The sequence below is a fragment of the Diadema antillarum genome, unplaced genomic scaffold (genome assembly GCF_040938485.1).
Source record: "Diadema antillarum isolate AM-2024a unplaced genomic scaffold, OU_Dant_1.0 seq00000612_RagTag, whole genome shotgun sequence".
Classification (NCBI taxonomy): Eukaryota; Metazoa; Echinodermata; class Echinoidea; order Diadematoida; family Diadematidae; genus Diadema; species Diadema antillarum.
Window position 1 is genome coordinate 5,017 of NW_027271537.1, and position 72,089 is coordinate 77,105.

The 72,089-nt window shown below is 39.8% G+C and overlaps 1 protein-coding gene across 1 annotated transcript; it reads left to right on the top strand.

The window, feature by feature from the left end:
* Positions 1-29,581: 29,581 nt before the first annotated feature.
* Positions 29,582-48,961, top strand: LOC139735949 (tectonic-like complex member MKS1). Its single transcript, XM_071646703.1, has 15 exons — positions 29,582-29,667; positions 35,379-35,471; positions 36,255-36,418; positions 37,307-37,533; positions 38,294-38,397; positions 39,650-39,790; positions 40,561-40,603; positions 41,121-41,348; positions 42,982-43,087; positions 44,128-44,198; positions 45,555-45,741; positions 46,043-46,259; positions 47,436-47,495; positions 48,424-48,461; positions 48,900-48,961. Exons 2-15 carry the CDS (start codon positions 35,395-35,397, stop codon positions 48,959-48,961), a joined length of 1,725 nt encoding a protein of 574 aa, XP_071502804.1. The 5' UTR covers positions 29,582-29,667; positions 35,379-35,394.
* The last annotated feature ends 23,128 nt before the right edge of the window (positions 48,962-72,089 follow it).

Sequence of the window (72,089 nt, forward strand, 5' to 3'; positions counted from 1 at the left end):
TGAGGATTGCTGGTATTAGGATGGGAGGATTCCTCAACCACAAACTGTCACGGTCGGATGACCCAGTACTTCATCCTTCATCCAGTCTGCCCCCAAGGAGATGCTAGTAGTCTACTGCAATACTCAAAATAAATTGGGCTAAATTGAGAGGGACTGCTGTGGACAAACCTCAAAATAAGCCTTACAAGAACCCTCCATGTGTATTCACATTGAGTTTCAAATGTTAGCATCAGTGCAAAGATTATTGACCGTATCATTTCATAATTTCGCAGTTGACAACGGCACAGAATACATCACCAGGTACAGGGCCTACTTGTACTCAGTGCACATACAAATGTACCATACTGGTACTGTACATGCGTACAACGTTGTACATACCCTAGTATGTTTAGGTCACTATGCATAGGGAGCTACATTGTATGTAATATCAAAGAGCAGCTCTTCTCTTCCCACCTCCCTGGTAATACCTATGGACAGTTGTGTATGCATCACTAGGATGGGGGAGCTAGAGAATACTTTTAAAAAGGTTTGAAATCGGTTTTCCCATCTGACTGCCCTCTTGGGGATAGGGCAAAACAGAAAGAGACAACAAGTAACAAAGACATGGTAGCAGCCTCCTGCATACCCGTATTACATATTCAGGTGACACCCCAAAAAGGGTGGTCTACAGTTGTACATGATGATATCGTTGTCTATGATCTTCTTATTGCTTGATGCACGTTTTATACACTGATCTGTGATGCCGCAGTTCAAGTATGCTGTGCTGATTATGCACACAATGCACTGAAAGGTACAATTGTAGCAATTCATTTCTGCTCATGTGCAACATGTAGAAATGTGCTGACAAAATATATTGCCCTGCACTTAGTGTACACACTGTGCATGAAAACAGTGCATTGATAATACAGTGTAGCTACAGGCTGTGCACACATCTACACATGACATCTTACCATTTTGTATGCTGCATCATTTTACATACAGTAAATACAAAACTTAAATAAGGCTTTGCATTCCATCTGTTTCAACAGACTATTTTGACCATTTCATCTTGTACAATGTATATTGATAATCTCATGAAACACAAATGTAAACAATCTATCAATACAGTTGTAAGCACATACAAATTGTACATGTACAGTTGAACCTCTCGTATCCGGACAAGTCGGGACCGGGGCTCATCCGGATAAGGGATTTGGCCGGATACGGGAGACTCAATGCTTTATACGTGTACATTATACATACACATGTACTGATGTAGCCCATTGTAGTACCACATGAAGTAATGTGTATACTCCAACCTTTTCATTGTTACATTTGGGGATGTTTCGGGATGTTGAAATGTCTGAAGGTAAGCAATTTGGAAGGAAATTTGATGCAATGTATGTTAATCATATTGGAAGTAATATGTAATTCATGTGTGTTTGGGTAGGAGTTCTCAAGGAGTTCGGAATCCCCCTTTCTTCCTGTAATTATTTTTTAAAAAATCACGGCGAGATTGCGTCCGGATAATAGAGAGATCCGGATAAAGGGAGGCCGGATAATAGAGGCTCAACTGTACTTGAAGAACCTAGTACACATGCTTATAGATTCAAGTGAGACAGGCATTGGTATACTGTTGAGTGGTACATCATATGTACTTTGTGCCTGGTGTTCAACAAATACAAAATAATACAATGGACCACTTTTCACTCAATATCTTGCCAACACATCAAATATTCATATAAAACAAAGAGCACTCTCCTACTACTGTTTATTTCAAGTGTACCTCAGCCCGATACAACGAAGAGTTGATATTTTTTCTCTGCCAGCAGGAGAAAGTCAGCAAAAGAGATTCGCGATGAAATCTCATACTCTAGTGACATCTCTGTTTGACCCTCCTTTTCATTTCTTCTCTTCTTTTTCTATTCCTTTCATTTTGTGTCAAGGGCTTCAAACCCTCCCTCTCCCCCACCCCCCCCCCCCCACCCACTCCCACCCTACATAGTTCTGATGCCCAGGCATGTCCCCTGGAATTATAATCCAAGGAATCCAATCAAATCACATTCACATAATCCCCTATCCTTGTAGTCTCCAGCTGCAGCTTGTCATGCCCAGTATGTCTGTGGCATACATGTATTACATGTATATGCACTAGGTTTTAAAACACTGGCCAGAAAGAGCACTGCATCAGCTATACAGTTGTGGCTTCCTCACAGGCAAAAAAAAAAATAAATAAATAAAAAAATGCCTAGAAAAAACAAACAAATAAAAAACAAAATAAAATGAAATAATAAAAAAATGAAATAAAATGAAATAAAATAAAATAAATTAATTCTTTAAGAAATCCTTGTTTGAGCTTCTTGCATGACAAACACAAAATGTACTGGTATCCAACATGCAAAAAATAAAACCTGCAGAATGAAAACTTGCCCCTTTAAAAACAAACAAACACACACACACACACACACACAGAAAAACCTTGGTTTGGTGTTAAATTTATATTACCCTTGGAGTCATACTGATATAATGCACCCTCTACAGAACAGCAAGTGTACTCTTTGTGATAGGAAATACAAGCTGAAGCCCTGACCTGCGTATTATATTAGATACAGTTTGTAATTTACGTCACTGATCACTGGTGGCCTTATTCTCTGATACTCAGTTTTCTCTAATATAGTTTGCATTATCATAATCTTAATTCACCCGTCACAAAGTGAGTACTGTATGCATGAAATATTTTGCAGGTAGGGGTTTTTCTGCAAATTTTGCGGTTTAAACAGTATTTCAGAAATAAACAACTCACAAAAAGAGAGAGAGAGAGAGAGAAAAAAAAAAGCATGCTTCCTGTAACACAAGGTGTGCATTGTTTATTGCATCTCAGGTGGGTCTTGAGATTCGATAGTATGTATCAAAAGTTCTTTCCTATTCCATGATTCTTGCTCGTGAAGTCAACCACTCAGGAAATTTTCTTGCTAGAATCACAATTTGTGACATATACATGCAAAATACATAAAGTATACAGTCTGCTGGTCCTAAGCTTTATAATGCTCACTTGCCTGCCCTTCGTCAAAGCTCTTTTATTCAAATGTAAACAGTAGAAGTGATACTGGTAAATAACAGCATATTGGTATTACCAATAGACACTAAAAATGGTTTTAATACTGTAGTTCACTGTTGTAGAAGTAGTAATACTGATGATAATCATTTTACAGTAGGCCTACATCACTATTTATGACCATTTTGTAATCATATAACCTGCTTGATTTCTTTCACATAAAACAGGACTTTGATCTGCACAGAGCTTTTCGTGCTTTGATGACTAACATTCTCAGATATGCTAATAACAATTTATGCAAAGCTCATTGAGCATGTGATACCATTAACAGGTCCCCGTGCACAGCAAAAAATAATACAAGGTTCATTTACAACTGTGTACATTGTACACTTCTAGTAGTTAAGAATTGTAGGTAAATAAAGTTTAAAAAAAACATAAAAACAAAACAATATCTCCATGTAATTCTGAAATAAGATTTGTCAGTGTTATTTGTTGGAACAGAAGCTGAACAGGTATGTGTGCATCCCAGTGAAAGATAATAACAGCAAGTGGGCAATGACACAGCAGTATCTGATGGCGGAGAATTTTATCAAAATCTGTCAAATAACCACTTGAACATTAGTGAATCAGCTTTAAGTGACATGGCAACGTAATTGGGGGAGGGTGGGGGGGGGGAGGGGGGCATTAATACAAAAGCTGCCCTGGCCGTGTGGCTGAGATGCCACCAGTGCAAGTCTCAACTTATGTACGGTAACTGTGAAGTTCCTGGAATCATACGTAAAGCAAACCATTAGCCTTCAGCAAGTTATTGGGTGACAACGTTAATGCCTGCAGAAATTTTTGTCACTGTCACTATTGCAGGGATCTCGCCAGCGTATATCACCCTTGTCGGCCCCGACAAGCGTGCGGTTTGAAGAAGCAATTGCCGACAAGGGTAAAACTTGCCGACAAGGGTAACACCACGCGTGAACTTGCCGACAAGGGTAGCTTGCTTGACGAGCTAAGTTCGGACCAATTTCTCGCCTTTTTCAGTCTTTATTATCTGGCTAGAAAAGAAGCTAGATGTTGAAAGCAGCAGCAGTTTACATACTTATACAAGTGCAAAAATTTACCCACGCAGTCATCGCACCTATCACAACAACGCGGCTCAACAGAGCGACGTACTAGCTGATACCAGGGAGGTCTCACCTCCCTGCTGATACACACCACATCACACACTTGCTCACTCACATGCGCTCTGATTTGGGATCCACACACACATGCACAAGCACCCAGCCGGCCACTTACAGCCGCCTGTGCGTGTACAACGGTACAGTGTATTGTGAGAGGGAGAGAGAGGACGGAAAGAGAGGGTTGGAGGCCGAAGGAGGCTGAGGAAGGCTGACACGTGCTCGCTTGTTGTCACGCTTGTTGTCGGGTTACGCAAAAACAAACGATATGAAATGCATGCCCCCCTCCGCCAAAGGTTGTATTTTTTTTTTTTGGCTGCTTTGGTTTGTTTGTTAGTTTGTCTGCCTGTCTGTCTCTTTTTTTCGCAAAATAAGTCAAAATTTGGGAACAGAATAGGATGAAATTTTCAGGAACAGTTGGTTGGTAAAATGGCGCAATGAACAGATGATTAAATTTTGATAGTGAGCAGGATTTATAATACCACCGAAATTCACCGCCAGGATCCAGGATCTTTAGACTTTGTTTCGTATATTTGAAAGGATTCGTATCAATTCTTTAGGAAGCTGGCCATTGGCAATGACGCAAAATTAGATGCGTTCAAAGCATTGCCGCAGAGAGAAAATTAACTCCATTTTTCGTTAAAAAAAGAAAAGAAAAAAGAACTTGCGATGGAGTAAGCAAATGCAAATTGTTATTTAGGTTTTGGTAGTTTCAGTGGGTTATTTTTTTTTTTAATCTAAAAAGCCATGCGTTCCATTTTAGCCTTTTCAATTTCTATGGATTTGTAAACGTCATTCGTGAATATTCCATTTTCCTTCTCCGGGCCGAAATTTATAGTAATTCTGTCATGATGGTCTTTCAAGTTCAACGTATACGTAATGCTCCACGTGCTTCTGGCTTGGGTTTGTTAAAAGGTGGGTTAGGGGGCCTTCACGGGCAGAAAATAAATGATGATCATTCATCAATGTTCCCAGTCGGTTTACATGCTATGTACACGCTGTTTACGACCACTGAAGCAAGGTGGCAGTACGCGCGACATTCTTTATCTGACACCTGGCTTTCGTGGAAATTTCATGGAAATTTCCACAAGCCATGATATCAAGTTTCCCCACTGCTTGAGGTCGTGCTTTTTTTTTATTCTTCATTACGAACATCAATTTGTTCAACTTGAAAAGTGTAGATAATTTGCTTTGAGGACGTGTTTCTTTCTTCTTCTTCTTTTTTTCATTGCAGCATCGGTAACATTTTGTTTTGTTCATCGTCCCTGCATGGCAGGGGTTCATGGGAGGAGAACGATAGGAATGACTGGGGAGGAAATAAACTGAAAGAAGGAAGCATCTTTTGAGCGAGCTGTCTTTGTTTTTCTCTACACCAGCATCAGTTATCGCCACCAAGATTCATTTTTTTTTCCGTTACTCCGACAGATTAATGATAAAATGATGCTAGATTCTTTATTCTCAAGGTTCGTTAATCCAAAAATGATTAAGAAAAAATGTCCGTTCATTTCACGACGAAATCAGTTTTGTTATTTCGAACGTTCTGCCAGTGAAATTTCGGAATAAAACGACGGCACAAAACAGCGTGTTTTCGTACTCTAAGGGTCTGTTATTCCGACAGAAGTAGTAATGATGAAATAATAAATTGTAGATTCTTTATTCTGAAGGTTCGTTAACCGAAAATTGAATAAAGAAAAATGTCCGTAAATTTCAAAACGAAATCAGTACGTCATTTCAAACGTTTTGCCAGTGAAATTTGGGAATAAAACGACTGCCCCAAAACACTCAGTTGCAGTTTTCTTACTCTGAGGGTTCGTTACTCCGACAGATTAATGATAAAATAATGCTAGATTCCCTATTCTGAAGGTTCGTTAATCCAAAAAATGATTAAGAAAAAATGTCCGTTCATTTCACAACGAAATCAGTTTTGTTATTTCGAACGTTTCTGTCAGTGAAATTTCGGAATAAAACTGCCCAAAAAACAGTTGCACTTTTCTTACTCTTAGGGTTCGTTACTCCGACAGATAAATGAAAAAATAATGCTATATTCCTTATTCTGAAGGTTCGTTAATCCAAAAATGATTTTAAAAAATGTCCGTTCATTTCACAACGAAATCAGTTTTGTTATTTCGAACGTTTCCGTCAGTGAAATTTCAGAATAAAACGACGGCCCCAAAACGGTTACAGTTTTCTTTTACTCTGAAGGTTCGTTACTGCGAAAGAATAACGATATAATACTTTAGATTCTTAATTCTGAACGATCGTTAATCGGAAAACGATAAAGAAGAAATGAAAACGGTTACAGTTTTCTTACCCTCAGGGTTCGTTACTCAGAAAGAATAGTGGCAAAATAATACTCTACATTCTTAATTCTGAATGACCGTTAATAGAAAAATTATAAAGGAGAAAATATTCGTTTATATCCAAACGAAATCAGTTTTGTTATTTCGAATGTTCTGCCAGTATAATTTCGGAATACAACAACGGCCCCAAAAGGGTGTTTTCTTATTCTGAAGGTTTGTTATTCTGAAGCAATAACGATGATAGATGATAGATTCCTTTCTGAAGGTTCGTTGATCGGAAAATAAAAAAGAAAAAATGTTTGTTAATCTTCGAACGAAATCAGTTTTATTTTGAACATTCATCTGTAGTACCGACCTTTGGTGTTGTTGTTGTTTTCGATTACAAACCTTCGAAGTACTCATGAATCGTTTCATTTTATGATTAAACAAACCTTCGGAATAATGACCATCATTACATTTTTGTATGATATCTCTTTGATGTCACGGCCAAACTACCGCAGTATACCCAGAAAGGAAAGTGCAACCATGTCCCGAAAGTTCTCGATCGCTTCTCGCGCATCTGCATGCAATAGGCCTACCACGTGGTCGAGCAGACGGCGAGAAAGCAACACGGCGCGCGTAGTTGCGATGCAGAGACGGCTAATTATTGCAACAGTGAAACAGGAAAGGCCTAAAAGAAATCGGAACCTCCACCATCGGCACCTACTTCTCTTTCATTTATTATTTAGGAACTGCCGCTAACAAAAGGTATGGAGTTTCTGCATTGTTTCTGTGAGAATATGCCCCTCACAACGTTCATTACATCTCCGTGAAAATGTCGCATTTAGTGGCATTTTAGCGGCAATTCATCTGTGTTGTATTGAGCATTAGCGAAGGCTTCCGCGCTTCGCGCGGGAGGGGGAACCCCCCTCCCGTACCCACCCCCAGAACAGCGCGCATAAATGCCGACAAGCGTGAAGAAATTCCTGGCGAGAACCCTGCTATTGTCTACGTGATATCACACGTTCATGCTTGGGTAGGCAATGAATGCTACATTACAGTACTTGTCTTGAATGCTGAGCAATGTACTTGTGATTATGCTCGCTAAAAGACAAGGAAAACAATAAGAAAATATGTAATTTTGTAAAACCATAACTTCATGAATATTCCTTGTCAAGCATGGGTGTATGCAAGGGGGGGTCAGGAGGGTAGTATGACCCCCCAAATTTTCAAAAGGTCCACTTTTTGTAAAAAACATTTTTGTTTTTCGAGGGCTTTTTACCCTAAATACAACAGGAAAAAAAAAGTGACCAGGTGGTGTTCCAGCAAATTGGCAAAAACCTCGTAAATTTCATAACTTAGTCTTAATATGCCATACAAAATGTACCTTATTTCTTAGCCGCACTGCCATGCCGAAAAAGTCACGTTTGTATGCACCAAATGGCCCCATTTTAAGATATAAAATTCAAAAACTCCCTACCGTGGGAGGGAGGACACCCCCATCCGACACCGTCCACCCTCCCCCCGCTCAGTAAAGGTAAAGGTCCAAAAATTTTGATTACAACCCCCCAGAAAAAAATCCTGGATACACCCAGGCTGTCAAGCAACAAGTGAGGCATCACTGGAAAGGTTGGTAGCTTGCTTTATCTGATGGTGGACTTACGTTCAAATGTTGGAAAATCAAAGTCTTCAAATGTTCTCAAGAGCCTGGACCTCTAAGACTACTAGACCTAGAGAAGTTTGGCAAGGGGTCGGCATGTGACAAGAAGACAATGTTGCCATGTAAATGAGTCACATATTTCAATTTGGCTGCCTGCTCTAGCACCATCCCCACAGTCTATGCACACATGTCCAGGGAGGACAGGAGACAGCGAAATACGGTAGCCGGATGTTAAGACGTACGATATCGTGAGGGGAGGTCCCTGTGCGTGTGCACCTTTGCTCCCATGCCAACAGCTGTCGATGTTGACTGCTTGGCGCGAAAAGGCAACCTTCCGGCACCTGCCATTTGGGTCACAAACCTAGTTTACTGGCATTTGCCAATTATCTTATTAGCCCTGCAAATTAAATGTAGCCCATCATTGCAGGTGGAGAAGAGGTATGATTATGAGCAGGGTTGTCACAAGGGCATTTGCCCAGTGGTCCCTGGCAAGTTGTTGCTTTCAGGCAAGATACACACACACACACACACACACACACGCATAAATACATAAAGGGAAACAAATCTCAGATCTGGCATACTTCAGCTATTAAAACAAGAAGTCCACTCTGAAAATGACTTTGAAGGCACATTGACTTGTGTTGAATCATAATAGTTTTTACCCTCAAGATCACTGTACACTGTAGGGCCTACAGTATGTGGCCAAATAAATACCTAATGTACACATGATAAACACTGTATAAAAAATTTCTACTACTTCTCTTTACATTACTTGGATATGCCCACAAACCCCCCCCCCCCAAAAAAAAAAAAAAAAAAAAAAACTTCCAAACCAAGATTATGTCAATGACACCACCTGTCAATCATTGCTACACTGTTAAAGATGATGATTAAATAAAGTGATTAAAAGACATCTGAATGCTCTTTTCCCTGGACCAAGCATGACTTGCATGTTCCCAGGTTACATGTGTTGCGTATGATTAAGAAAGGATCACTTTTCTCCTACTCTTCAAACAGAGTGCATTCATGAGTCAATCCCCCTTCCGCTAGCTTTGTACATATCGTAGCATATCACGGATTCTTCCACCACTTAGCACGATAATGTACAGTGCATGTGCTATGTTTGCTCTAGGCTGCGTTCACATAGAAGTATACTATTTGGGTATTCGGGCTCGTTTTTCGAGGGCACGCGAATAGCTTGAATCGAAAGATAGGATTTCCTCACACCAGTTCACATACGTAGGAGGGCACTATTCGAAAGTACCGAATAGCTGCGAAAAGTATAGCAAAGTGGGAATCGAGCTTGTTCGATTTTCTTGCAGCGTATACCGTCTCTCGTTTATGAAATAATGACACTTTTGGTCTGGATTTGCCCTTTAGCAAAAATAAGCATGTAGACTGACATTCTGATGCAGTTTAGAAATCATTAATAAGATTTGCTGGGATGTAGGAGGAAGAAATCCTCACTGCATGGGATGGTGAATTGACGGTGCGGGTGATGGTGTACTCGGTGCCCGAATACCGAATACCGAATACCGAATACTTCTATGTGAACGCAGCCTTACCCTTATCTCTCATAATTTTTTAAGTTCTTTGTTTGGGAGGGGATGGATGTGAAGATCTCAGTCTTTAGGAAATTTGCCTTTGAGAATTAGTTTGAAACAAAAACTCACAATCAACTACATGTGGGAATAGAAGAGCAGATGAATACTGCACTGCTAATTTCTGGTTGGCCAAGATACACATTGTATGCAGTAAGGTAGTCACTGCACTGTTCATGTAAAGTAAATCCCTTGGGTCACACCAGCTCATGCACCATTTACTATTGTACATGTATGACCAGTCCATCATGTTGGTACAACCTCCACCAATTACAGAACCTAATGATGCATGCTGTCTCACAGACATTACCATCACACATTTACCAGAGAGACTTCTATAGTGTACTGGTACTGCTAATGAGCACTATTGTAAAAACTCAGGTCTACAATGTTTCAAACCCCATTCATTATTCAAGCAAGGATAAACAAGGTTTTTATAATAGGCTCCTGAATTTCGCGAGACGGGTGCTACTCGCGAATTACAAAACATGCCAATAATTGCCAAATGATTGTGACGTGCACACATAGGAGATGTACAATCATTTCCATTCAGTACCCTATTTCACAATCGTGAATCTAACCACTCGCAAAATTGTAGGGAAGTCCTGATTCACAAAAAATTTGACTCGCTAAATATATGGCATCATATACAGTATTGCTTGACCACATGGATGTCATGTACAGCGTGTAGGCCTACACTGTACAAATGTACTTCAATATCTGGACAGCTAAAGTTTACATCTTAAATTACAAATTATTCATGCAATGTCGTTATTGTTGCAAACTCTATGAATTTTAAAGAAAGGATGACACATGTCAACAGGTTGCTGGTAATAAGAATTCCAACATCTATCCTTATGACTGACATTTTCAATAATATTCCCTTTCTCCTGGATTGAAATTAACAAATCATAAAAAAAAAAACATTCAGTATCACACATGCAGTACCTAGTATTCTTTACTCATCAATATCTGATAAAGAAGAGTAAGCTGTTCAAACCTACTCTCCTTTTTATTCAGTAACATAATGTCCAAGCAGAAATACAGAAGGGCGCCGAGTATTGAAACAACGCATTCTTCTTTTAAAGTGTAAACCAACGCATGATAAAGTTTCCATGAGTCACTGTCACATGACCACAATCTAAATATAGACATACCCCTTATGAGACTGCATTTCGCCATTTGAGCTTTCTGAATGCCTACTCATGAACAACACATGAAAACACACGCACATACACGCACACACATACACACGTACAATTGGACATACATCCAATGATCCACACTACATGCATTTTGCTTTTAATTGGTACAGTCATGGTTTGGTGGCTGTGACTACTGTACTCTTCAGTAGATACAATTGTAGACTGATAAAATGGGGGCCCCATCAATACCAATGGGACTTGCTCCTTTCCACTATGCACAAAAACAATCTATCTGATCCCAGATCTAATTTGGGGGGCCCCTATCAAATGGAAGCGGTGGCAAAAAGGGTCTTGCAAGAACGCACTCCGCTGCAATTTTCGTCTAGCACGGGATGAGCACACATTACCACTTGACAATGCAAATAAAATTCAATGTCAAGCAAGCGCAAAACATGTCAGGACACTTGCCCAGCTGGAAATCATTATTTCCTTAATAAAGAATGTGTGGAAAACATACAACACGTAGAGATCACCCAACCATCAAGACAAAGGAAATACAAGTTTCATATTCTTTCATCCACGATGAGAGCCATTTAGAAAACATTTTAGGCAAATGAAAAGTAAAGTACAGTTGTATTTTGTCTTCCCTTTTTTTTTAAACAAAATTTGTTGATTCCCTCATCAAATGACTTCTACAATGTACTGTACATGTGGCAAAAAAATTTCCCTTTCATCCCCTCCCCTGAGTAAGCAAGTGGGCAGGGTATTCTTCAGCGTTCCAAGCAATCTTTAAATGCAGCATACATTTGTACCAATCTCATGCATTTGACTTTATAATCCAATTCCAACGTAAAAGAATGCGCAATGTGAATAACTACACAAATAATTAGAGTACAGTTGTACACAGGACTTGGCAGGTCAGCTGACTCGTTGTACACAAGTCTGCTACAGCATCTAATTACATTTTACCAGGAAATTAAATTATGCACAAAACTGCAATCACTAGAAATCAAAAACTCATCATTTCTGAAGGGTGTATCTGCCTACACTCTGCAACAAGGCAATTCAAACAAACAAACAAAAAATCCTACATATATGCCCCAAAAGTGTCTCCTTTCCAATCATGACAACAACAATAACATATTTGTAACAATGAGAAAGCTTTTTAACATGTTTTAATATGTGGCATCCTAACAATCTACTAAATAGTATTGTAGCTTGACTTGAAATACTATAAATTGTCACATTTGGTACCATACACATTGCGCAGTGGTAGCCTGCAGACTGTACGAGAACTGCATCCAATATTATACCTGTAACAACACATACATCACACAAACATACTGATGACTGCACTTTTAACTTACAAAGTAGGCTGAATCATATGGACAACAGTCATGGATACCAATCCATCTTCAATAGTCCAGATATGCAGTTGTTCTTATTTTGTAAGCTCCACAGTAAATATTGCCTCAGGCTCAACCCGGCTCTGGTCCCCCATTCTACACCACTGAATCACACTCAGCACGCCTGTTATGCAGACAATGAACTATAGTGACCTCACAGATCAATGGAGCCTAGCCTGTGTGCAGGGTTTTATTGAACAGTCCCATAATGTATGCATCCCTGCTGGGGTGGGAAAACATACACCTTTAGTCTACAATTCAAAGACCCTAATTCATGACCTTCATAAATGAGTATGTCCTGCTTATCAATTGAACTCAACTTCAAATACTCGTTTATTCATTGTCAAAGGGACATGATACAGACATGTTTGATACCTAATCACACTGTTTCTGTTTGTTTGTTTTTTTCCGTGAAGATTTGACGTATATGAGAATTCCTTTTAGAAATGCTCATTTGACGACAAGCACAAATGTACTGTAAATAATTTTAGCAGTAGTGCCAGCACGTACGAAACGTTCTAGATATCCAGTCATTATTTCTTTAGTCGCACATATTCCTCACATTTATTGGAATTCTATGAATGGGTAATGAGTTGTTTATAGTCTTGAATACTGACTGATGATAATAATCTCAGACTACAATGCTAGCAAATAAAAAAAAAAAAAATACTGTTAATACAGTACATTCCTTTGCAAGAAATGCAGCAGAGCACATGCTATTTCCATGCTATACACATTCAACACATACCTGTCAAACTATGCACTACAATGTGTATACTGTAATGACAAAATCTTATGAATAACACAAGTTCTTACTAAATCTTCAACACACTCACAAACTCGCCTGCAAGTAACTGCATGTATCTGAGCATGCAGATGATATCCACAACTCAAGGGCATTGCAGAAAGAACATTTGCCAATTCCTGGCAATGTTAGCCGACACAAAAACAGCTCCTCTGTCATATTCTTTATGATAGAAGCACAGCCTGTTGATCATGTGATGTGTTCACCTCTCTTTTGCTCAGTGATAGGAAAGATTGGCTTTTCAATAATTTGCCTACATTGCACATAGGTTTAGATGACATAAAGCTCCACTTTAACATAATACAATTTGTACATCGATGCAAGCAGCACTTATTTAGCCCCGCCCTGGCAGCCATTGTTTGTCGGCCACAGTGCCAGAGCTGCCAAGCTGCAACAGGCATGGCAGCTACCGCTAGCTCCCTAAGCTTTACAAAAGCAAGGCTGAATATTTTATTCACATATATTGGAGCTGCCTTTCACGTCAGGGGCTTACGCAGTCCGCTTGCATACTGCATCTGCACTGCACTCCTTCCATACATGCTGTGCATGGCAACATGTACGAGACGGGCCATTTCCAGCTTTTTCCTTCATACAAAAAGAACATCTATAACTCACAGCAATGTTGTACAAAAATGGGCGATTCTGTTATATAGTCATACCAGAATGCTTGATGGAAAACAATTTTGGCTATAGACTGTACTTCTGTTTGAATACAAGGCTTTGCATTATATACAGCTGTGCACTGTAATTTCAATATTTCGATCACATGCTGCAGCATCTGAACAACGGGAGCAAAAAAAAACTGTTCAGCACTTTTAAAGAAAGGATTCCTGCGGTTCCAATGCTTTTAGAATACTTACTACTGTACCTTGTCTAGTCTGATGGATACACAAAATTGTAATAACATTGTAATTATTAAATCATTGTTTCAAAATATCATCTTAATTGAGGCATCCATCTGACCAAAATTCAGACAGAGGTCTACTTGAGATACATAAAGATTTTTTTTTTTTTTTTTTTTTTTTGGCATGCATACAATGTAAACACAGACTGTACCTTTAAAGCAAAATTGTTCGTTTTGTTTTCCCAGACAGTTGGAGAATAGAAACAGAGAGAAAAAAATTGTCTGCTCAGAGCCATTCATCACTCGTACACTATTTCTTGTTCAAAAGATCTCTGAAACAGTCTGGCTCTTTCATATCCTGTTCGTCCCTGGCACTCTAAGTAATTGATTTCACCATTCTGGGAATAAAGTAACCCATACTGCCTATGAAAATAGTGCTGCACATTGCATGACCCACAGGTATCACTTTTTCGAGAAGCATCTCCAGTTTTACTCCCTGTCTAGCCAACCAGATCCTGTTTAGATATCAAATATACATTGTAGTTGTACTATGATACAAAAAGTACATGTGCCAATGCACTCAATTTCCAATATTTACTTTTGAATACATTTTGTCCTATATTTACTGATGTATGTGAAATATTTACCATTACAGCACCAAATCATCATTCCATGTTCTGCACTGTAGTTTTAGAGATGAGAAAGCTGCCTTCAAACACCAACACTGCCTGACTTTTTTTTTTCTTTTCTTTTCTTTCTCTTTTTTTTTTTTTTTTTTTTTGAGGGGGGATGGGGGTGGGGAGGAATGATATAGTGTTCATATTAACACTGGACATAGCCTCTGGATAAAATTCAAAATGGCATTGCCTAACAAGAAAAACAACAACAACAACAAAATCTGAAGGATTTCATCTTGTACTTCTCCAATATGCGATGCTGATATACTGCACACTTTACACTGCCATGCAACAATCCTTTGGTCTCTTCTTGTCTTTGTTACTACTAGACAGGTCCTGTAGAATGATGACGACATGTTCGGCCTGTTGAACAATTATGCGCAACCAACAACAAGTCATAGATTTTGAGTGAATGTCACGCTGAGGGCATACATTATGCATGTCAACCAGGGAATAACTAAATTTGCCATGGTCATGCCAGACATTGGATAATGTCAAATGGAATTTCCAGGAACACGAGTACATGTGGGTGAGTAAAGCCCGATGACACTTAGGGCATGTAGAACATGCATTAAGACCAGGCAGCTCACGCGCCTCGCATACATAATAAATCATACCATTACCATCTGACTTTGAGGGCAGGCAATGCTAGTACCTGAAGTGATACAAATAGTAATGTTTATTTAAACTTGTTACATTGTTGTGGTAATTCAAGTGTACATATGGACACACATAACTCTCTCTCTCTCTCTCTCTCTCTCTCTCTCTCTCTCACACACACACACACACACACACAAACACATACACACACACAAATGCTCCACGATGAGAATACCTATGCTGTATGTGTCATGTACATCTGCATTACATTTGTACATTTTGTTTGCACAGTGTACATGTACCATGAAATTGACCCTGTATCTACTGTACAGTATTCAAAGCAGGTCTAAAACTGACAACTCATGCAATGTACACTTCTGCATACACTTTATTCTCTCCATCCATCTCCATACACATGTAGTATATTAGAAGCAAACAAAGAAAATTCTTGTAACTCTTGACCTTGCTTTTCTAAATGATTGAAGATAAAACATCTTACCCTACACCTGTACATGTACAGTATTTCACCTACACATAGCATGTGATAATCATGCGTAGTGTATTCAATACAATACATGAGAGTTGGTTACAAACTTCTTGTAAGTAAAATATTTGAAGAAAATAATAAACCGTTTATTCGAATGAAATCATTACAGGGTGACTAGGAAGCAGCTTATAGGCTCTTTGTAGCTCTTAAAACCAACACACCTCTGTACATTTGTAAACACATGTGAACACATTTACATACATGTATTTAAACACAACTAGAATCTAAAGGTGATCTAAAGATAACATTTTACAGATATAAAGCACTGAAATGAATGAACTGTAGCCTGGATACTTTGCAAGTTCTTTGATTAAAACTCCTGTATCAATAATATTACACTGTAGATGTTAAATTTAGCTGCCATTTTACATGTAAATCCATACACAAGTGGGCAATACTATTTTCCCTGAATGCATACAACTGTACACTCAACCTTACAGAAAAAAGGAGTAAAAAAAAAAAAAAAAAGTTACAGAGGATGTTATGGTTAAACACATCCCATGGTATAATGAATTGACGTTCAGTGTTTCTGGGTGGTATCTTTTGCACACAAAGTCTGAGTGTTTTGGGGTTGGATTTGGTTGGCAAGGTTGATTTCGTTACATGCACATCATGATCACAGAATTTGAAAAATCCAAAAATACATTGTATATTGCTATGTTTTGAGAAACTTACGTCAAAAGGAGACACGCCCATACACACAACTTCATACATAGATTACTGTCATAAGTTTAATGTAAGCCAAAGCTCCCGTGGAGTGCAACACTAATACAATTCAGAGGTCAGCAATACAATGGTACAAGGCATGGACGAGACATGTACGCGTATACGATTCAATTGTAAAACTTTGCACAGCACAAGAGTGAAGAGAAGGAAGGCGCGTCTGCACAGCAAAACGCGCCTTCCGCGTAGCGTGCACAAATTATGCAGATAAGCCACATAATTTATGCACGCCGTGTGGGTGGGCGTGTCTCCCAGACTACAGATACTGGGCCAGAATGCAACCCCCCCCCCCCCCCCCCCCCCCCCCCCAGCTACCATGGGGCTAGAATGGGGCTAGAATGTGACAGGGCGCAACGCATGTTCAACGTCAATACGTGTACAAGGCTGCTGAAAAGCAGCGCAGCATAACTTTTTTGAGACTGTTCATCCAGGACATTGCAGCGCCCGTTGGTGGTCGAATTATGGCAAGTCGGTATTTGCATTTAACCCCTGCACATTTTTAGCCTGTGCATCGACATGTACAGATGTTTTGGGTCATTCTTCGCTAAGTGTATACATATTTCTGTGTCCTGCTAGATTAAAGGTAATATGTACGAAAATAAAAGGTCATTTCATTACTTTCTGTTCTGTTTACAATGACTTACATTCATATAATTAGGATAACATACAAAAAAGGGATGAATTGTTCATCCAAACCTATTATTTTAATTTTCCCGCATCTGTACCACTGAAAACCCCCATGTCCAGGTGATACTACAAATAAATATCCTTACATGTATGTCGCATTTCAAGATGGGAGCATGTTGAAACGTTTTTAAATGCTTATCTATTTCATTTCAGAGCATACTATTTAATCATTAGCATAAGATATACCAATATCAAACAATTAAAAAAAATGAAATAATTCAAAATTGTGTGTCCCGCCATTTTGCGTCATCTCCGTCACAAACATTTAGGGCGCCATCGAAGAAATATAACGGGTACCCTAAGTATCGATTTTAGTGCTACATGACAGTTACATTATACATGCTGAAGTTGGAGAACTCACCTGGTTTTTCCCCTATTTTAATCAATAAAGTTATAATTTTTTGGAAATTTGTGACAAAAGCCAGGTCGTACCTTTATTCAGCATCATTTCCGAACGCTTAAGATTACACATCAAATCAAATCAATTTATAATTTTGGTGGCATAACGGGAGAGAAGATCATACCCTCTACCAGTACACACGGTTCTTACCGTGGGTGAGTGGATTAGGAAGATGATACGAGGCCATTAATTGTTGGACCCGTCATCTCCGTCACAAAAAGTGACGGAGATGACGTTGAGGGAGTTTTTTCTTTAGTACAAAATAACAATAAAGTGATATAAAAAATGTATGGTGTTAATCATATTGGAAGTCCTTTAACCATTGCTATTTTTGGGGGGTTCAGTTGCATTAAATATCTACCGGTATCCTTAAATTTGTTTGTGCCAAATTAGATTACAAAATATCATCTCCGTCACATCATCTCCGTCACGTCACATTTTGAATTTACTCATCACTGCAACACTAAAAATTGAAAGGTATTTTAAATGAGGAAACACCCCATAAAGATTGCACCCGTATTAAATGAAGTCAACATTCATTGTGATTTTCCCATTTTATGAAAGATTTTCCATTTCTGAGACACTCTTTCTCTCAATAATTTGTAAGGCCAAAAATATACATGTACACTTAGCGAAGAATGACCCTTTCACGTTTTTGCCAATACCATCACACTCGGAGCTTGCAATAAACAAACAAAAAAAAACTTCTGACAGAACGGCATATTTCTCAATTTTTAGGCAACCCCTATTCTTAACACTGGACTCAAGTCCCGCATGCTTTGGAAACATGGCACTGATTTTTGCATTTTTGTGGCGAAATTTTTGATTTCTGTTGAATTTTTGAAGGTGACTAAGGGACTTTCCTGAGGTGAATGACAATGCGAGTGTGTGAAATGATGTGATTTGCATGTGTTGTGACAACAGAATTTGCTAGCTTGTGATGTAGTATAACTAGTAATACAAGCAGCAGCTACAGTGTACATGTAGCAGCTAGATTATGGCAGGCAGTCTGATTTTTTTTGGAAGCTCACTCTGCCTTGTTCCTTGATGTTGAGCATATGATAGAGAACTTATTTGCTCCTCTGCATCCTCTTCAAAAAAAAAGAAAGAATAGATCTAGAAATCTAGCTTGCAGCTTTGCACGCTTCTATTTAGTTCTAATCAAACTGTACAAAGTGCATGTGAATTCAAGTACCTATCGGGCACTGCGGGTTCAAACAGTGCGTCTTCCGGAAACTGTACTATGTGCGTGTGTGTGAGATTTCGCGTTAGGATGCAGTGTGTGTGTGTGATGAAAGCATTTACAGTACGCCACATGGTTGCTCTAACGCCCTTAATTGCCCGGCGTGGCGTGATCGAGCGCGAGCATACCCTAAACAAACAGGGTGCTGTGCATTGGCACACAACAGAACGCAAAGAGTGGTAAACTTCCGTGCTTCAATCACGATTTTTCAATGAATGAATTCTGAGTTATATCTTAAGCAGGGGATTCCTGGCCTTGGCAAAAATTATTCTGTGAAATAATAATTAAAAAAAAACCCAAAAAAAACTTATTCCCGATTCGTCAGTCTGTTGGTGTTTATTTCGTCTACACAGTTACTGTTTAACGAGCCCGACCAGACACTGTGCGAAGTGTGCATTTATTTTACGGGCAGCCACTACATGGACACACACACACACACACACACACACACAAGCCCCACCCGCGTGGTTGGTTTGCGCAATTTGTGATGGGGTCGGATCGGGATGGATGAAGGAGGCATAAAAAAATAGTTCAAAAAGGGATTCTATTGTATCGCAGACTAATGCCAACTTTCTCACACATTGCGCCATGATCATGGTAATTTTTCTGCGATGCAACATTATACATGTATGGTTGGGCCTACTACTCATCGACCGCCTAATTTCTATTTGCTTGGTAAGAATATTCAACACTGAAATTTCACATAAAAAAACTTGACCTACATGATTGAGAAAAATCCAACACTATCAAATGCCATTGTTCCCTTTTCAATTCGAAGTTTCAGTACAAAAAATATCGCCGTCGAACTTGCATGGCCTCGTTTCAGCTCCCCACGATGCCGCTCCTTTATTGAGATCGACCGCTGTTTTTGCATTGACAATGCACGCAAACCGAGTTGTATTGAACACCGTGTTGTACGAAGCTTTTTAGAAACTTCCATGGACATTACATCACGAGTCGGTTAAAATGTTCATTCGAAATTTTGTCCTTGATTTAAACCATTTATGAACAGTGGATTTTCGCGTTTTCCCACACATCCTCATCAATGGTCAAAGTCAATCCATTCTTATGTGCTCTGCGCGAAGTGAAGTGCATACCAAGTACTAAGCGTTCTGTGCGCCAATACTACGCGGTCGGTTTTAAAAAGGGTGGTCGATATGTAGTAGGGTTACCATATACAAAAAAGATCTAGATAATCCTGCAGCGGAGAGCAAAAGAAGGCACACAGAATCGTGATCGCACAGTATTTGATGTGTCCGCTCCGCAGAAGTGCAGTGAGGCGGGCTTTTAGTGACCTTGTATAATTTGTCAAACGGCATTCCATACAGCAAGAGAAGCTTGCCAGCTGCTCATTTTGTGGTGGTTCTTGGGATATCACCTTGGCATACAGCGAATGAGGTACCGATATGGCCGTAAAGTGCGCAATTGCCTAACATTTCAGGAACTTGCCTGTTCATTGCTTGGAATACTACCCAGCTAACATCGTTAGGGGTGTTGAGTGTTAGCTGCGAAGCCAATTCAGATTGATCGTATTAATGATGGGTAAAATTAAGTCAAAACTTTAAATATTTAAATACATCCCCCCCCCCCCCCAAAAAAAAAAAAAAAGACCACTTGACTTGGCTTAGTTTTTACTCAATTACAAGTTACACTGTATGACCAAGCGTTGTGGGACCGGACGCGTATTGCAAGTGCGTCTGTAATGAAAATGACGCACCCAGGAATTCTCACGCCATTTTCAGAGTATGTTGTCTAAACCCCGCTAGTAATATGAGGAGTCTCATATCAAGTCTTTGAGGTAAAGAAGGGTGCATATTCTGTGTAAAATAGGCAAGTTTTCATGCGCACAGCCATGTGCTTCAACATAGCAATCTGGTCAAAGCAACTGGAGACTACTGATGGTATTGACTCTAGGTTTTTCAATACAGCATCGTCAGCACATCAAGACTATATCCATGGGAAAACATCATCGTTATACATAATCCAAACATACCAAAGTCTAACTAATCTGGGTAAGGTAGCCCTCTCACTCAGCTCACTCCCTTGCATCTTTATTATCCTGGCATCAAGGGGGGAAAAAAATCACGCACTACGAACGCAAAACGAAAGACCAGGACTCCATTATAATTCCTTATTATTTCGAAGCGAAAGGATGAATCACATCATACGACACACCACCGAATTCTTCAGTTTTCGAGGAATTGATATTTATCAAATTCAACACCGTGCAAGTTCGATACGAGGGTGTAATTTCTTACCGTTCTGTCGGATGTCTACTAGCCATGGCTTATCCTTTCTACCGCCATCTTGTAAAATCGATGACGTCATAGGCAGCTATGAAATTTCATTCAACGAGTTTAGACGGACAACCTTTGCGGTTCACTATTTGTTTCCTCTTAGATGTGCTGAATAATCTTATCTTTCGTGTGTTCTATCCCCTTACAGTTGAGAGTGGTTTGTTTTCAATCTTCTGTCATGTCATTCAGTAAAGCTCATCTTCATACATCGTTAATATTTGAGGTTTATTCCATAAAGACATGCTGGTACAGTTCCCCCAGTTTCAGTGGCGGGCGAGCAGCCATAGTCTTTTACGTAGGAACATTCCCTGCGTACGTACGTACGTGCGTGTAGACTACTGTGTAATACTAGTAGTATGTGAATGCGTTATTTTGTTATCCGCGATCGCCATATCGTCATCATGAACGTACGTACGGCCGACGTACGTGACAGGGATTGCATGCGCGCTGCGTTGTGCCTTGTGTGCAGCAGCAGCATGCATCGCTGCAGCTCGCAGTACAGAGAGTTGCGCTCGCGCTCTCTCACCTGCTCACATCAAGTTCTACACTCGTGGTACAATATGTATGTGTCATCTTGACAAGTTATGTTTGACTGACTGTTGCACTGTTTCATCTTTTCTATGATAATAATTATAAAACTAGAGAAGCACTCTGAGAGGGCACGTCAAGCAGCTATTTCCACCACTGTTCTTGTTCTTCGATCTGTTGAGATCAGCTGTGATTTCCACCTACAGGGCCTACAGTGGGGCAGATAAAAGTGAAAAAGATGCTCACCGTGAATCACATGCATCATCCGGCGGCGAGTATGACATTTTGGATAAACATGGATATTTTCAATTTAAATTCAATTCAATTTATTTGTTCAATTCCACCAAGAAAACAAAGTACAGAAATTGTAGTACCTCGGTATTGGGTGAAGACAAGAAATCAATGATTACACAAACATGACAGATAGCTAAAAAGAGTTAACATATACTAGTACATGAGGTGGAAAAGATAGGAGTCCTGCTGAGAAGCAAAGCTTGTAAATTGCAGAAACTCCTATTCACAGATACAAAAAAAAAAAAAAAACACCAGATACACAAGACTGGAAAATTCAGCCTGAAAACTGTGTACAATATATACATACAATATGCGAAAATGAAATGATAATTGTGGGGGGGGAGAAAGCACACTAACGGATGTTAAAAGAAAACAAAATGTATTTAAAACAGAATACGGGATTGAATAATGGGAAGAAAAAAAATAACTTGGACTTGGACACACAGTTACAGGGACAAGAGTAAAGAGGGTGAAATAAAGGCAATGACTTACAAGATATCCAGTGCTAAGATGTAGCTCAGCATTAATCAATGAAAAAAAAATGTAAAACCAATGAAGCAGATTATATCAAAAAGCCTACATATGTCTAATTATTCATAAAGATGTGAATTTAACACTCAGCCCTATTTAAAGATTACAATTTATGGAACTTTATCAACAGTGGAAACACATGTATGTATTCCCTCTGACAAATTTCAGAGTGTAAAAAATAAAAAAATATATACAGGTTCAAATTTCAATACACAGAAGGTCAAAATATTTGACACAAGTTGTATGTCACACAAATCTTTTGTACAGTAGGACCTCAGTAAACAACAATTTGAAAAGGGTCCCAATTGCTATTCATAAAACAGACTCACATTATGCACAAAAATGTATATTTATAACTATGCAAGTTATTTCATCTGAAGTACAGTAATACAAAAAAAAAAAACACATCAGGATTCATTGTATCTGTCAAGAAGATAAGATTTCATCTTACGTTTAAATCCAGATAGGCTAATGGCCTGTCTAAAAGAGGATTGCAGAGAGTTCAAGTATTTTGGGCCTGCCAATGCGACAGTATTATTTCTGAGTTGGGTTCTGACTGATGTGAAATGATATAAACATGTTGGATATAAAGCAGCCTGTCTCGTACAATAATTGTGTATTCTATCATTCTTAACAAACATGGACGCTATTGCGTGGGGCACATTATCATTATTGATCTGATACATGGGGGATGCCAAATACAATAGATAAATATCTTGTATTTTTAAAACATTATTCCCATAAAACAGCGTATCAGTATGAGCATGTGCATTTGCTGCTGACATAATCCTAACAGCTCTCTTTTGAAGAAGCAAAAATTTTTCTAAGCGAGTTTTGGCTGTAGCACCCCAAGCCAATACACCATAGTTTAAGTAAGGCAAAATCAAAGATGAATATAGTGGCCAAAATGCTATTTGGAAGAAAAGACTTTAGTTTGTTCATCATACCTACATTTCTAGAGAGAAGATTACAAAGGTGAGTTGTATGCATTTTCCAATTCAACTTGTCATCAATATCATGGATGCCAAGAAATTTGGTTGATATAACTCTTTCAATCTGAACATTATCAAAAATTACAGGACCAGGCATTAAGGTGTCTCTATTACTGAATAATATGTATTTTGTTTTAAGCAGATTCAAGGATAACTTATTGGCATGAATCCAATTAGTTAATCCATGTAATTCCATATTTACTGTCTCCAACAGGACACGCAGATCTTTGTTAGAGCAAAAAAATACTAGTGTCATCTGCAAATAACAAGAAAGAAAAGGCATTTGATGATTTTGGAAAGTCATTTACATAGAGAATAAATAACAGCGGTCCTCATATAGGAGAGACCCTTGGGGTACTCCACAGGTGACAGACTGCATTCTAGAACCAATACCATTTAGTTGTACAAACTGTTGTCTGTTTCTAAGATAACTTTTAAACCATTCAGGTGCTGATCCTCTTAGAGCTTATGCAACAAGATATCATGATTGACAGTGTCAAACGCTTTGGAATAGTCTAAATATATACCAATAGTATGAAGATGATTATCTAGGGCAGATGCTATTTTCTCTACTAAACACAAGATAGCATGAGATGTTGTGTGCCTTTCACGAAAACCAAATTGAGAAGTAGAAAAAATATTACATGATTTAAGAAATGCAATAAGTCTAGAGTATACAAGTTTTTCAAGAATTTAAGAAAAAACTGTAAGTAAAGATATAGGTCGATAGTTACCTATTTCTGTACGATTTCCTTTTTTAAAAATAGGAACAACTTTTGCGATTTTCATTTTATCGGGCACAATACCATAAACGATGGACAAATTATAAATGTGAGTAAGGGGTCTTACTATATATTGTATAATTTCTTTTAACAAATCATTGCTAATTCCATCATACCCAGGACTCTTTTTCCTCTTTAGGCTACTTACAATATCAAGCACATCTGTTTCTACTACAGGAATTAAGAACAATGTTTTGGGGTTTGGATTATCCAGAAAATCTTTGTATGTGTCCTGCATGTCTGGAATGGCATGTGATAAATTAACACCTATATTAGAAAAATATTCATTAAAAGCTTCGCATATACCTTTTTGTCTTCAATTTCTTCTTCATTCACTACAAGCTTTGGAATACCCGAAGTTTTGGGGTTTACATTCAAAACATTCCGAATAACTTTCCATGTTCCCTTTACATTATTGCACACAGAATTGAATTGAAAAAGATAGTAATCTTTCTTTGCCCTGCGCAGTAGTGATGTCAGTATATTTCTATAAAACAATATATTTTTGTTTAGATTCAAAAGTCTGATTTGTTTTATACTTATAAAACAACCGATTTTTCCTATTTATTGACCTCAATGATGATTTTGTAATCCATGGCAAACGGGGTTTTGTTTTATAATTTTGTTTTATAATTTTGTTGGGGCGCTGATTTCAAAAATTGCCGGATCCAAGAGATCTGACCACTGGGTCGGCCACCGTTATGACTTCAAATTCAAATTTCATACTCTCTGCCGGATGCTGATGAGTATGAGCATCTCGACCATTTTTTTTTTTTTTTGTTACTCAGTATTATATTTTGCCCCACTATAGGCGCGGTCAGACTGGCAAAAGATCGAGAAGATAAGTTCGCGATCTATAAGATCTCGAAGTTTAGCCTGTATAACTTAATTCCCGCGAAACTTCTCGCAAAACTTCTCGCGATACTTCCCACTCCAGCGAACTAGGTATATTTCCCTCACCCCCGCCAAACTTCTCGATCTGGGCCTCGTCTTATAAAGCCTTCAAATCAATCGCAAGTCCCCAAATCAATCGCAACTTGCATTGCAGGTCACAAGAAACTTGTGATTGATTTAAAGGACAAGTTCACCTTCATAAACTAACTATCACAAGTCTTTATAAGACAGGCCCCTGCTTGCGGGCGGTGTCTCCGAAGCGCCATTGTCATGTACAGATGCGCATTGTTACGTCACAATCACTAGCCATCGGACGGCGTGTTCTTTCTTCTTTCTTGCGCGCGCGTACCAATAACCAGAAACTTCTTGATCCAAGTTTGGCTGCTAGTGTGACCGCACGACAAAAGATCGCGAAGAATTCGCTAATTAAGTGCTAACCAAACGCTAATGCCCTCAGAATACGGCCCCAGGTATGCCCGTTAACACTATGATTAATAAAATAGGGCCTAATGTGTAATTAGCAAATGTAGTTCAACTCTTGCTGGAATGACAATTGTCATACATGACAAAAATCCAGCTTCCTGATTGGCTGTTGCCATTGGAAGTTGCCATTCCAGCGAGAGATGCCATCCTAACATCTTTTATGAAATGGGGCCCTGGGTATCCCTTGGGGGGGGGGGGGGGGGGAATAGGCATCCAATGCAGTTTTCACATCTTCATCTTTTCCTTGAGAAAACTTATTCAACTTGAATCCAAAGAAAATAAAGAAAAAGAGGCTCAGTTATACCTCCGCCAAGGGAGGAGGTTATGTTTTCGTTATATCGTTTGTTTGTGTGTCCGTGTGCAAAATAACTCAAAAAGTAGTAAACGGATTTGAATGAAACTTACAGGAAAGGTTGAGAATTACACAAGTAACGAATGATTAAATTGATTAAATTTTGGGAGTGATTCGATTTTTTTTTGAATTTATGAAGGATTTTTTGATATTTTGACAGGTAGGGTCAATGAACTTGGGAGTTCAAGCTGCGCATTTTTGAGGTTATCAATCACAAACAGAAAGTGCGTGCTCTAAAGTTTCTGCTAGGGCGAGGCGCAGCTAAGGGTTTATGACGTAACAAAAGCTTCTATATTGGGAAATCGGGCAATTTTTCAGCATGTATATTATATCTATGGGTGGAAATCACTGATCTCTATCATGGAAGAGCCCAAAGAACTTTTCCCCGGTGGTGGAGAGAAGAAAAATCTCTTTGGGAAGAGCAAGATCATCGGTGGAAAGTAGCTGCTTGGCGGAGGTCTGCGCTCTCAGAGTGCTTTATAGTTAGTTAGTTTGTCCGTGTGCAAAATAACTCACTAAAGTAGTTAACGGATTTGGATGAAACTTGCAGGAAAGGTTTAGAATGGTATACAAGTAACAGATGATTAAATTTTGGAAGTGATCCGAGAATTTTTGGGGAATTTATGAAGGACTTTTTAAATATATAATTGAGTGAGTTTCAGTCTGTCGCTGTTAATGAGATAGAAAAGCTTATAAAGAACTCACCAAACAAATCATGTGAACTTGATCCAATCCCAACAGATTTGTTTAAGAAGTCATGTGGCAGAGTTTTAGCACCCGTTATCACAAGAATCATAAAATGCTAGCCTGAGATTAGGTGTAGTTCCACAGGTGTGTAAAAAAGCAGTTATTCATCCAACTTTGAAAAAAGCAGGCTTAGATCAGGAGTATCTAAAAAATAATCGCCCAATTTCAAATTTACCTTATTTGAGTAAATTGCCTGAGAAGGTTGTTTTCTCACAACTGACAACATATCTGCAAGATAATGAATTGTTTGATTCATTTCAATCTGCGTATCATACAAGCCTGGTCATAGTGTAGAAACACTGTTAGTCAACTTAACAGATATTGTGTTCAGTGAATTAGATAGTGGTAACATCACTGCTCTTATCATGCTTGATATGAGCTCAGCTTTTGACGCAGTCGATCATGCTATTCTGATTCAAAGATTGAGATATTTGGGCATCAAAGGAACTGTTCTAGATTGATTTATATCCTACTTATGTGATCGATCTCATTATTTCAGAATTGGTGATTCTACCTCTTGTAAAACTATGACAAAGTTTGGTGTACCTCAAGGTTCTGTTGGAGGCCCGCTGTTTGTTTGTTTTTTCTCGGTATATGCAACCAATTAGTGAAGTATTTCGCAAGCATTGTATTAGTTATCATTGTTATGCGGATGATATACAACTAAATGTTCGATATCAGTTGCGTAATTTAAGTTTCATATTAAGGAAATATTTGTCTAAATCTGCAGCTGAGGTACTTATTCGTGCTTTGATTTCTTCTCGGTTGGATTATTTGAATTCATTGTTGTGAAATCTTCCCAACAAAGATGTCACAAAACTTCAACGGTTGCAAAATTCTGCTGCCCGATTGTTAACTTTTACTAATAAGTTTGATTCCATGTCACCAGTTCTCCGTTCCTTACATTGGTTACCTGTAGAAAAAGGATTACTTTCAAGATTCTATTATTAGTACATCATTCAGTTCACTCTTTTTCCCCTGTATACATAAGTAATTCTGTTCAAAAATACAATCCGACACGAAGGCCACGTTCATCATCAGATACATTCTTACTCCAAACATCCAGAGTAAATCATGGGTATGGTGATCGTGCTTTTTCCGTTATGGGACCAAAATTATGGAATCAGTTACCTCTTCAGTTAAGGGAACTGTCATCTACAGAGTCATTCAAATCAAAACTTAAAACTTATCCGTTGCTTTCATACTGAGGACTGTAATTGCTGTTTGTCATTAATGTTGGATCAATATTGTATTTCTAATTGGTATATGTTGTATTCTTTATTTGGTATATATTTGTTTTTGTTTACCATTTTTTTCTTTGTTGAAATGTTTGAGTATATGCATGTAAATATGTGATATCTTTTCATTTTTGAAGCGCCATGAGCACTGAAAAGTGGACCTGTGTGCTATACAAGTAGCCACTATTATTATTATTATTATTATTATTATCATTATTATTATTATTATTTTGGCAGGTAGGGTCAATGAACTTGGGAGTCAGGCTGCGCGTAGAGGTTTGCATGCGCGCACTAAAGTGCGTGCTCTAGTTTCTGCTAGAGCGAGGCGCGCCGTGCAGCTGAAGGTTTATGACGTAACAAAGGCTTCTATATTGGGAAATCGGGCGACTTTCAGCACACAATGCTATAAGTACGTATGGGTGGAAATCACTGATACATGTATCTCTATGGAAGAACAAGATCAGTGGTGGAAATGAGCTGCATGCTTGGCACGTGCTTGGCGGAGGTCTGTGCTCTCTGTTCGATCATAAAACACAACGCACATACACCACAAAAAAAAAAAAAACACACACACACAAAAGAAAACAAAGGCAGAAACATGCAAACTATGAATAAAAAACACACGACTTTGCAAAAATACATGTCCCTCACTGGCCTACATGTAATCTATTCTTCCACAGCAGGGCACTATTCAAACTGAATTATTTGGGATTCATTTATCTGAGTTAATTGAGTTGAGTTGAGTTTACCAGTTTCCACTTTCTATCTTTTTTTTTTTTCAAATCAATATACAGAAACAATGAAACTATATGTCAAGGATACAAAAGACAGTGGCGGATCCAGGGAGGACCGCAACCGGCGCACGCCCCTCCCCCCCCCCCCTTTATTTTTTGTTGAAACAAAAGAAATAAAAAGAAAAAAATGGGGAGGGGTGTGTGCGCCCCCCCTCCCCCCTTTAATTTTGTAAACGCGCCCCTTCTTTACGGAATTCCTGGATCCGCCCCTGAAAGAGATGCAAAACTTTGGTTTTCAGCTTCAAATAATATTGCAAAGTTTCGGTAGTAAAATTGTAGGCCCTACTAAAATATTTTGGACATATAAAACCGAAGAACGCGAGGTCAAACCCAATTAAAAGTGAAAAGGTACCCTAGACCTCCCCCTCCCCCCCCAAAAAAAAAAAAAGAAGAAGGAGAAATCGACAAAGCATAATGAATCAAAAGAACAATCAAACATAACGAAATCATAGAATGAAAAAAGAGGATCATTATGATTGTCATTATGCTGTTATACAATGAAGTTTATCGCATTTAGCTGTTTTATTTAAGTAATCAAGAATGTTTAAATATTCTATCAATGGCATGTTCCTCTTCTTTTTTCTTTCGTGTCTATTAAATATATGTTGTCCCTCACCAAACAGAATGATACTGCTAGATTAACACGGTTATTAAAAGCGCCATCTACACAAGATGACAAAGTGTAACCCGATATGTGCAGTATGAGACAGTTATCATTTTGTAGCTCGCGCGAATCGATCGCGATCGCTAGGTATCGATCGATCGCGCTCTTTGCATGGTATCGATAGCCCTTCGATCCATCGTTATCTCTTATACTTCCATGATCCAAAACAAACAGCGATTTCGCCGATAACGAACAGCTAGAATGACTTTCTGCCCCGAAACGCCCGACGAAAAATTCGAACAGTCGTAGAGGTATGAATGTATTTTTCATATCCATATTAATAGTTTGACATTTTTATGACGGTTGAGCCTTGAGGCCCTCGTATTTCAAAATGTAAACACAGGTGTTCAGCGTGGGTTGGCGTCGGACTTTGTTGTGCGGTCCCACATACTAAGACTCATGATGGATTCACCATCTCACAAGCGTCCATTGATTTGTTATGAATGTTAATCAAATTGTGTATTGTAGACCTAATTACTCATAACTACGTTACGCTATGTAGTTTACAGCTCTTCTGTGCGTGTGTATATGTGCAGTTCAGTGTGGTGTGCAGGTGTGTGTGTGTGTGTGTGCATAGTGTAATTACGTGTGCATGTTTCTGTATGGAGTAAATTTGATGACCAAGCACATAAGGGTCCAAGTGCAGTGTTGTGGGCCGGTGGGTGCGGACATTCGACAGGTTGTGGGACTGGACGCGTATTATTGTAAGTGCGTCTGTAATGAAAATGATGCACCCAGGAATTCTCACGCCATTTTCAGAGTATGTTGTCTAGTAAAGTATATGAGGAGTCTATATCAAGTCTTTGTGAGGTAAAAAAGGGTGCATATTCTATGTAAAATAGGGAAATTTTAAGTTTTCGCGCGTGAACTTATTTAAGACGTTACGTGTCCGGAAACACAACCCCCCATCATACCGGTATGCCTGCCTTTTTTTGGTTTGCTTTGTTTGTCTGTCTGTCTGTCTGTGCTTGGAATTGAATTGTAGCTGACAACTCTAGTTAGTCTGTAGACAGAAATTGGGCTAGATCTCACCGCATGCACCAGCGACCCCAACATGTACTGGGCAATTATGCACTTTATGGTCGTATATTATCGGTACCTCATTCCCCGCATGCCATGAACCACCACTAGCCCACTCTCACTAGCTAGAGCTAGGATCACTGAGCAACTGGGTAGCTGCTCTTGTTACATTGTATGGAACGCCGTCTTACAAGTGATAACGTCACTAAGTAAAATATTAAAAAGCCCTCCTCACCCTCCGATTTTGACACATTGAACACTGCGCAATATCGCATGTCTGCTGTCCACTGCAGGATTATCGCGCTTTTACATTTTATACATTGACATAGTTGCATCGCAGAAAATTGCCATGGACCCATGGTCATGGCGCAAAGTGTGAAGAAGTCTGCGATACATTGTCAGTAGCTTTCATTTTTGAACATCCTACTACTGTACTAGCTAGCCACATCAATGAGATACGCAAATATATTTTAATATATCCTTCATCTTCGCCACCACAATTCACGCAAGCCACCCATCAGGAGAAACTTGTGTGTGTGTGTGTGTGTGTGTGTGTGTGTATGTATGCGTTTATTGGCTGCCCGTAAATCGTTAACTGTACAGAGAGTAACAGACTGGCGGATTGGTATAAGATTTTTGTGGATTTGTTGTTGTTGTTCATTATTTCACAGAATAATTTCTCCAAGGACAGTGGACATATATGCCCTCTGCAATAGGTTAAAGGCATAATTTACCATTTGCAGATGGAAAAAAACCAGCATTAGTGCTTCAAAATAGTTCTAAAATGTGAGTTAGGGATAGAAACGACCAATGTAAAAACTTGAACCAGGGTTACATAATCGATGTTAAGTATTATTAACCTGTTAAGGGCAGTTTGATTTTGCTACAACACGCATTTCCCATAGACGCTTGCCCAAGTATACTCGGGACTCGTCCTCAACAGGTTGATTAGATTACAAAATGTGAACAATAGTTATAATAAAAAATGTTTCCAGACTAAACCGTCTGCAGTTATGGTTTAATGAGAAAAAAAAGTGATATCTCCTTAAATTATGGGCTCTATTGCAAACATTTTATATGGTAGGATGTTTTGTGATACAAATGACCTACAGTGTACACATATGCATCAAAAGTGATATTTTGAACATTTTTTAAACCACTGCTCCCAAAGGTAAACAGGACAAGATCCCCTGCTTGAAATATAACACAGTATCCATTCATTTAAAATCATGAATGAAGGGCGAAAGTTTACAACTGACTAGTTGCGTTGCGTGCCATGCATGCACAGCACCCTGTCTCTGCTCGATCATGCTGCGCAGGGGGAAGGGCATTAGAGCAATGGTGTGGCGTACTGTAAGTACTTTCATTAAGCACAGATCCCGCACACCCGAAGATCTTATAACGAGTGGGTACTAGAGTGCGGAGTATGCATGCACCCTGTGCAATTGCTTTGTGTCTGCACTGGGAGCACAGGGAGAAGTGAGGCGGTGGGCTCGCCCCTCGTGCTAACATGCTAGCATACGAGCAACCAAGGAGCAGCCAAATCAAGAGGTGCGTACTCGCGTAATAAAAGTTCAAAAATTCAAATACACGCTGTGAAAATGTTACCTGAGTGCGCAAAGTCCGCCATTACTATTACTAAGTGGGTAATTGCAGCCTCCATGAAATCTCAGACACCATTGTACACTGTAGTTTGCCCTCTAGTGGTGGTGGTGAGGAGGAGGAGGAGGAGGAGAAATCTTTTTGCACACAACTCACAGTACCAGAACACAATGTCATGCTGTCAACACGCAATGCCTTAAAGGTACCTGAATTCGCATGCACTGCTCGATTAGGGTAAAATCTTGCTCTGATAATATAGGGCCGCAAAGTGCATGATTGCCCATGTACTGGTTACGGCACCCCTAACTGCGACCAGCCCAAACACGAAGCAGTATAACTGTGTGAAGGAGCACCCCAGGGTTACAGCTCCTAGTGGTGAGGCTACAGTAGATCTAGACCCTATTTGTGAAATTGTATACGATTTCCTGTAATTTTGGTTGAATTGGTTCTGCAGGATTTGACTTAACAAAAATAGACAACATGGATATGAAAGTACATTGAATGCCTAGAATCTAATGCAAGCGATATCTAACAAGCTGCAAGGTTAGTCACCAGTCTAACGTTATCTGCAGAAAAATCCATCTGTGTGGTTTGGAGGATTTTATTATTTTTTTACTGTGATAGTTCTTCTAAACAGTTGGATACCTCCCATAGGGCGTAGGGGGATCTCGAGCAAAGTGTAACCACTGTCTCTATATTATGGGTATGGACGTACAGGGCGCGGTGCCTTATTCTCTTCATTTACACTTCATTTACAATCACAGTCCTAGATCAACCAATTGTAATGTTCATGGTGAGAGAAATACACATGTATATGAGATACTCAATACAGAGCGCTCACTAGTTTGTTTTTTTAAATGTCCGAGATTTGGATGGAAGTTTTATAGAAAAATACACAGCTACCAGCTTGTCGACGCGCTAACAACTGATGCTTGGCAAATGAATACATTAGTCAATCACATTTGTTTCTGTGGGCAGAGCACCCCTGCAGGATTGAATAGGGAAGACTTTGGTCTACTGTATATGAGAGATGGATTCGATGCAGCCAGACATACATGGTCAAAAGCACAATCAGGGTACTGTAAAACATGATATATTCGCGGCATGAATTTTTCGCGAATTGGAGCTGACGGCCTTTTTTTGCGGCATGAAATTTTCGCGAACTGCCACTGGCATTTAATGCGTACAGTGTAAACAAGAACTTTCGCGCGCATTTTAATTTCGCGAATCTTGGCGCTCGCGAAATTCGCGAAATTAAAATGCAGGCGAACATTCCTTGTTTTACAGTATGCAATTGTGTAACAGGGCAAAAATGAAAAAACTTGGTGAAAATGCTTTTTTTGTTGTTTGTTGTAGCTGAGTGTTCAAATTTTCATTTCATGTAAAGAAAGAGTCAAAATTTTGCATTAAACTGCGCATAAATTAGCATTTTAATTAGGGGTGTCAAATTACATTGAAATGACTAATATATTGGAAAAATTCATTAAAAAAAAGGAGAATGTTTTTTTCATCTGATATTGCTGTTAGATATTCCTGATAAATATCCCTTTCATTCACCACCAGCACATAGCCATGACATATCACAAAATATGAATAAATTTCATATTTTCACTTCTCAAAATGGATGATCAATTTTGTAGGCATTATTTTGAATTCAAATAAAACCACTTTCACATATTTTATCATATTTCACTTTTGCCAAAGAGTGAAGAGGCAAAACTTTCAGGAATAGGTGACAGACATATAGTGGCCATTACAGTATTACAAATTTTTTATGAAATTAGGCCTGGTACTTTGGAAGATATGATATTTTTCATCCAAAAATTATCTGTACAGTTTGACCTTGAATGTGCGCACAGTGTTTGGATCAATTCTCATATTTGTAAACACAGATAGAAGAATGAAAGTGAGATTTATGATGACTTGAGTTGATATCCAAGCTGTGACACTCAAACAATGACATATTAAGCCAAAATACTATGTTTTTGCTTATGATATCTTTAGAATTTGAACAAGCATTAAAATATGAACACTGAACACTTATCATATGACCTTCATGCAGTATAACATTGGCGTGTATCGCACTTTTTTATCCTCAGCAATTTGTAAAAATATAAAAAAATAAGTTCCTATTGCTCAAATTTGCTAAAATGTTCACACAATAGATATCTACATATGTACAATTCATGGTTAAAAAAACAAGGATATGCAATAAGGGGAAAAGATTCTTAAAAGTAGTCAAATTAGGATATACCTCACTGAAAATACTGAAAAACGGCTGCACTTATTTTCCTCAGCATTTGAAATGGCTCAAAACTCAAAACTGGCTGAAGATTTATTGGCAAACAGCGCACCATATTGTAGTGTGTCTTCAGTACTTTCAGGAAAAGCAGAAAAATAAGCTGTTTCTCCATGTGTAGCTGTACAGCATGGGTTAAAAGGTCACAATGTCACAAAGATAAGCCAGCATTACACTCCTACCAGGACGGGACTTCAGACCCCATAACTTTCTCCAGCTAAAAGAACCACTGTTTTTTATTGCATGCAAGCAATGCCAGGAAAAAATCCATTAATTTGATACCAAACACATAGGGGTAGACTTAAGATATGGACCTCAAATCTTGATTTTACGTAAGTTGTAAAACGCTTTTTTTGACGCATTACGTGAGTTTGGGGGGACTTTTTGGTAATTAATCTTTAATAATTAACAGTAAATGAGAAGAAATTAGCTATTGTCTTACCACATGTGATTACTGATGTCTTATCATGCTGCATGTGAATTTTTGAGTCAGTTGGTGCATTCTTTAAGAAGTTACAATTTTTTAAAGTGAGAAAGTCATGATTGCATACCCTGATTGTGCTTATCACCACATACATGTAGTTTCCATGGAACATATCCCCCCACCCCAAACAATGCAGACTGATCAATCACTTGTGTAGACATCAATTAGTACATGTACTATGATGATTTAACTCATCATTTGAACTGCCAGTGCTATCTAACACAAGCATGCAAAAACAGCTGCAGAAAACTGCTTCTCCAATAATAGTGAGTCGGTGGAGTAATTTTATTTCACTGGCTGGCACTAGCACTGTCTGTGTACGTTCTACTGCTGGTAGTAGGTATTGCTATTTTATTAGTATTAGTGTGTCATGAATAGTCTTGACTTTGTATTCATACCCGAATTTTGTCCATATGTATGTTTCATTAGATATTTCCTGATTTTCATATGGAATTGTACACTGTCTTTTACTTACAGTATTCTGTTTCAAAGTTCATCAGTATATTATATGAATTTTTGTGTTTTTTTATAATTTCTTTATTTATTTTCTGTGTTAGCTGTGGCTTGTGCAGGATGGGTGACAGTTCTGGAGGAGACTTTGGAACAGCCTACTACCGGTCGTTGGATCCAATCAAGAACCTCAGAATCAGGTGGGGATATTACCCACATGTTGCTGATTAATTGGGCAAAAACTGAGCACTAGAAGAGAAATTTCAACAGACTTTGCCATCTTTTGCAGTACAGTATATCAGGACTAGCATAAACAGGAATGCTGACAGAGCCAAGGCAACATTTCACAGACATGTATTTTACTATTTAGGTAGGTCATTCTTTTTCATCAAATAGTCATACAAAAGAGAAACTGTCAAAATGATTCAACTCAATGAGGAAGAAAATTCAATAAGTGTACTGGCAAGATGTAGCCACGAGTTTTACTTCACTTCACCAGTTCTGGGCATTTTCAATGGACAGTGTATTATTAAAGTGTGTTCAGGTTACTTTGTGTTTTATAATCCTGTGTACTGAACTTTTTGTAGTATACAGGTAACTGGATATCTTATTGGGACATTTTTTTTTCTTAATCAGAGCAATGGTCTTTTTCAAGAGTCATCTTGATTAAGCAGTGATTGCTAAACATTAAACTCCTCTAACATCATTTTTCAGTGTGATACAAAGAGTCATGGTTGGAATTACCATCAAGTTATGTGCAGAGATTCTTGACATCACCTCTGAAAGAATGAAGAAAAAGTCGTGGCAAAAGGAAAAGAAGAAGAAATCGTTCTGATTACTCTCCAGGCGGTCACGAGGAGAACTAAAGCTTTGCTCTTCATGTTTACTGCTAAGCATAATCGTAAGAGGAGGATTGCAATTATTATATTCACCAGTCACAATTGTTTAATCCTTTTTGTTGATTTTTTGGTTTTGTCTCACAGAGTACACCTGAAGCGAGTGACGGGGTCCAGTCTTGTGCCAACTGCAATCAGTGGAGATAAAAACGACGGCGATGAAGCCGACGTGAATGATGGAGAGGGTATGGCCCTGAAGCCTCTTCGTGGCAAGCGGAAGGGCAGAGACGCTGCCGAGAGTTCAACATCTGGTGAGATTTGCGACAAGATCACTTGAAAGTGCAAAGGGAACTTACAGTTTTCCAAAGCTGTTGTCCAGATCAAAGATCACACTTCTTGTGATTTGATTTGATATGATTTGATTTGAATGTATTTCCATTTTGTGTTCACAGAAACGAGAAACAACACAGCAGAGTAACAATAATTATTACTATACAATAACAGTTTGTCTAAATTTTTTTTTGTTACAAACAAATATTAACAAAAAAAAATTATTCCAATAACATATTCATTTGCAACAAATGATAGATAAGTAGTAGTCATAAAAACAAAAGTAGGGGAGCCTAAATCAAAAGCACAGCTTGTATTAATTAGTCTCCCAAAAGTGAAATCAAATCATAGTGAGACATTTGAACATTTAGCAATTACAAGGTAAATACCAGAATGGTATGAAGTACAACAAGAACTACTAAAACTGGAGCTCTCTATTATGAGAGAGAAATGGGAAGAGAGGATATGAAATAGAGTGATTATGACTCTCTAAATAATTCAAATAAGCAGGCCAGGTTCTTTGTGTAATTCAAATCAGGGGATATATTTTCCCTCCAGACCCAGTAAGAAGCCATTCAATATGCCTCATTCTGTCAAATATATTTTCAAACTTGAAAAGCAGTTTGCAGGCAATAGTTGTTGCTCCATTCAGGCAAGCTCTTGGTTTTCAGGAATATCTGTTGTTGGCTAGGCATGCCTAAGCGATGGATATCATACAGAAATTTCTAGGTTTATTATCTTAAGGAAAGATCTGAATTACCTACCTCTGCAATATACGAGCTTATGAAAGAAATCTACTTTTCAGGGTTGCAAAAGCAACACGGAGACTTTAAGCCTCTTCCCTCTTCCCTCTTTTGTTTGGTTTACAGGCAAGGTGAAGACCAACACAGACAACGAGGAGGAGCATGTCTTCGGTTGGCAGGCCAAGGTCTTCAGCCGCCGAGAGGTGCAGCTCTACTCCAGCGAGGCATCCTGTGAGGGCCCTCTGGAGCAGAAGTACCACCGGGATGTCACGGAGATGAAGGCCCAGGGCGGCCGTACCACAAAGCGACTCTTCTCTTACACCGACCACGACAACTTCACCCACAGAGAGGACGTGAGGAAAAATACCTTCATGAAATTTTGATTCTTTTTTTTTTTTTCATTTGATTGAAAAGAAATGACTCTTTTTTTTTTGGATCTGATATACACTGGACAGAATTTATGAGGCCACTTTTTACAAATGATAGCTACTGAAACCTCAACATCTGTCCTAAGCTTTATAGCAGTGCTATATGTAGAACTTTTTTCGGTGTGCCAGTTTATCTATGCAGTTGTGGGCAAATCTCTCTACTTTTTGACTTTTGCAAACATAATGAAATGAAAAATAAATGAAGTAAAGACGAAAAGAGAATAGAAATATCTGGGGTTTTTTCCGGTCCTTTCAGTTAAAATAAAAAAAGAGAATTATAAAGATACCATATCACCCAAGGCCTTTATCCCATCAATCAAACTGCTTATCAATGGCGGTCTCCTCCACGTGTACCTTGAAATACAATACGTGTTATTTCATACATTGTATGTATTTTTGTAAATACTCCTATTCATATTTGATGAAAATGTTACTGTCTATTTGTCATATGCTTAATTTGTACAAGTAGAGAAATAAGACAAACTGACACTAAAAAACTGAAAATTGCAGATAGACTTGTGTAGTATTAGTGTTTGTCTTGAGTAATGGAAGAATATAATAATGTTTTGTCATGTTCAGTCCTTTGTTGATGAGCCATTAGCTAGTAGCTACAGTGGAAGTCTTAATCTTTGTGTGTATTTTGCATTAAAAGAGTACCATACTTTCATTCTCATTGTCTCAACAGCAAAGTCTTGCCACCACAGCACCAGATGAAAGCCCCTCCTTTCTGGCCAAGAAGATGGGCAACGCACGGAGGCGAAAAAAGATTGAGCGAAAGACCAGAGACGGGTACTGTTTTATCAAACCCTGATACCTTTGAATGTGGTGATGTGTGATATGGAGTACATTTGAGAGAAGATGATATAGATGATATGCAGGGCTCTACACTAACGGTGGCCCGGTGGCCCGAGGCCACCAAAAACACACGTCGGGCCACCAAAATGTCAGAAATGAAATATTTGGTGGCCTGATTGGGCCACCGAAAAAGGACGGATGTTTGCCTAGTGGCTACCAAAAATAAAAGTTAGTGTGGAGCCCTGTAATATGTATTAAGTGATGCTTGTTACATTGCAATGCAGTTGTTGCTAGCAGTTGTTGGAAGATAAAGATGCCAAAAGAAAAAGTCAGTATTTTGAAAAGAGACTCCCATTTTGAGTAGAATTTATTGTAAACTTCCCTGAAATTAGCTACATGCATATATGACACACATGAGGAATGCTGCTCAAGTGATATTAGTGTCATATTTTGAATTATACTGCTTTTCCCAAAATCATGCTGCAAGAACAGCTATGCATCTTTTCACCCATTTTCAGTCCCATATAATTTGTCCATCTCTTTTTGAGTATCTCTAATTCCTTGCATTATTACCTCTGCCAAGGGGGAGGTTATGTTTTTGTTACTGTTGGTTTGTTTGTTAGTTAGTTGGTTCGTTGGTTGGTTCGTTCATTCGTTTGTCTGTGTGCAAAATAACTCAAAAAGTAGTTAACGGATTGAGATGAAATTTGCAGGAAAGGTTTAGAATGACACTAGTAACAAACGATTAACTTTTGGCTGTGATCCGAGAATTTAGGGGGAATTTATGAAGGATTTTTTTATATTTTGGCAGGGAGGGTCAATGAACTTGGGAGTTCAGGCTGCGCGTATTTGAGGTTTGCATGCGCGCACCAAAGTGCGTGCTCTAGTTTCTGCCAGGGCGAGGCGCGCGGTGCAGCTGAGGGTTTATGGCGTAACAAAGGCTGCCATATTGGGAAATTGGGCGGCTTTCAACACACAATGCAGTACGTATGGGTGGAAATCAAAGACGCTTGCTACTATCTTTGGTGGAAATCACTGATCTCTGTGGAAGAACAAGATCAGTGCGGATGGAAATGGGCTGCATGCTTGGCGGAGGTCTGCGCTCTCAGAGTGCTTCTCTAGTTTCATCTATAGCATCTTTAAAAAACAAATGGCACTAACTCAATGTGTTTACCAGTCAGGATAACATACTCTGTGAAAAATAATGTAGCCATTTGGTCAATTCTCCTCTGTACTCTGTACTCAGGCCGGGCGACTCGCTCTTGCTTCAGAGGCGAGCCAATCTCATAGTTGAGAGGCCGTCAGAGGAACACCAGAAAAGCTCCCACGTCATTGACACGCCTGTCACCACCATGTACATCATGGCAGACCTCGGGATCATGGACGGGTGAGTGAGCAGCTGTGTGATACTGTAAAACACAATATTTTCGCGAATTGGAGCCGACGGGCTTTTTCGCGGCATGAAAGTTTCGAGAGTTGCCTCTAACATTCAATGCGTATAGTGTAGACAAGAACTTTCACATGCATTTTAATTTTGCGAATCTTGGCTCTCGCGAAATTCGCGAAATTAGAATGCATGCGAACATTCCGTGTTATACAGTAGTCTGGTTAAAGTTTATGTGTCCCTTTTGCAACCCTAACTTTTAGATTACTTTCATAGAAAGCTGGTATATTATAGAGATAAGTAATTCTGACATTTCCATAGAATAATAAAACTGGAGACGACTTCATGATGGAAGAGAGATAAATACTATAGATTTCTAGTGATTTTATTCGGGCCCAGAAAAAAACTGCAACTGTTATTCTCGGTACAAAATGGGAGCATATGGGTTAGTTTTTCAGTTTAAAAAATATATATTAATAACTCTGAGTTACATTACTGTAAGATTTCATACATGATGTTGGATGTTGGGGGATATTATTATTCAACCATTCAAAATTTTGTGATATTTGCAAAATTTTCTGTGTATTGTTTTATTACTAGTACATCATATATTGTTGTACAATTCTCATCTAGAAAGGGCTGTACACCTAACGATCCTACACTTTTAAAATTCATAACTTTGGAAGAGATTATGTGATTTCCCCTGTTTTTTGGGTGCTTCTCCTCTAAAGAGGGCCAGTTTATCTGGGATCTGTCATCTTATTTCTTTACAGAGAGCCCAAAGAAGAAGATGAATGTGTCTTGTGTACCATCAAGGTAAAGTTATGCAGGTCTTTTTGTTTTTCTGTTTAGCAGTGTAAGAGCTGTGTCCGTAAGCTTTCTTTGTAGCAGAAGTGACTTCCCTTCTGTATATACCTTTCTGTATATGGTAGTTGTATGCATCGATACTTCAATTTTAGAGCTCAAAGTGATAGTGATTTTAAGAACATTATGCCATCCTTCTAGAATCTGTGAAAAAAGTCAATAAGTTCATGTTACATGCATATTCCTGTCATGCTCAACTTACACCTTGCAGTGAAATGTGTACTTGACAATCGATTTTTGAATGTGCTACACGATATCTGCACAAAGTGCATATGACACAAATTACAACTTTAGTGCATAATCGCATGACCCTAATGCACATATATGCCATTTCCTACACTTTTGATCCAGTCTCACTGGCTACACCGTAAAAAGGATGTTAAAGTTGTGTCAGCTATTAGAGTGCTTCTGATGATGACAAATAATTTGATGATTCTTTGTTTGCCATGCTTTCTAAACTAAAAAACAGGTCTCCATGGGCGGAGTCATCAGCATATCGCCCGATTTCACCCACCACCGCGAGCCGTACACCCTGGTGACGGACACAGGGGGGCGGGACACCTTCCAGTACACCCTGACCCTGGCCTCGCAGGGCATGAACGCCTCGGAGCAGGTGCGGGAGAACCGGATGTACAAGGAGCTGCTCCAACGCCACACCGATATCATCAACTCCTATGTGGGCCAGGACTTTGAGCAGGTGTGTATAGACCGATTCGGGTTCGTTGAGGGCAGCAGACAATTTGTGGCACTGGGCGCAGCCATGAGCTCATTTTGCGGTGTCTTAACCGACCCCCCCTCCTCTCCCCCACCCCCGGGCAACATGTTTATCGCGCACTTGTAACAAAGGTTCGCGCTCTAAGCAAGCGTTCGTGCACTCAGTACGAGACGCCTATTGGCTAAAACAACCATGCGTCAGTTTTTCATTCCGTACGCGGAAGGGGGTGGGGGAGAGGGGAGGGGGGGGGGTCGGCTAAGACACCGCCTAATGGCGCTGCCCATGCCAAAAATGCACATAGCGCGTCACAGAATCGGTCTGTAACTTTCAGCCCTTATTGCTGAGATTAAAAATAATGAGAAAAATATAATGTATGCACAATTGGCATTCCATACATTGTACCATCCTATCACTCTACCATTTCCCTATACCCGCCCATGTGTTCTCTGTGCATGCTTTCACAGTGTACACTCACTGCAATACACTATCTGCATAGTACACTACAATTAAGGGCACTTAACCAAACATCACAAATGTGACCTTATATATTGTGCTCCCTTAGTATCAAACACCACATTACAGAGGGAAGACATGGTTACATAATCTCATTTGACACCAAATAAGCACGTAATGGCGCTGCCCATGCCAAAAATACACATAGCGCGTCACAGAATCGGTCTATAACTTTCAGCCCTTATTGCTGAGATTAAAAAAAATATAATGTATGCACAATTGGCATTCCATACATAGTACCATCCTATCACTCTACCATTTCCCTATACCCGCCCATTTACTCTCTGTGCGTGCTTTCACTGTGTACACTACAATAAAGGGCACTTAACCAAACATCACAAATGTGACCTAAAGTATTGTGCTCCCTTAGCAATCAAACACCACATTACAGAGGGAAGACATGGTTACATAATCTCATTTGACACCAAATAAGCACAGCAACAGCAAGGAAGCATTTTCTCAAATTCATTTTCTTGATTATACATCCAACTTTCTGTATGATTTCACTCATCTTCCATTCCTGGTGGTTTTTTACTGAAATATATTCGAACAAAAATGTCTAAACATATTTTTGATTTCGTGATGAGGATCTGTATTCATCTGCAATGATTTATATTCACATGTAGTACCATTAAAATTTATTGTGACTCTTAGGAAAAGAAATATGTTGATTACTTTTCAACCCTCCATGTCTGTTTCAACATATACCGGTAAGAGTTTTTTTTTTTTTTTCATTTCTACCTTTATCACATATGACCAGTGAAATGAAAGAGGCTGATTGTATTCCGAGGGAAAATGATTAATTACTGTAAAAGTGGAAATTTTCGCGGTGTTGAAATTTTCACGCATTTCGCGCAACCAGAAACTACCCTGAAAATAAAAGCACGCGAATATTTTTGCTTGCCATATGTTCCAGTAGTTGATTTCTTGATTTGGCGCAATTAAAAACATGCAAAACTCTTCTTACCCGGCTGAGCGTGAAAAATTAGTCACGCGAAAATATCCACTTTTACAGTAGATATAAATTTCTTACAATAGCAAGACAGTTTAGATTATAAGATTATGCAGTAATCCCAACTGACAATCCTTTTTCTCTTCTCAGATTCCACCAGGAACCCTTCGCCTCTGCATTCTTGGGGAGATTTTGTCGGCCAAGAACTTTGAGTATGATGGACTGTATGTCCACTACTTTGTGGAGCTGCCAAAAGGTAAGCTCTTCAGGTGTGGTAGACTGTATTCTACCCCTTTTTTAGAGCTGCCAAAATGGGAGTTGAATGTCTGTGGCTCCTATAGGCCATATGCCTCTTATTCCTGAAGTGAACATTGCTGGGAATCTTGGACAGGCATTAATCTAATTTTATTAAGGCGATGACTACCAAAATAAACAAGGGTGTAGCCATAGATATGGAAGCATCTAGCAGTCACATTACTTTGTGATTAGCAATACATGCCATATGATGTGGTTGAAATTGCTACATGTATTCCTTACTGATTGCTCTTGTTCTCTTTTGGCCCTTATGCACTAGATGAAAGCTACACAGTAACAATCATAGGAACTAATGTGGCAACAAACGGTAGTCCTAGGGGCATTTAATCCAGCGGTTTTTTTTTCCAGATTTTTTTTTCACTGTCATATTTGCTCTAAGTCCTGCGATTACACTAGCTTAAAACACTTGTCAGTGACTGACTGTATTATGAAATGTTGCCTGACAGCAAATTGGCTGTCACTTTGGTAGCTGCCATCCCTCTAAAAGCCTTTCATGCCACAAGTCTCGGATGTCACATTCTATTGTTATACAGTGGAAACTCGATGAGAAAGGTTGGCTGTAACAAAACCTTTTTTAACCCATTGAGGACGGGCTGATTTTGCTGTATCAATTGTTTCCTATAGACACCTGCCTCAGGACTGGTCTTTAAAGGGTTAACTAGGTGATTGTGCAGGTCCTAAATCTTTATATGTCTTTGTTTTTGTACTCTGATATAGTAAGAAACCTGATATAACAAAGCAAATGACATGGTTTGTAGGTCCTCGTTATAAGAAGGTTCTCCTGGGGGGTGTTTCATGGAGCTGTTCTTAAAGTTACAAACGACTTAAGAACGACTAGTGATCAGTTCTGATGTGCTATACTTATCAGAATTTCAATAATTCAGCACAAGAACTGATCACCAGTCGTTCTTAAGTAGTTTGTAACTTTAAGAACAGCTTTATGAAACACCCCCTGTAATACAATCCTTTTCATTCTTTTAGATTGGAGTGCCGATAGGACGCAGATGATGTCTGGACTAACACACACTTGCTACACCAAGGAGATCGAACGAGTGAGTCTCACACTGTCCACCGTGTGCAAGCTACCCAATTATTCTATGCGAGCTCAAGTCCTTGTGTTATTGGAAAGTCTAGTGACAGTCATTGCAGGCCGAAAAAATACCAAGAAAATTTTTATTCCTGTGGGGTAGCCTCCTGCAGCACAAACATACTGTATACCATCTCCAAGGTGGAAACTCACTTACTTTTTTTCCGAAAAGAGACAATACTTATTTCTCATTACATCACTGTGTTTCATGATTACCTAATTCAAACACAAAATCCCAACTCACATAGCATTATACTCATGAAGTGAATGGCATATACAGTATCTTAATCTTGTGGGGTTGTGGGGTCACTGCAGATTCTCTTTGGTTAAAGGGATGGTACAGTATTGGTGGAGATGAGAATTGGGCTTTTAACTTTTTGCGAGATACCAAGAAAACAATTATGATATAGTACAGAGCATACCATTTTAAGAGGAATTGAAAGTTTATTTGATGAAAATCGGGTTTGGAATGACTGAAACATCCAAAAACAACGAAAAACAAAGCAATCGTTATAAAGTGTGGGTCCCACACTTTATTGGAATCGCTCTTTCTTGGATATCTCAGCCTTTTCAAAACCAACTTTCATCAAATAAACGTCGAATTCCTCATAGAATTACATGCTCTTTCATATTTTATAAGAGGTTTCTCATTATCTCGCCAAAAAATGTTAGAAACCTGAATTTAGGTCTCAACAAAAACTGTACGACCCCTTTAACAGGCAAGGTCCAAAAAGTCAAAGTATGTATAATGATGATGAATAAAAAACAAGTTTATCAAAGTGAATTAAGTCAAGAATATGGTATTACATATGTATATTTGTTCGGGTAACTTGGTATTCTGTATACCATGTGGTATACAAGTTGTTAGGACAAAATTTCTCTTTGATGTGATGAACCACTAGCTCAGATACCGGTATTGAAGTTTCATTTTAAGCGCATTGTTTATATTTTTCATTAGGCCTCACACATTCGTAATGGTGAGAGTCAATGTTTTGTTTGGTAAGTACTGTAAAACATGATATATTCGCGGCATGAATTTTTCGCGATTTGGAGCCGACGGCCTTTTTTGCGGCATGAAATTTTCGCGAACTGCCACTGGCATTCAATGCATATAGTGTAGACAAGAACTTTCGCGTGCATTTTAATTTCGCGAATCTTGTCGCTCGCGAAATTCGCGAAAGTAAAATGCACGCGAACATTCCTCGTTTTACAGTAAACTTCTTAGAAGTTGTGCACATTGTTGGAAGGGGAATAGGAAGCATTCACATTTGTGCTATCTTCTGGAAATGTTTGTCATTGTGCTTCCCAACCGCTATATCAGGAGTACACGGCCTATTTCAGTCACCCCTTTGAGCTGGAGGCCTACTACCAGAGGGAGGAGACCACCGAAGATGATCGGGACCTGCTTCCTGCCTGGCCCCAGCTCTTCCTGGAGGTCCTGTCGCTGGACTCGTGGCAGCGGTACAGGACCGAGGGCTACGGTTACGTCACCATTCCCTCCACTCCAGGTGAGTGACTCACAAGGAGCTGAGGGATTTGAAGATCCAAATGATGATGATGATGAATGTGATGATCGTGTTAAAAAGATTAGGATAATCATCTTCATTGTTATCATCTTTTAACAAAAAGAAAAGTAATCAAATTTTACCATTCTAGAATGATCTCAAGCTTGTCAGGATAAGTATTGAAGATCAGTGTTCCTTTAGGAACAAAACTTGCTATGTTTCTATTCAGTTTTTTTTTTTTCATATTTATGTGTTCCATATGTTCCATTCCATGTGTGTTTAAATGTGGCATTCCACTCTTCAGGCACCCACACATTTGAGGTTCAGATGTGGAGACCGCTGGGCCAATCCTCCTATGACGACATGCGGCGCTTCTTCATTGGCGGCTCTCCCGAGCTGGAGGAGCCCAGCTACGTCTCCGTGCCAACGACCCACGACAGCAAGGTCCTGAGCCGCTTCGGTCTCAAGACGGAGGCGACCGGTAGTGTGACGGTTCGCCTCAATCTCATGCACCAGAGCAGGTAGGTAGATTGAGCTGGATGCTCTTCTTGTGCTTGCCCTCCATAGAAGAATAGGATATTAGCTTGCTAAGTACTTAAAGGGGAATTTATACCAAATGTCAGAATGGTTGTAGTAAAGGAGAAATGTCATAAAAACACATCTATTGAAGTTTGAGGAAAATTCCTTGATTTGCTCAAAAGCTATACATTTTTAAACTATGTTCATTCATATGCTGTCATTGCTAAAAAAAAGGACTAAACAGTTTATGATGTCAAAGTAGGGGAATGATAAAAACAAACTATTGGAATGTATATTTGTGATGAAAAGTATACTTTTCTTTGCCTTGATATTGAAATATGCTAAGGATAGTATTATTCTCCCAGCCTTCTGAAGGATGTATGTTAAAGTGCTCTTCCATTATGCTAGAGAAAGTAAGATGTGTGGAATTCCCTCTATATTTTCAAAAGTGTAGGGTATCCCATTTGGTTTATAATAGGCACCATAGATATCGCTATGAAACATCATGTCACAGAAGAAGAAAGGAAAATTTATTTGTAGAGCCTATAGCTGTTGTGAGCTATATTGCCATAAATAAAAAGGGCCAATTGGTGCAACTCTAAATTCTCCATTTGCAATACCCACAATGTACTTGAAGTATCATCAGCAGGACAGGATATTTTGGGTTGTTGTTTTTTTTTCTTTTCATCAAAGCCAAGAATGATGACACATTTAATGAACATGCACTGTGTAACACCAGTAAAATTTCTTTGGTCACACTTGCCATGTATCACCTCTTAAGCCACAATTTGACAACTTGACACTGTTTTGTTGTTGTTTTTTTAATACATTATGTTTGTACTTGTGTATCTGTATGTTCTTACGGCATATCTTTTTGTATGTAATATGTGCTTTTTATGAAGCAAATTAAGAATATAATAATGATGATAAAGTAATGGTAAACTGTGACTGTTTCAATTCTCGAGATCAGACAAAGTAGAGCATCACTCAACGATGCCTCTTTCCGAATGACTGTATGTGAGCATGCATTGGTGTTTGTGTATCTGTGTGTGTCTGGTAGGAGGGTGAAGTAATTCATTGGGTGGATAATCTTTATTCTTTTCATTGTTTTTTATATTTCAAGATTAAATTCTGCTGTATGATGTATAATTTTGTTTTACTCTGTCACATCCAAACAGGTCTCTCATGGATGCAGCCACGTCTAGGAAGCAAGTTGGCACCTTGATAGACAGACTGGGGTGAGCTACAACTCTCTTCCAAGAAATGCATTCCAATGACTGCAGACATAATTTTATGATATATTACTGTATATGTCATATATTTAGCAAGTCTAAGTTTTTGTGAACCAGGACTTTCAGACATTTTTGCAAGTGGTTAAATTCGCAATGATGGAGTACAGCCATGGACTGAGAAATCGGTATCATTCACTCACTTTCAGGAAGCAGAATTAGCAAATCTGCATTGAAAAAAAAATGCTATAAACGTACGAAAAAGCATTGAGAAGTTACTAGTATTTATTTCGATATATTCCTAAAGTATTCCCAAGATCATTCAAATGAAGCAGACATTTGCAGTGCTTGTGTTAGTTACAATGTTCTAGTACGCACACAAACATGATCGGATGGTTCTGTGGCATTTGCTCCTGCTACAATTGCTCCCATTAAATATCTGCATGCTAAGACAAACATAAATTCTACCAACAAATATAACTCTTACCGTGATCCTAATCCTCACATCAAACTAAAACTAAAACCCCATCACAATCACAACCCTAACCCTAAGTCCATTGAGAATATAAGAACAGAGCAATTGTGGCAGGAGCAAATGTTTTGTTATCGATTTGGACACATGCACAGTCATTTTCATGCACTATGCATGTAAACTTACACTTCTGTGGAAACATATCAGGATAAGAGCTGATATTTTCACATTGTCAAATTTGCAAATTGATAGCACCTAACTCGCAAAATTCATTAAATTATCTTGAAGATTTTAGTTTGGAGTAAGGTATCTATATGAGAAGAATCCTCAAATATAAGACTGCTAGAAACCATGGAAAAATAATGATGTATAATTATGTGTAGAACATTTTATAGGTATTGTGGTATACAGTGAACTTGACAGCAATGTGAAAATGCATTCATTATGTCTTATTCTTCCGTACAGTGGTATGACAATGCAAGCAGCTGTTATGAACGTGTTAGGTAAGTACTTTTAAAGGTCAAACATAGTTCTTATATGCCTGCAGAAACTGTCGATTTTGCTCTAAAATGTACAGATATACATAAGAAATGTGTGAAAAATGCTAGGATATAAAACAATTTCAGGCATGTATCAGCAAAAATATGAAATGTTACCCCCAAAAATATACCAACAGTATTGCCATCTGAGAACATTTTGGAACATGGTTGTTACATAATGCTTCATACTTGATTATCAACAATCTAAAAGTTGGGCCGTTGCAGTATCCATCGATCATTTCGCATGACAGGAAAAAGGGAGGGTGCTTGTAAATGAATGCTATTTGTTTGAACTTGTTACAACATTTTGTGATCCAACTACTCTTTGTTTGTGTGCTGATGTCCAGGGCCACGTCATTCTATGACATAGTACCTCTTACTCTTTGTTCTGTTTTCACTTAGATGCCTTCCAGAGGGCCAGGAAAAGGATGCAAGCTGCCAAGGACACACTGTCATCCGTCTGATGTTACTCACCCATCTCATTTGTAATCTACTGACTGTCGTCCAAATATATTTGCTACCGTCCCTGTCTCGTCTGACCTTGTCTGTGTTAAAGGCAGCTGCCTCCTTTTGCCAGCCCTCCACAAAGTAGAAGGAAGACCCCCCAGGAAATGGCCACCAAGCGAGGACTGACACGCATCAACTTTTACATCACGGTGCCTTCAATTCACTGGTGGAAATGGTAACTCTCTGTGTGCCTGTTGCCCGATTCGGTCGACAGCACGCCAACTTTGCTTATTGTGCTCAAACACACAACGGTGCACATGCTCATTGATAGATTGCGATATGCCACACTACATTGAAAGCGTCATGGTTATAGCTCTGTCATGAATTTTACATCACAGCCAAACTTGCACTTTTCTGTACAACTTTGCTGTACTGCATTTCTAGCATAAATTATTTCATAGCTGTGAAAACGAAAAGTTTTCCAAAAACCTCTCATGCATTGTTGTCTCAGAATAATGTGGCACACAGAGTGTTTACACTGTGGCGCGCAAAGAGTTAAGCATTTTCCAGTCATGTTGAGATGAAAGCCTCTGCCTTCTCGTGTGTTTCTCCTTCTTGGAAATATGACATTTTCTTCATTGTTGTTGTCTTATCTGCATTTGCATTTGAATGGATAGATGTTGTGATATGCATTTTTATTTCAACATTTTTCCCTCTTGATAACACACAGTGTTAAGAATTATAATTTTGCAACTTACAGTAACCTACACACATGATTTTGTAATTTGTTCATTTTCTTGAATTGCCTGACGCTGCTGCCTTGCACAAGCAAGGATATATTATAATCCAGTAACCCAGACCTGCCAACTTCTGGAATACAGAAACAGTATTCTTCAAACCCAAAAGTTGTACTTTAGTGACAAAAATTGTTTTTTAAAACTTGAACTGATATGCAGAGCAATGCTGTTTGTGATCAGGTAGTGCTTAAAAAGGACCATTAATCACACATCTGGTAATATCAGCCAGTGCTCATGACAAGGAATTCCACCTGCTTGCCTGTACAATGTACACTCTATAGCATGGTAGAGCAGTCCAGTGCTCTGACGGGAACGAAATTGTGGTGCGTTTTTGCAAACTACAACGGCAAGTGCAGCGAGTTCATCTTTTCGCCCAGTCCTTTTGAGTGCCTTGTCCGCTAAATAGGCTTTTAGAGCATCCACTTTCCATCATTGCAAATCATCCAACTGTATTTCGTCGTCATTTTGATCAGCCATGGTCAAAATCAAGCGCAAAGTGTACGATAGCCAACCAGGCCCTAGGTGAATACGGTGACATGAATCTCCACAGCACTAGACTATGTACTGCGTGCGTGTATATATGTTGCCTTGTGACATTTAGCGAAATAACGTAACACTATTGTTTATCCCGAATGACCTTTGACAAATACCATAATCCGTTGCGCGCGAGGGATTCCGAACTCGCTTATTGTAGCAACAAGATTGTGGTCGATCACGAGCTTGCTGCCCCCTCTGCTGTCTTTCTGATCTATCTGGATTATCTTTTGGGGGCTGCTGAAATACTTGGGTTGATGGATGTAATGCGTCACCTTAACTCGGCATATTTCTCATTACTCACCGCGTCCTCTGACATCACCAATCAAATTTGTGGAGCTACTCGGCCAGATTCCTCTTGGAGATGGTGAAATAACTCAGCAATCTCCTGAGCTTCTTGCAGAGTCATGGGCTCCTGCATCCCTATTGCCATAGCCATAGACCTATAGACCTAGAATACAAACTACTTTCGCTTTCATAAACTAGCAATGCTGCAAATACAAATTGATTTGTAACATGAAAAGCAGAGTCAAAATCCCCTGGAAAATAGTCTCTTTTTTTTTTGAATGATTTGATTCAATTTTGAATGGATGGGCACACAAAATGCAGAAGTAAGGTCTTCCCGATGGACAACTTCAAAAGGTAGTCATGACCATCAGTTCTTGCCTCATTGATAGAACACATAATACAGGGAAGTTGTTGACTTTAAAGTTTCAAATCCTCCAAATATTGTATATATAAATGATATCCCCAATTCAATGAAACATGCACCATATACTTACTCATATTAAACCCTCAAGTACACACATACACACACACACACACATGCATTCATTAAATGTATATCTACTACATTTGTATATTGTCTTTGTTTTCTTTGTATTATGATCACACTAAAGTGCACTGATGTCATTGCTAACTGATGAAAAGACAAGTTGACTAACTATTGGTAAAACCAACAGTACACATTCTACTTTAAGAAGTCCCTTTTCTTATATTTCAATACACCACTTATAAGAGTCCTTATTATTGGGAGGGAAATTATGTGCTGTGTTCTGCACAGAACTACGTGCTAAGATTTAGCTTAAGTGTTCTATAAGGGCATCACAAATCGTCATCTCAGGTGTAGCTGGTTGTGGGCCGTCGTGTCCATTTCCAGGTTGAGGTTGCAGATATTGATACTTTTCTGCAACACCTCTCCAGTCATCATCTGGCTCATCTGACTGTATCTCACACATGTTGTGCAGGACACAACATGCTGCTACCACGATGTTGATATTCTCAAAACTGCTATCACATCTCTTCAACAAACACCTAAACCGGCCCTTCAATCGTCCAAAGGTGCCTTCGATCACCATTCTTGCAGAACTCAATGGATAGTTGAAAGTCTGCTGTGCGTGGGTCAAACGGCCATTGTCTGAAAATCCTTTCATAAGCCATGGTTGTAAGGGGTATGCCGGATCTCCCAAAATCATAACAGGTATGTCAACGCCATTAATGTTCCTTGTAATCTGAAAAATAAAAAGCAATGTGATTAATGATAATAACATAATGACAAATGTAATGTACATTGTATATTGGACAAGCTAGAAGTTTGTTAAAGTTTATTACCCAAAAAGAAAAGATTGAAATATTTTTATTGAGCTATTGTTCTCCTTTTCATTATTCCAAAAGCAAAGTTGTCGTATTGCCGTAAAATGATTAGAGCTTGCTAATGACACATCTGGATACAGAAAAACTATGGTTGAACATAATAATGCAAATATTGCTGACAACTCCATATTTAATTCACAATGCAAAACAGACTGATAAAATTGCTGGACCCTTTTCCCTCGTTTACTTTGCTATCTCATCGGTATGAACAGTGAGTTTTAAAAAAAAGAAGGAAACAATGAACAGGCCTGACAATACATCATTGCATGCATCTGGATATTTTGTTGCTTTGAACATCCATCTACTTATATATTGCATTGACATCTCTTCTTTTCCTGGTTATGAATTAAGACAACTAAAAACAATGCACGCCCAGGCCTACCTGTAGTTGTGGTCACAAACTGCTTGCAGTATAACAGAATGCCATCCTTTACAATTGTAATAATCAGCCCTGTAGTCAGGTGGGCCAATAATTGGGAGATGTGTCCCATCGATGACACCACCGACTTGTGGGAATCCCTTATCTTCAAAACCTTGGATGGTCGAGAGCAGTCGTTCCCCTTGTGGAAAGTAGATGTATCTCCCTAGCGGTCCATCAACAATGGCCTTGCGTGTGTGTCGTTTACGATGATGCACACAGTACATTTCGCGACACCAAACAAGTGTCCGATTATCTGATATTCACAGTTTGTAGAAAGATGCCACAAAGTCATAGACACACGCCTCATCACACAGACACTCTGGAGAAAGTTTGTGTCTCTTCTCTTAATTACTGGCTCAAGTTCTTCACATAAGTATTCAAATGTGGTACGATTAACACAGAAATTCTCCCTAAAATCGTATGCTGTAAATTCCTCGTTTACCACATGCTCCCAAAGATGTCGCGATCAATACTTCGTCCAAATATTCCTCTCGCCAGTCCAGGCATACGCGATGGCATACAGCAAGAAAAGAGCATTCCGGCGGCGACGTTCTCGATCCATTCTAATTCTTCTCCCTCTTCGTTCACGGTTGTACTGTCGAATTATGTGACTCAGCTCTTCCATGTCATCCATTGCGATTGTTAAACGAGCAAAATTGAAAAATAATCTTCACAGTTTGCTAAGTCGATTGAGGAATGCTTATATATTGTAGCAAGATAACCACGTACCTCGAGTATTTCAACCCGTGTGGTGGGATGTACAGTCGAGATTACAATATCGGTACGGTGACGTACGTGATATACTGAGCTATGAGAGCCATATTTTGCGTGCACGCGCTCGAAAACAAAAATAGTTGTTTACCATTAGAGCGCCACAAACGACGAAAAGGAAACATGCGGGAGGGGATTTCTCTCCGAGGCCACTGCTCGACAAGGCAGTATAAATGCATGAAAATGCGAGTCTGAGGCCCTACAATACTGGTACAAGGACATCAATTGAAAAGATCTAACGGTAGGACCAAATCGGCGACTAAAATCATGAACCCTACCACAAGGTATTACGTCATGACGTCCTATGACATTCAACCTTGAAATCAGACTAGACTAGATCTTATCGCTGATTCCCGAAATGTATACATTTAATCGCCTATAGCTATCACAACGGTCAATGGGGGTCTAACTTAGACCTAGATTCTAGACCCATGTGAAACACGTTAATGGGCGAGGGCCCTCGTATCCAGTCATTGATTATGAATAATCAATGGCTACAATGCAGTAATTTCATAGCAATATACTGCTATCAGTTAGTCAGCACGGCCAGGAGGTGGTACATAAGGTACTTTCTTTTTCCATTCTGTGTTTTCTATAATTACCAATTTCGTCATGGAAGTGTGCTAACAGCTTCTGTTGCTTACTCCTGAGAGCAACCACCTTGCGTGGCTGCAAGTGGATGGGGTGGCGGTAAGGTTCAAAAGCTGTCGTTGACGTTGAATCCCGTCCAACTGGGCCAATGTAGCACAATTTCTCACCCCCTTCCTCTCCATCCATACACAGTAAACAAAACCTTTTCACTTTCCTCTTTATCGCTTTGGACCCTCCGTTTCCTCTAAGGCAACTCATCAAGAGCTGCACTTCTGTGTCAAACGAAGCCGCCATTGCATTGCTTCCAGTATAGGAAGACGAAGAAGAAGAATACCATCCTTTATGATTGTAATAATCAGCCCTGAAGTCAGGTGGGCCAAGGATATGTGTCCCATCAATGACACCACCAACTTGTGGTAATCCCTTATCTTCAAAACCTTGGATGGTCGAGAGCAGTCGTTCCCCTTCTGGAAAGTAGATGTATCTCCCTTGCATACCATCAACAATGGCCTTGCATGTGTCGTTTACGATGATGCACACAGTACATTTCACGACACCAAACAAGTGTCCGATTATCTGATATTCACAGTTTGTAGAAAGATGCCACAAAGTCATAGACACACGCCTCATCACAAAGACACTCTGGCGAAAGTTTGTGTCTCTTCTCTTAATTACTGGCTCAGGTTCTTCACAAAGTATTCAAATGTGGAATGATTAACACAGAAACTCTCCCTACAATCGTATGCTGTAAATTCCTCGTTTACCACACGCTCCCAAAAATGTCCCGATCGATACTTCGTCCAAATGTTCCTCTTGATCTGGACAGTGTAGGCATACGTGATGGCATACAGCAAGAAAAGAGCATTCCGGCGGCGATATTCTCGATCCATTCTAATTCTTCTCCCTCTTCGTTCACGGTTGTTCTGTCGAATTATGTGACTCAGCTCTTTCATGTCATCCATTGCGATTGTTAAATGAACAAAATTGAAAAATAATCTTCACAATTTGCTAAGTCGATTGAGGAATGCTTATATATTGTAGCAAGATAACCACGTACCTCGAGTATTTCAACCCGTGTGGTGGGACGTACAGTCGAGATTACAATATCGGTATGGTGACGTACGTGATGTACTGAGCTATGAGAGCCATATTTTGCTTGCATACACTCGAAAACAAAAATTTTTGTTTACCACTAGAGCGCCACAAACGACGAAAAGGAAACATGCAGGAGGGGATTTCTCTCCGAGGCCACTGCTCGACAAGGCAGTATAAACGCATGAAAATGCGAGTCTGAGGCCCTACAATACTGGTACAAGGACATCAATTGAAAAGATGTGACGGTAGGACCAAATTGGCGAGTAAAATCATGAACTCTACCACAAGATATTACGTCATGACGTCCTATGACATTCAACCTTGAAATCAGACTAGATCTTATCGCTGATTCCCGGAATGTATACATCTAATCGCCTATAGCTATCACAACGGTCAATGGGGGTCTAACTTAGACTTAGATTCTAGACCCATGTGAAACACGTTAATGGGCGAGGGCCCTCGTATCAAGTCATTGATTATGAATAATCAATGGCTACAATGCAGTAATTTCATAGCAATAATCTGCTATCAGTAAGTCAGCACGGCCAGGAGGTGGTACATAAGGTACTTTCTTTTTCCATTCTGTGTTTTCTGTAATTACCAATTTCGTCATGGAAGTGTGCTAACAGCTTCTGTTGCTTACTCCTGAGAGCAACCACCTTGCGTGGCTGCAAGTGGATGGGGTGGCGGTAAGGTCCAAAAGCTGTCGTTGACGTTGAATCCCGTCCAACCGGGCCAATGTAGTACAATTTCTCACCCCCTTCCTCTCCATCCATACACAGCAAACAAAACTTTGTCGCCTTCCCCTTTGTCGCTTTCGTACCTCCATTTCCTCTAAGGCAACTCATCAAGAGCTGCACTTCTGTGTCAAACGAAGCGGCCATTGCATTGCTTCCGATCACGTGCCCTGGTCTCCTGATCTGAGAGCAACCACCTTGCGTGGCTGCAAGTGGATGGGGTGGCGGTAAGGTCCAAAAGCTGTCGTTGACGTTGAATCCCGTCCAACCGGGCCAATGTAGTACAATTTCTCACCCCCTTCCTCTCCATCCATACACAGCAAACGAAACTTTGTCGCCTTCCTCTTTGTTGCTTTCGTACCTCCATTACCTCTAAGGCAACTCATCAAGAGCTGCACTTCTGTGTCAAACGTTACCGCCATTGCATTGCTTCTGATCACGTGCCCTGGGATGGGATCAAGAAGCCACGTACGCATGCACGGATCCCGCCTTTTTTTTCCGTAGTTAGGCGAGGATTATGTTATGAATATTTATTACTCAGATGGGGGGGTGAAGTCTCTAATCTCTAGCAGAGTGAATGGGGATTATCAGTAGTGCAACTAGACATGTATATGTTCAATACATTGTGCCCGTGAATAATTTTGCTATATGATATTTTCTTTGGCTCTTGTATCATAAATCAATGAAGGCGTAAAACATATGCATTTTTGTGTTCATGGCATACAGTCTATATGACTTGTGCATTTTATGTTCAGCAAAATCAAAGTACATCAAGCAGAGATCGCTGGTTGTGAGTTTGGAAGTTGATAATGTAGTAGCAGGAACATGGAATGAGATGCTTTCCACCTCCATGGGGCCAAGCGGGGGGGGGGGGGGGGGGGGGGGGGTGTGGGAGGGGGGTGTACCCCCCCCCTCCCCACGGTAGGGAGCTTTGCAGTTTTTTAACTTGAAATCGTGCAATTTGGTGCATACCAAGAGAGGAAATTCAGGCTTAGGATTAATTGTATCTGGGTAGGTGTGTTATAATTTGATAGATAATGAATTATAATAATTACATTTTGTATATTTTTCTTGAAAAACACAAATAATTGACACACCCATAAATTTTCACCCCAACACAAATACACACAAATATTTTTGTATTAAGTATCGAACATTCATGCTCATAGTTCCAATTTAATTCAGTTCTTAATTTTCGTACTCACAGACTACTTGCCCCTCTTGCTTTTCTTGTCAACTAATCTCTTTAACACCTTCTTGTTGTGTTTCTCCTTCAACTTTGTTGCAACTTTAAGCAGTTTTTTCTTGGACTGGATCTTTGAAGTTGGGGCACATGCAGAGGGTCTGGCAATCCCAACATGTTTTCTTTTTTTTTTCCATTGCTTCCTTTTCCCTGTCCTTCTCCTGTTGATATTCCTTGTAAGCATGCTTCATATTTTTACACAGTCTTTGATTAACAGGGTCATGCAGATGATCTTTCCTGTTGAAGTAGCTGCAGGCTGTTTTCTTCTCACTTTTCAGGTGGTATTTTATTGTTTGTACAGAGGAGAATGTTGATACATACATCTGTCCCTTAGTCTTGTCAAGGACTGTTCCCATTTATACACTGAATGAACTTTCCACTTCTGGGCCATGGAAACACGACAGGAGAGCTCATGCCATCTTGCTTAGGTTGGGATAGTCCCCTCCTTTTCTGAGGTTTGCCCAGAATGTATCTGCCCTTATTTCCTCCTTTGGAATAAGCTGAGCTTGACGTTGGATTTTGCGAACCTCGTTTTCATACTGCGTGATCTGGTCCTCATCAACAAACACATTGTTCACTAGTTCTGGCAATCGCATAAGGTGTTGCAGTGTTATTGTGTGACCGATAGACATGGGGTCAATAGCAGTGATACACTTTAGCAGCCTATTGTTAACTGGCATTTTGGTTTGCAACTTTTTCCCACATTTTATGTATGCTTCCTTGAGCTGACCTATTAGTCTATTTGCCAGATCAGATGGTAATCCTTTTGTTATGCTGCTTACCAGATGAACATTCTTGTCAGGCAAGTGATTACTTGTATCATCCAAGTTCAGAGTGACTAGTGAAGCACTGGTAATATCCTTGAGAACTTCAGGTCTTATCAAGCATGAATGGAAATCAAGTAACAATTCTTGTTGCTTGTCATTCAGTTTATGGATCAACGGCTGGTGTGTTTGGAAGAGCATAACATACTTTTTCAGCATTGGTAGGACTGATCCATAAATCTTCATCATTATTCGGGTCTTCTCCCTGAAGAAGAATAGTTTCTGATATATCCTCTTCTTTCGGTTTTTTCCATCTGTGGTCATGTTTTTGACTGCCATTTATTTCTGTAGTTTTTTTATTCCATTTCTTGATGCACTGTCAATTTCATATTTCTGGTATATCTCATGGACTACATTCTTGTATGTGTCTTTTTCTGAAGTTGGTAGAAAGGAATAGTAAAATAACAGTAAAGCATCCCACATACGAATAATGTCACAGGTTACATCGTAGATAGATAACCATCTGTGGCTCACATACCTCTCTGGCTTGGTGTATTTGATATCTAATGCCTGGCATATCCACTGTAAGTTTTCACACAGATCCGCTGACCATTTGAGGTCTTTAAACAGATCTGTTGCCATCTGTTCCAGATAGTTATCAAAATGCGCACAGAATTCCTTGGCTGAGTTGTGTGCATGGTGACAGCTGTCACCATCCACATCCAAGGGATGTGGGGCTTTGTTTTGCCGGATACGTGTTTCCAACCCACTGTTCGATCCCCTCATGACATTGCATGAATCCATCAGAATTGAAAGGAGATTTTCCCAAGGAATTTGGAATTTTTCAAACAGATCAACAATTTCATCATACAATGTTTCACTATTCACTTAGATAACCGAGAATGATGCAAGGTGCCTCACAACTATTTCCTCTAGCTTGAGATTGAAATAGCACACTAAAACCGAAACAACCCTTTTGTTCGTTTGACTGGTGGCTTCATCGATGTTTAGCGAGAAGTGCGTTGATTGAAGATCTTCAACCAATTCCTCCATAAATGTTTTAGCTACACCGTAATTTGTTTTGTAGGAAGCCGAGGTGCGATCCACAGATAATGCATCTAGTGCTGCTCTATCTTTTGACAATTGCTTGGACAATTCCACAATTTTCGGCACCATCGTGAAGGGAAGGGAGTTTTCAGCAGCAAATCCCAAAACTGTTCCTTCAGCTGTTGAAACTCTGTCTGAAACAGAAACTAATGGGTCAGGGATAGAACTCTTTGGTGCTGATTCTTCTTGTACTTTTGCCTTAAAAAAGGGATGTATTCCATATGTGGTATTCTGGCGTGACAATGGAGGCTTTGCACCTGAAAGAGAAAAAGAAAGAAAGAAAATCAAACTCAACTCACTGGAAAAAAATGAACAAAAAAACATACATGCAGTAATGAGCATTTGGAAATCTCTGATCTCTGTAGACTATGTCAGTTGAGAATGCCCAGTTGTTTATGGGGATATAGCCTACCCTAAGCAGACCTGCCAACCTCTAGTCTAGGATTTGAAAACTGTATTTTGTAAACCTGAAAATTGTATTTTCTTCCTTCAAGTTGTATTTTTACCAGAGACATGGATTTAAAAAAAAAAAAGTTTTCAAACAACGTTAATTTAAGGTACACAGGCACACACACACACACACATCCACACACACCCATGTGCGTCTTTACTAAATAAAGATTTGGGCAGCATAGCCCCCCTCTCGGCGCTGGCCAGCAAAATCACTGAGGACATTCACATGACATGTAAAACATGTCATTTGATTGTACATCAGTTCAAGTCTTACTAGGCTGGCCTGTACTTGAAATTTGCAATTGATCCTAACGTAGCGTAAAAAGCCACAGCACAGAGTACACACAAAAAAATTTGAAGTACAGGGGCAGGCCTAACTGTTACTAGTAAGTAGTATTGTGAGGCTTGTAATATTAATTATTATAAGCCGACACAAACATATGTGTACATGCTGATTATTCTAAGTTTTGTTTTGCTTGATTTTAAGTTAAAGTCTAAATTAATTCCGCTAAACTTACCTGGGAACAATGTGTTCGATTTTCTCAGCTTCAGAATATCTGTGTGTGAGCGATGTCCAACATGATCCACTAGTGCGACACGACCCCGTGCTGCATATTTTATTTCCTTGTCACACAATATACAGACACAAAAGCCAGGTTTCTTAATCACTCTGATACAATCCGACAATTTTTGTCCAGTTTCCTTGTGAACAAAGTGGAGCCATTCCCACTTCCAGGAGTTTTTCACGAGAGGGTCTTTCTTATCAATTGATGCCTTATCGTCACGCGATCCCTGCTCCACATAATTTGTATCCTTGGAAGTAGAAGCCATGATTCAACTTAAAGGTCAAGTTCACCTTCATAGACATGAGGGTTGAGTGAATGCAGCAATATTAGTAGAACACATCAATGAGAGTTTGAGCAAAATCGGACAATCCGTTCAAAAGTTATGAATTTTTGAAGTTTCTGCTCAGTCACGGCTGGATGAGAAAACTACTATAGCTTGTGATGTCATATGAGTACAACTATATAAAGAAAGTATAAAGAAAATTCAAGATATTCTCACTTTTCTCACATAATAACAGAACCCTCGACTTCGCTCTTTCAGAAGTCAGGGGGAATAATATTACCCCTAACATAAGTCAGTAACAAGTCGAGGAAATGTGCACTTTATTCAAAAAGTCAAGTTTTGTGAAATTCTCTTTTTATTTTCCTTATATCGTTGTACGCATGTGACATCATACACTGTAGTAGTCTTCTCCTCCAGCAGTGATTGTACAGATATTTTAAAAATTCATAACTTTTGAACGGATTGTCGGATTTTCCCCAAACTTTCACTGATGTGTTCTACTAACATTGTTGCCTTCACTCAATCCACATGTATATGAATGTGAACTTGTCCTTTAAGTTCCTCTTGTGAAGCTCACATCAGTAAAGAAACAATTCCTAACCGTGTTGGAAACGCGGAAAAAATAAGTTATATCCAAACGAACTCGGAGTCGAAGACACAGAGCTGAGCTGAGGTAACTTAAACAACGCCGCGCGATACATTCGAACAACAACCGGCTAGCTAGCCAGCGCTATCGCCCCCAGAACAGAGCTTCCCCGTGCCACTGGATTGCTAGCCCGTTGGGCCGCTACGCACTGCAGCCCCACCACGTTGCACTGCGCTACAGCGTGACGTAAAACCAGATCATACCGGATCGGATAGTCTCTATTGCCAGACGTTTGTAAACATCGCCAGACGTTTTTACACATGAATAATAATCGCGCACACAATGAGCAGCTCAAAAAGCATGGCACGAGACTAGACTATGTTTTTCATTTCCAAGAGAGTAAAAAACGTGGAAAGTGAAAAAAACGTGAGAAAATGATTTTAAAAATGCGGAAAATCACGAAAACGCGGAAATTTCACATGCCTGTGGTAGGTCGGTGCCCAAGAGGATGGGGATGCTTGTAACGTTCACAGGTGGGTGCACTCCATGGGCGGTCAGTTCAGTCTAGGGCGTAGCTTCTCTCTGTTGGGATGGGTCCAGCCTCCGCCCCACGACACCTCAGGCCTGCTCGTCCGTGTCGTCCAGACAATACATACATTAGTTATGTATGGGCGCGTACGCGTCTAGCGATGTCACAATTTTAACGACTGTCAAACACTTATTCAATGCAACACCAACACTCATATGGAAGAAAGTCTGTTTATATTCCAATACACAACCTGTGTCTCGCCAAATAATGTGTGGCGACAAAGCCGTATATTTCTGCAGTAAAAGTAGCGGCAACAGAAGAAACTGTCTGCCATTTTCTGCTCGCGGTAAGCTGCCAGCAGGTGAGTCGAGTGGTGACTCGCTGTGCGTGCTCAACATGTGTAGAGCACAGTGCATGATTCAGATCAAAATAGAACAAATCAATAACGTGCACTTAAAGAACTTTTAACATCATATACATATATAGAGAACAGTCTGCGAAGGAGGCTTCGTTTAGGTACACCACACGTGACTTAAACCATAGATCAATCATATCTACCAATGGTAACAAATTGCTTTCTTCCAGAAAGGTAACTCTTAACAATTCTAGGGCCTTACCTTTAATGGACCTTCTCCTCAAGCCTGGCGACCGCTTGCGAGAGGCTGGCAATATCGCACCGAAGCAATGCGATGTCCGCTTTAAGTGTTTGCTCCATCGCTGATATGGCCCGTATGATGCGGTCCGTTTCAGAGAGGGGAGTTTTAGGCCGGGTCTCACCGTCTTCGCCAAGAGTGCAGTATTTCCTTTTACGTGGGGGCTGGGTCTTCCTTTGAGGCAGGGGGTTCGGTTGAAAAGCCACCGGTGCTGTGTTCTTTTGTGGAAGGGAAGGGCCTGGTCTAGTAGATGTAGATTCGGTTCCGATGTCACCTCTCGACATCGCCACCGGTGATCGGTGGGGAGTAGCCCGGGTTTTCCTCGTCTAGCAAGGGCGTGGTGGGGGTATTTAGTGGAATATAACCTTGTCCAGCGCCAGAGTTGGACGGGAGAAAGTAATTAAACGCCATGATAATATCAAATTAACAGAGAGAAAAAAAATCATATGGTATTAGACAATGTTCGCAATACCAGGGTTTCATGTCAAATGACGAAACATCAGGGAGGGAACATGAATTTAGTGAAGAAATTTTATTGCCTCCATCAATCCGAGAAAACACAGTCTTCAGCAATTCTTAGCGTCAGCACTTATCCCTCATCTTTTTTTTTTTTTTTTTTTGGGGGGGGGGGTTACAATTTGAGACGATTTGGCATCCTCGAAGTGCGAGCTGATTGGCGAGGGGGAAGAGCGTCCTTGATGCTAGTTTGTGTCCCAGCTCTATCTGGTCTTGTTTCTGAATCTGACCCAAGTCCCATGTCCTTGTCGTGTGTCCACAGAGATGCAACATTATTGATAGAAATCCTAGTGAATCTAAGAATTGCTGCCCAATATTACTACTGGCTTTGGCATATTTGTCTTATTCTCAGGGTGTCTTACTGGTATCCCTGGAGTTCTTGTCAGACAACACATCTCTTCCTTTGGCTGCCTGTCTTCGTCTTACTACAGGCCTCACGAAATAAGTAACTAATGGTTTGTTGTCGAATAGCCGAAATGCCCACTCACCTCACGTACTGCCCGTCAAGTTGGTCACTTGGCGGTATCCTGGTAGGTTGGTGCCCAAGAGGATGGGGATGCTTGTAACGTTCACAGGTGGTTGCACTCCGTGGGCGGTCAGTTCAGTCTCAGGTGTAGCTTCTCTCTGTTGGGATGGGTCCAGTCTCCGCCCCACGACACCTTGGGCCTGCTCGTCCGTGTCGTCCAGACAATACATACATTAGTTATGTATGGGCGCGTACGCGTCTAGCGATGTCACAATTTTAACGACTGTCAAACACTTATTCAATGCAACACCAACACTCATATGGAAGAAAGTCTTTTTATATTCCAATACACAACCTGTGTCTCGCCAAATAATGTGTGGCGACAAAGCCGAATATTTCTGCAGTAAAAGTAGCGGCAACAGAAGAAACTGTCTGCCATTTTCTGCTCGCGGTAAGCTGCCAGCAGGTGAGTCGAGTGGTGACTCGCTGTGCGTGCTCAACATGTGTAGAGCACAGTGCATGATTCAGATCAAAATAGAACAAATCAATAACGTGCACTCAAAGAACTTTTAACATCATATACATTGTACATAGATAGAGAACAGTCTGCGAAGGAGGCTTCGTTGAGGTACACCACACATGACTTAAACCATAGATCAGTCATATCTACCAATGGTAACAAAGCTTTCTTCCAGAAAGGTAACTCTTAACAATTCTAGGGCCTTACCTTTAATCGACCTTCTCCTCAAGCCTGGCGACCGCTTGCGAGAGGCTAGCAATATCGCACCGAAGCGATGCGATGTCCGCTTTAAGTGTTTGCTCCATCGCTGATATGGCCCGTATGATGCGGTCCGTTTCAGAGAGGGGAGTTTTAGGCCGGGTCTCACCGTCTTTGCCAAGAGTGCAGTATTTCCTTTTACTTTGGGGCTGGGTCTTCCTTTGAGGCAGGGGGTTCGGTTGAAAAGCCACCGGTGCTGTGTTCTTTTGTGAAAGGGAAGGGCCTGGTCTAGTAGATGTAGATTCGGTTCCAATGTCGCCTCTCGACATCGCCACTGGTGATCGGTGGGGAGTAGCCCGGGTTTTCCTCGTCTAGCAAGGGCGTGGTGGGGGTATTTAGTGGAATATAACCTTGTCCAGCACCAGAGTTGGATGGGAGAAAGTAATTAAACGCCATGATAATATCAAATTAACAGAGAGAAAAAAAATCAGATGGTATTAGACAATGTTCGCTATACCAGGGTTTCATGTCAAATGACGAAACATCAGGGAGGGGACATGAATTTAGTGAAGAAATTTTATTGCCCCCATCAATCTGAGAAAACACAGTCTTCAGCAATTCTTAGCGTCAGCACTTATCCCTCGTCTTTTTTTTTGGGGGGGGGGGGTTACAATTTGAGACGATTTGGCATCCTTGAGGTGCGAGCTGATTGGCGAGGGGGAAGAGCGTCCTTGATGCTAGTTTGTGTCCCAGCTCTATCTGGTCTTGTTGCTGAATCTGACCCAAGTCCCATGTCCTTGTCTTGTCTCCACAGAGATGCAACATTATTGATAGAAATCCTAGTGAATCTAAGAATTGCTGCCCGATATTACTACTGGCTTTGGCATATTTGTCTTATTCTCAGGGTGTCTTACTAGTATCCCTGGATTTCTTGTCAGACAACGCATCTCTTCCTTTGGCTGCCTGTCTTTATGTTACTACAGGCCTCACGAAATAAGTAACTAATGGTTTGTTGTCAAATAGCCGAAATGCCCACTCACCTCACATACTGCCCGTCAAGTTGGTCACTTGGCGGTATCCTGGTAGGTCGGTGCCCAAGAGGATGGGGATGCTTGTAACGTTCACAGGTGGTTGCACTCCGTGGGCGGTCAGTTCAGTCTAGGGCGTAGTTTCTCTCTGTTGGGATGGGTCCAGTCTCGGCCCCACGACACCTCGGGCCTGCTCGTCCGTGTCGTCCAGACAATACATACATTAGTTATGTATGGGCGCGTATGCGTCTAGCGATGTCACGATTTTAACAACTGTCAAACACTTACTCAATGCAACACCAACATTCATATGGAAGAAAGTCTGTTTATATTCCAATACACAACCTGTGTCTCGCCGAATAATGTGTGGTGACAGAGCCGAGTATTTCGGCAGTAAAAGTAGTGGCAATAGAAGAAACTGCCCTTTTCTGCTCGCGGTAAGCTGCCAGCAGGTGAGTCGAGTGGTGACTTGCTGTGCGTGCTCAACATGTGTAGAGCACAGTGCATGATTCAGATCAAAATAGAACAAATCAATAACGTGCAGTCGATAGTCAAGAGTGAACATTAAGTTCACCCAGGAAAAAGAAAAATCCCACAATGCCAAAGTGCCAGACTTGGGGAATGGGGAGGGGTGGAGAGAGAGAGAGAGACCATTCAACAGAAGAAACCGCACGTACTGGCGCATTCTTGGAGGTCATGAACAGTCTGGGGTCTTGGAGATGAACAGCCGGGAAAGGATGTTTGATTAAAGATAGCTCAAGTCGAAGCCCCAGGGCGAAGGCCCAGGATTACAAGCGTAATGATTCTTTATTTCTCTCATTTAACATGCCTTCACATTTAAAATTGGTTGAGCTCCTTAGCTTTACTCTCCTGCAAGTTTTGAGGAGCTTAATGTAGATGTTAGAGTGTTACATTTTTCATGAAATTGTAACTACATGTAATACATGTACAACACTATACCTATTGATTTAATCATCTATAAAACACAAATTTGACTACCAGTGACAATTAAAACAAATTGTATTTGTTTTGTGCAAAGAGATTCAAATATCCCATCGTAAAAGTGTTAACGTCCAACGCTTCCAGCAATCACGAACAAACTGGCACGCACATACTGAACGGGTTTCTCACTTTTTGTCGTAAGGACACACATTGAAATGAAATTCATAATATTATGATATTATTATAGCATGCTTCACAGCTGCCACCAATTGTTGGGTTCTCCAACAAGCTGAGTTTAATCATGAAGGGTTCTTGAGGCATGTCATGGAGATAATAATCACGCGATGTGAACACAGTTCAAACAGTTGAAAAGACTAAGACTTTATTTTCTCTGGTTCTGCATGTCTGCTCTCAAGTGGAGCAACTGACGGACTCTTTTCTTTTCCAGCATGTCTTTGAATATTTTTCACAGTTTTTGCTTACATGGCATGAATATGCCTTAAAGGGGATGGCTAGTAACTGATCAGTGGGAATCAGTGGGAATGCTGAGGGATGATTGTTCCAATCCTTGTGGGATTCATTTAAGAGTACATTATATATCTATTCTTGTGTGAAAATTATTTGCTTCAGAATGGTCTCATATTCAAGTAATGTGCAGTTTAATGTTTCCAGTTAAGCGTCCCTGGTCAGTGACGGGGCATTAATCTGCACATTACTTGAATATGAGACCGTTCTGAAGCAAATAATTTTCACACAACAGTAGATATACACATTGTATAATGTACTCTTAAATGAATCCCACAAGGATTGGAACAATCATCCCTCAGCATTCCCACTGATTCCCACTGATCGGTTACTAGCCATCCCCTTTAAGCTGCCACATGGTCAGCCTCTTTTGAGGCGTGGGGATGATTTAGGTATCAGGCATGAGTTGGAGGGAGATGATGGCGGGGTCTGCTGGGTCGGGGTCATGCTGGCTCAGGCGGCAGCAGCATCTTCTCCAAAGTCACCTGGATTGCAGGCTGACTTTCATCTGGCTTGGTGTGGAAGCGGGTGGTTTCCTGTATGAATGTCTGATGTGCCTTGCCAGCTTATACTGTTTGCTCCCATGGTAGTTGCACTGTTTGCAGGCAAACTCCCGGCCTTTGTTTACACCGTGCTCCCTCCTCAGGTGAAAATCCAGCCCCTCCTTTCAGTGTACGTCTTTTCGCAGCACCTGCGGACGTAGGGGTCCTGCCTTTGCCTATTGTATCGGCTTGAGCCTCATCCCTCCATCTGGAATTTAGGAAAAGAAATGAAATACTAGAAAGCTTAATAAAAGAAATTAGGGGTTCTTCTTTTTGTTTTTGGGTACTGTCTCTCTGGTTCACTAGAAGTTAACATAAAGGGGATGGCTAGTAACTGATCAGTGGGAATCAGTTGAACCCATTTCACATGGAAAATTAAGTAGATTGTCTGGGCATAGATTAAAATGATTTACTGATGTAAATCTTTTGACTAAATCGTTCTTAAAGCTTGGTGAATCCAGCTTAACATATTCACATTTTATGGATATAAACCATGATTACATTTATCAATGTCAAGCAAAGATTCAACTGACCTCCTTGATCTTTAACAGATCCTCCTCTCTGTAGATGGCAATGGGAAGAGAGTCAGCAGTTTTTTCCTGACCAGGATTCTAGCGTTGGAGGTCCAGAGGTACCGGTGTCCAGCACACTTCCTCTCTCTCTGTGCTAGCCTTCACCAGTAGCTGCTGCCTGGTGGTTCTCAGGTTTTCGTTGATGAAGACCTTTTGGTCCTCCCGCATTCCAAGTCATGCCACGCAGGTTCTGTCTTCCCTCATACACTGCATTGCGGGCTCGACGTGTAGTATAGCGCACTCTGATGGGTCTGGAGGTCTGCCTTTCTCTTTCTCAGAGCCTAGACGGTGTGCCGTCTTGACCCCTCTTTTCTGATCTACTTGTATTTTAATACCAGCTTCGTTCCCAAAGTAGAGCAGCCAAGAGTTTCCCACTGCTTAAGCAACATTTCCAGTGCTGACTCCAGTGACAGCCAACGTGTACAAACATGCTTTGAGATTGAAAAATATTCAGAGGGATGAAGGTTCAGGTGTAATTTTCTTCAGCTTGTCTCCCTCTACAAATTAAATTTGTAGAGGGAGACAAGTTAAACCTGATGCTTTGAGATTCTTCGGCTGGCAGTTCCACAGAGTTTTTTTCTCGCCTTTAAGGTCCTTGTGACGATTTGAATTTTTTTAGTTTGAGGAGTGGTAGAGATTCTCCACCTACTGCATTGACATTTCACACTATCGTGCACAACTTGTTCTGCTTTAGTTCTTTAGAGAGCTCTCACTACGATGTCCACTCACTGTCACGATGTCAGGGGATTGGAAGCCTGCACTGTCCAGCATGTTAATGCATGTTGCGTTGATACAGTGGGTAATTTCGAGTTGGGTGCAGCCTGCATTTTTGGCTATTTTCTTAATTTTTTTTCCTGGCAATGCCATTCACCCCAACTGGCACATTACAATACCGTGATTCTTCTTCCTAGTCCATTATTAAAGATTTCTTTAGGTCGTCGCCAAAGAAATTGACATTTTGGTTCAGTTTTGAGATCTAAAGGAGAAAGGATTTCACAGGGCACTTTTCAGAATTATGCATTTCATATATAATCCCACTGTTTGAGAATTCATCCTTATCTTCCCTGTTGTTCTTGGTCATTCATTAAACAGAAGTTTTTGCGACATCTTTTACAAAAAAAAAGAAGAAAGGTCATTATGTCCACAAAAACCTAGTTCTGTAAACATTTGGATAATTACAACCCAACTGATCAGATGGTTGGATTCTCTCCATATCAGAAGATGCAATAATGGGTTTGCGTTGTACATTGTAACTTTTCCTTCTCTTTCTTAGCTTCACTAGAACTGTTCTGTAGACTTTGGTGCTCTTCAGAAATTTCTCGTTTATCGCGGATATTAAATTCACATTCATTGAGAAAATATTGTTGCTCTGCATATCGGACTGATTATATGGACTGCTTGGAAAAGTTTGAACCGTCTTCTTTGCACACACTGGCATAAAAAGATGAGAAATTGTCCACACTTTCTTCAGAAATGTTCTCCAAATCTGTAGGACCTACCAGTAAATTCAGCAAAGCTTTCTAGCTTTGAACAATAGAATTTTATAGTCCTCTTGGTGCTATCAAAGTCAGATCCGTCAACCAAATCTTTCAATTCCTGCTCAGAAAGCAGCTGAAACTGTGGACCGGCTTCTTTCATGGAGGCAGCCATCTTTGTTACTTGGGTTGCGATGGTCTGATAATGTTATTGAAATGAAGTCCAAAGTACAACTTAAATGTACAATCAAGCGCTGTACTATCAGCGATCTTGCGCCAGCTGTCGCATATAAACCGTACACATATTGCCTGAAATGAACGTGCGAAATCACATACTAGTATCATACGTGTATTGGCCTGGGGATGCGCTGCACCAAGCACCAGTGCTGTTGCATAAAATAATTACACGATCACATGACTTGAATACGCATCTCCTATTGGCTACATTCTAGAACCTGTCTAATAATAGAATATACCCAAATTTACGATGTATAGCATCTACTCACATTTTAGCGGCGGAGGATAGTCTACTATATTCATGTATAAACAGCTAGAAAATGATAGAAATTTAGGTGAGACTAGAAAACAATCTTCAAATTGCTGGTGCTAGTTACGCACTGTTGCTCTGTAATAACAGCTCACCATCAAAACCATGTTGTAGGCGTATTGCACGCATTGTGTACGTACGGACCGTATGCGCAGTGGTAGCGGGTATCGAGTTCACAGATGGCACACGTTTACTAGTGTACAGTGTACAATATACAGTACTTAGTGGCTGGGTGCTCAGTTGTCTCTTGATAATTCGCGTACGCACTGCCCTCCCAAGCATGATTGACTGTGAATGACTTGTCGAAAAGAGTGAAGCAAGGAGGATGCCCTAAAGGGTGAATTACAAAATACCAGCCGTCAATTAATCTTAAATTCATTATGAGGGATATAAAACAATTAAATACTGGTATACCAGGCCATTCTTCAAGGCACCTTTTGCAACTATGTGCATTCGGTGACTTCAATAGCACTATTTTCTTCTGGGCTGTGCCTCTCAGAAAATAGTCCTGTTGAAGTCACCTCATGCACATACATTGTAGTTTTAACCCAAGCCTCTCAGGCCTGGTATATTTTTTCATAATTTCTTGCTAAATGGTATTCTCGGGGAGAAACCGTATGGTCATATTTTCTGCAAATTATCATACGAGATACAACCAAGTCGTACTAGTTGGCAGGTCTGGTACCCAACCCTTATAAAGGATTCAAAGATTGGGACCACCTACTGCAAAGGATCACATAAAATCCCAGATGACATAATGATGTCTTCTAGCCATTGTGTAGTTTCATCGCCAAGTTGAATTCCTTCTGTGCATTTGATTAATGTTTTAATTTGTATTTTGCCACTTGTGTTCAGGCTTTTTACAACTGCAGCAAGATTAGCATGTTCACTTAGAGCACCCGTCAGTTTGTGTGGAAAGGGCCAGTTTGATCCAGTTGCTGAAGTAAACTCAGTGAGCAGAATCTCAGTGTCTTTGTGGGCATAGGTATTAAATCTTTAAAGGGGATATTCTCCTAGCTAGAAAGATGTAGCACATGCTCAGGGAGGTGTGTAAGCATTTAAGCCGTACTCTTGTGCTTGTATGTTTGTACAGGACACTCCAGTGTACTTTCCAATGAATGTGATTACTATGAAATTTTGATGCAACAAAATAAACATTCAGTTCCCAAAAAGTATTACTAGTGTGTATGATGCCAAATTCGAAATTTTGATAAAATGAAAGAAAAACTGCCTTTCATGAGGACTTAAATACAACAGGATTCACTTGTAATTTGTACAACTACTAAATGTAGCCTCACTGCACATATGACAATGCAATAAAATATATCCCAAAGTTGTTATGATTGGAGTGATTTTTGTCTTCATGTCAAGTAAACGCTTGAATTGCAGAAGAGAAAATATTCACCTACATCAGAGAGAATTTGAAATATCATGACTGTCGAAACCTGTAAAGAGATGCTCGTGTCATCTCCTTGAAGAATTTCCTTTATGTTATGTACAGAAGTCAAACTTTCATGGTTGATGATTGTGACCGTGCATCACAAAACAAACAAAAAGTCGCACCCTTTGATTTTATTTGAGGACTCAAGAAAGGTAAAACAGGTCAACCGAGTCAGTTTTGAGTTTTCCATATTTTCTGAAAGAGCTATTCTTCTTCTACATTATCCCTAAGTTTGGTATCATAAATGGAATGTGAAAGTGGGTACTTGAATAGACCCCGTACTTCACAGCCTCTTTTCTCAGTTCAAACTTTTCAAGAGTGTGCACTTTCTTTCCAATATTTATATAGGTTAGGAGAATCTTTCTGACTTAAGTTATATATCATTTTAAAGCTTAGAGTCTCCTCTTTCAGATCCTGCCCTTAACTAAAAATCCATATCTGGCGACTTTTTGTGTGTTTTGTGGTGCAGGGTCACAATTGATCCCCGAGGGAACTGTAAATTCTAGGTGTTTCTGTATATCATTGTAGACACGTCACTTGTGATTTTGCTGTGCAATATTTCCAGGGATGATATTGAGGTTTGTTGAAAAAATTGGGAATCAAAATTTTCAGGTGATTTTGATACATGGAAAAAGCAAAATGTGTTTAGGCTTGAGAAAAAAAAAATCTGAAAATCGGATTTAAATCAACAGAATATCATGCCTGATTTTTGAGAGTCCACATATTCCAAGTGACTGCCCTTGTGGCACAAAGTAGAAAATTCCACAAGAAGTGTAACCAGAGTGGTAGAATTGTCAGTGGCTAGAGAAGAGACAGGACAGTCAATCCATTTTCTCCCAATTGTCACAAAAACTTGCAGGTGGGGGGGGGGGGGGGGGGGGGGGGGGGGGGGGGGGCACTTTACAGGGGTAGATGGTTCACATCTTCTGTTAATGTATTCAAAGCCTGTATTATTAATTTCATGTATGTACACCTTGAATGGAGCATGGTACTTCAGTTGTAATAAATATGTATATACTGTACATGATTATGATGAATAAATGAAATATTTCCGTACACGAAAATGAATTTTGATATTCTTCATTATTTCCACAATACTGCATTGTATGTAAACAGTTGATGTCTTGATCCTCTGTGATATGACGTCATTTCTTTTCAATGTGTGTACTTTACTCTTTTCTTTGATGTCAGTGCATGTTGTTTTGTAGTACAGTTGCATTAAACCATTCACAATATTATACAAATAGTGAATGGTCATGAGTGCGATGGTACAAGATTTCACACAAGTTGAAAGATAGAAGCACTCTATTCAATGAGGCAAAGCCAAGTTGAATATTGTGCTTCATCTTTCACCAAGTGCAAAATCTTGTTCCATTACACAAGGCCATACACAATTTGTTTTAAAAATCACCTCGGACATCAACTGATGTGGTCCACACGGATTCTTGAATTTAGCACAGAAATGGCAACCACTTTCCTTGAAAGGCGACTGAGTAGTATGTATGTTTACATAAAACTGAATGACAAAATCCTGAGACTATTCAATCGTGAGCATCATGTCATTTCGTGCTGAGTACACCCAAAGATATA

Excerpts from the sequence above, each read along its gene's own strand:
- LOC139735949 (XM_071646703.1), top strand. The coding sequence starts at position 35,395 with ATGGGTGACAGTTCTGGAGGAGACTTTGGAACAGCCTACTACCGGTCG. Across the intron at positions 37,534-38,293 it reads ACTTCACCCACAGAGAGGAC|CAAAGTCTTGCCACCACAGC; the intron begins GTGAGGAAAAAT and ends TTGTCTCAACAG. Across the intron at positions 47,496-48,423 it reads ACCTTGATAGACAGACTGGG|TGGTATGACAATGCAAGCAG; the intron begins GTGAGCTACAAC and ends TCTTCCGTACAG.